The sequence below is a fragment of the Vigna unguiculata genome, chromosome 3, assembly GCF_004118075.2.
Source record: "Vigna unguiculata cultivar IT97K-499-35 chromosome 3, ASM411807v1, whole genome shotgun sequence".
Lineage (NCBI taxonomy): Eukaryota > Viridiplantae > Streptophyta > Magnoliopsida > Fabales > Fabaceae > Vigna > Vigna unguiculata.
In genome coordinates, this window is record NC_040281.1 from 39,591,246 (window position 1) to 39,663,334 (window position 72,089).

General features: G+C 30.0%; 3 protein-coding genes across 3 annotated transcripts; all 3 read left to right on the forward strand.

The window, feature by feature from the left end:
* Window positions 1–25,856: 25,856 nt before the first annotated feature.
* Window positions 25,857–31,895, forward strand: LOC114177628 (putative potassium transporter 12). The gene is made up of 9 exons (XM_028063046.1): window positions 25,857–26,365; window positions 26,598–26,826; window positions 26,916–27,164; window positions 27,902–27,952; window positions 28,578–28,838; window positions 29,574–29,626; window positions 29,744–29,858; window positions 29,968–30,222; window positions 30,591–31,895. The coding sequence occupies exons 1-9, from the start codon at window positions 26,114–26,116 to the stop codon at window positions 31,646–31,648; spliced, it is 2,523 nt and encodes an 840-aa protein (XP_027918847.1). The 5' UTR covers window positions 25,857–26,113; the 3' UTR covers window positions 31,649–31,895.
* An 8,727-nt stretch (window positions 31,896–40,622) lies between these two features.
* Window positions 40,623–41,048, forward strand: LOC114175440. The gene has a single exon (XM_028060198.1). It carries the CDS (start codon window positions 40,623–40,625, stop codon window positions 41,046–41,048), a length of 426 nt encoding a protein of 141 aa, XP_027915999.1.
* A 6,160-nt stretch (window positions 41,049–47,208) lies between these two features.
* Window positions 47,209–51,912, forward strand: LOC114175308 (potassium transporter 6-like). Its single transcript, XM_028060090.1, has 8 exons — window positions 47,209–47,571; window positions 47,682–48,174; window positions 48,263–48,316; window positions 49,454–49,714; window positions 49,797–49,849; window positions 50,183–50,306; window positions 50,401–50,655; window positions 50,739–51,912. The coding sequence occupies exons 1-8, from the start codon at window positions 47,533–47,535 to the stop codon at window positions 51,755–51,757; spliced, it is 2,298 nt and encodes a 765-aa protein (XP_027915891.1). The 5' UTR covers window positions 47,209–47,532; the 3' UTR covers window positions 51,758–51,912.
* The last annotated feature ends 20,177 nt before the right edge of the window (window positions 51,913–72,089 follow it).

Consider the following 72,089-nt stretch of genomic DNA (forward strand, 5'->3'; position numbering starts at 1 on the left):
AGAAGGAGGAGACAGCGACGGCGGCAACACAACGGTGGCAGCACAACAGTGGCAACACGGGAGCTCGCGTGGTGGAGTGGTCGGAAGTTGCAGAGAGAAATAGAGGAGACAGCGCACGCGAGGAAGAAAGGGGTTCGCGTTTTTGAGCCCTAATTAAACTATATGGCCTCGGTTCAATTTACAACTGAGGCATATAACCCCTTTTGGCCCCGGTTCCCTGACACCCGAGGCCTAAAACCCCTTTTGGCACCGGTTTTTTTTTTTTCAACCGAAGCCTATAAGACGCAACGACAATGGCATTTTTGAAATTTCTGGCAACCTTTTTGGCTTCGGGCCTGCTTAACTGAAGCCTATAACTGCTTTTGGCACCGGTTTTTTTTTAACCGAAGCCTATAATAGCTTTTGGCTTCGGGTTTTACGTGAACCGAGGTATAAAAGTTGCCTGGAATTGCAAAATTGCAACCACGTCATTATATGTTTCAGTTTCTTGCCAAGTGAGGCCTATAAGGCGAGGTAAAAATGTAATTTTGCACTAGTGCGAGTAATCTAGCCTGGTCCAGTTCGACTCATCACGAATTGATCACTTAATAAGCCAATTCAATCCGGTTCACTTATTAGCGAGACAACAAAATTCAAATTCGGCTCGACTCATCCCGGGTTGACAGGTTAAACGGGTTGGCTCACAGACTCAATTAATTAAACAAATAATATTTTTTTTATTTTTTTCAGTCAAAACTAAATTATAATTTTAATTAAAATCTAAATAAACTTTAATATAATATAAATACAAACCAAAATCACAAAAATACAAATTATCTAGTTAACTAAAAAAATTAAATCATCTTTTGGCTCGTTAAAATCCTTATGAAAAAAACTGAATGGAAAAAAACCGAGGAATGAGAAAATAGTACATAACTGACTTATTTTACCTCTCGTGTAACTTATTTAAAATAGTACATAGCTCAATTTTATATACTAATTGTTTAAAAAATATTTTTTAGTGATACTTTATAAAAATATCACTAAATTGTCACTTAAATATATGGATAATCTTTTTGAAAATTAAGTGTGGTGTTTTTTTTATAAACATTACGTCTTGATCTATCTTTTTTAATATATAATTCTTTTAACCTATTATTATTTTCACATATAACTTTTGATGAAGTTTTGTAAGAAGATAAACCACAAGATTCTTGTACAGGTTGTTGGATCAAACATCTCAACCATACACATCCACTTGTATCTGCATTATGAGAACTTGACTAATAATCTATATTTACATAACTAATTATATCTACTTTTGAAACATTTGAATAAAATAAATCCCTACACATAGTACTCTTAATATAACAAAAATATAACAAAGTATGTATTTCATCCTATTTTAATGGCTTATAGATAAAGAATGATACTCTGTTTTAAGAATATATATATATATATATATATATATATATATATATATATATATATATATATATATATATATTATATGAGGTAATGTATAATTAACAATATATAATAAAGTTCTTATAACCTTAAGATATGATGTATTGCTGCCTTCATCTCATCTCTTTCTTCATGCACCTAGATAAAAGTGATAGTTCTCAAATTATTCTTTATTAAAATTATAATAAGAGTTTTTATACTTTCTTATTTTTAAAATTTTTCAGATAAAGTGTTTCAAAAAATATTTTCGAATGCAAAATATATTTCAAATTTGAAAATTAATCTCAAAGCATTAAAAAAAATACATTTCAAATTAGATGTCGCTCGGAAAGTATTTTCAAATTAAAAAATGCATGTCACATGACATAATCCTAACATGTGAAAAGAAAACGTAAAAAACTGTAAAAAAAATTACATAAAAAATACTATGAACTAATACGTTATATTTACAAAGACAGTATTAACGCCATTTATACAAATTTAAAAAAATAAACACCTAATTGAATTATTTTAAAGAAAATTAAAATTTAATTGAGAAAAAAAAACGTAATTGAATAAAGTAAAAAGAAAAATTAAAATTAGGAATCATAATAGTATTTTAACTTTAAACATTTACTAGAAAATTCCCGCAAAACGTCGCTATAGAATCGCGCAACTATTTACGATTTAAAACAATATAATATGTATTATTATTTAATATGAAAATATCTATTACCCTTACAAAAATAATTATATGCATATAATTTATTTATCTAGTGTTGTAATTAACATTAAATAAATGTATTTTACTATATACTACTATATATTAAAGTAATGTGTTAAATAACGTATTTTATTACATATTAAACTATATATATATATATATATATATATATATATATATATATATTATTGTTATAAATATAGTAAATAAATTCACATAAAAATATTAATACATGTATTTTATTTGATATATCTAAATTAAAATTAACATAAATATTAAATTTTAGTTTATTAAAATAAAATAACATTGCAAGACATATTTATCATAGCACTTGTATTTTTACTAGTTTGTATATTACAAGAAATCACATATTATCGACGGACATAATTTGTCATCAAAAACTCATTGATAAAGTGATCTTCGATAAATTTTACTGATGGATGCATAAATTCGTCGGTAATTACCAACAATCACAAATTTGTTAGTAAATATACATCGGTAACGACTGATTCTGGTTGTCGGTCTCCTTCTTTCTCCTCATCTTTATCTTCTTTTCCTTTTATTTCTTCTTCTTCTTCATTTTATTCTCCTTGTTGTCATCACTTCAACACTGTCACCTCCAAGTCATGATCCTCCTATTTGTCTTTCTTTTTCCTCTTCGTCTTCCTCCACCTCCTTTTCGAACTTTGCCAACCACTGTCATCGGCGTCGTCTAATGTTGCGTCACCATAGAGACACCGTTGTGTCACCTCCTTCTCCTCCACTTTCTCTTCCTCCCCCTCCTTGTCTTCTTCTCTTATTCTTCTATGCTTCTTCTCACTCATATTTTCTTTATAAAGAAAAAACACCAATAGAATGGGCTAAAAACTTGCAGTCAAAGTTTTCGACAAATTTACTGACAAAATGAGAACATCATTAATTGTAATGATAAGATATTGATGGAATTATCTATTAATAATAACAATTGTAATTACCAACAAACAATGTTGATAGCTTTTGTTGTTGGTAATTGTAATGATAAGTTATTGACATAAATATTTATCAATAATATTAATTATAATTTTTTGACAAATTTTTATAACGAGTTTTATAGAAGAACTAGCATGAGACCTTTGCATACGCACAGGTTGTGTTTTTGGTTTTTAAAATTTTTTTATTTAGAAAACAAAATTTAATATTATTAACAATAAATCAATTATTTAAAATTAAAAAATTTTAAAGTTTTAATTGTTAACTTAAGTATATGCAACGATAACATTCATTTAACAATTATATAATTACGTAGAATTAATTATTACTGTATATTATATGTTTTTAAGTATTTTGGAATGATGAATTTGTGATGAGGTAGATTGTTTTTTTCTTTTTCTTTGATTTAATAATTGGCAGTATCATATTATTTAGAAGATTAATGAGAAAACACAGTTTGAGATAATAACTTTAGTTTTCAACTAAAGACTAAACAAAAAGATCTTGTTTTTTGTGTTTTGAATTTTGTTATTTTAAAAATAGATTTTAGTATTATTGTATATAAACCAATTATTTATAATTAAATGATTTTAAAGACTTTTTTTCTTTTGTTAAGAATGTGTAATAATTATATTCCTTGAATAAATATAATTTTCATATAATCACGTACAATTAATTATGGTTATATATTATGTTTTTTTTAATCTGGTTATATTTGTAATATTATTACTTTATATGATTATTAATTGGCAATAAATTTAAATTTAACGTCATTTTGATTAAATGTTATATGTTTTGTGATTAAGTTTTTAATTATTATTTCAAACTAACAGCAGATCATTTAAATCCTATCATAGACGTTATTTACTGGGACAATGAATATAATTAAATTGAAAATAAAATTTGTATGAGAATATGAAGAGATGGCGACAATGGGGAGTTATTATATGTCTTATCGAGGGGTGTACAGATTGATATTTGTGAAGCATGTTGATGTGTATGGTTAGGACGTTTTGATTTGGTGCAGACGTTTCATTTAGTTTCTTTAAAAGAAAGTTGGATCAATGTGTGTGTGGTTGTTCAGAAAGGAAGAAGCAAAGGATCATCCCCCCAGTTACAACACGCTCCAAACACCAAAATGTCTTCTTCGAGGCCTCTTACTTTTACGAATCTTTACTAGAACTCCGTCATGGTGATGGAGCCCTCAGAGGTTGGTCCCTTTTCTTCTTTCATTTTTTGTAAGTTTGATGTGTTTGGTGCGTAGACCTACTTTTTGGACCAAAGTTTATATTTTTTTTCTATGATCGTCGTCTGCTTGAAGCATCTGTTTAATTTCTTGTACAAAGTTTTTATTTATATGGATCATTGTTGTTTTCTATATCTCAGGAGTGTTTAGAGTTTGAAGAAGGTTTTTATGAACAATGGAGGAAATTACTACTGATGGGGACCAACTTTTTCAGTGATCCGAAAGGAAACGTGATCAACATAGAGTTTGAAGAAGCTCTTCTGGCTTAGAGACAGATTCGTGTTGTTGAGGAGAAATTGTGGTTTTATAACCTTAACGATGTTTATTACGTCTCTACTCTTTATTGTGGAGATCATTACTTTCGGATAAGGGTGTTCGATTTGGACTGGATGGAGGTTGAGTATCCTGGTAGAAGAAAGAATGCTCTGGCATGTAACCCTCTGTCCTCAATAAGGATTTTCCAAGCATTCAGGGTGCAGCTCCTCCCAAACACAATATGAAACATTAGTCGATTTGTATTATATTTTGTAGTCTACATATATAGATATTCTTGCTAATATAGTCTTTCTAATTATTCTTGTCATAGTTGTTGATAACTTTGCCAGATTACTTTCAATTATTCTGTGAGCATAAAGTTTCCTTTAATGATCCGGTCAAATTGTATGATCCCTTGTTAGAAAAGTTTGAAATATATGTGGACACAGATGAGTTTGGGAGGATGGTTTTGTTTGGTTTCTATAGGTATGTTACATATTATGGGTTGAGTTCTCCCTGTTTCCTACATTGAAATTATGTAGGAAACAATATATTTCTTCATAGGATCGTCTCAGCCCAAGGAATTGAAATACACTATAACATATATTTGGCCAATGATTCAAACACCCAAGTTCCAGTTGGTTTTGCTGATTTTGAGAAAATATTAAGCAATTATGATGTTAAAGCATCTTCTTTGGTATGATTTATATTTATAGTCATGTGTTTATAATTTTCGTTTATATTTATGATGCTTTAACACATTTTGTTTGAATGTAGTATCTGGATTCCAAATTTGTAAAAGAATGCTTGATGAAGGGGCGGAAAACCTACATGCTGACAAATGGGCAATCTCAATACTGAAACTGCAAAATTCGTTGGACAGACAATAGTGCATTTAAGTGTTTTCTCACATGTGGTTGGAAGAAATTATGTAAAGAAAATGGGTTGACTGCTGATGATCATATAAGATTTGTCATGGAGAATGAAGAAAAGAATGTGATCCATATATTAAAGATTTAGCTTATTTTAGTGTTTTTTAATATTTTGTGTTTAGAACAATTATATGAGACCTATGAACAATTTATTTATGTTTCGTTTTCATGATTTGTAGATGTTCAATATTTTGTATGTCAACATTAATATATTCTGGTATGTTGGCATGTATGTTTATCAATAACTAGTTATTTAATATTACATTGAGTATGTCTACTAATTGTGTTTACTATACATGTCTGTTATGATTGTTAAATTATTTTTTTGCAGTACTTTATGCTTTTATTAAGTACATTATTTCCGAAACCAATAACTTTGAATAAATTAAAAATATATATTACTGAAATTCAATTTTCATTATGTAGATTATTTAAATAACAAAAATATTTGAATAAATAAAAATTATATATTATCAAAATTATATTTTCATTAAGTAGAGTATTTGAATAACGAAAAACTTTGAATAAATAAAAATTATTATTATCAAATTTCCAATTATATGATACGTAGTGAAATTATAATTAAACGTTAGTAAACTTATTGTTAATACGAGTTCATAAATAATATTGTTTATTTATATAAATGTGATTGTGTAAAAATGGTTCCAAGTTATGGATAATATAAGTATTCCAGTTGTGAAATAGTATTAAGTAAACAAAAATTACTTAACCTTATTAAGAATCTATTACTAATTAGTAAAATAATTATATTAGGCAGCTATTACTAACCTCATTCTTGGATACTCATTATAACCATCACAGTTCAAACACTTAAAAGAACCAACTTCATGTGTTCTTTTTGCGCATAAGTTACAAACCAAGTAACTCCATCCATCATATTTCCTAAGTTAAATTTAAGTGTATGTGCAACAGTTACACATGAAATCTCCTACACATATAAAAGAAGGGTTAATAATAACAAAATTTGTTAATAAAAGTTTACAAAATCAAAACTACCTCTATCACAGTCAGGATCCCTAAAACACTTTTAACAACAATTTTATACATAAACCTATCAACACGACTAATCTGGGAAGACCCACTATATTGGCTTCCCTCCTCAAAAATTTCATGAGTAGAGGATCTACACATTAAACATTAATTAGTGTTTATCAAATACAAAAGATTTATTCAATAATATAGTCGTAATATAAAAATATTACTTTACAAATTCCTTCCTAAATTCAGTCAGTTCAAGTATATCATCTCCCAATATCAACTTCGATCCATTCCAACAATTAGACAATGACACCGACCATGGACCTATACAAAATAATTTAATTAATTTACAAATTATGCACATTACCCAACAAATAGTAAAGAATATAAAAAACTTTTGTGAATAGAATAAAATCTAAGGCAACCTTTATCTTTGCCTGAGTAAGAATAATAGGAGGATAAGGTGTTTCACGACTTTCCCTCCAATAACTAACCAATCGCATACAATATGAATCCAAAAGAGTGCAACAGATTGACGCACCACTGCATTATTAAACAAAACTTCAAAACAACATTAAAATGAAATAATGAAACTGCTCTATGAAAAATAATAAGACTACAATCAATTGTACCTCAAATCCTTTAGGTCAAAGACAACATTTTTGACACTAGGTTTCTCCTCCACATTATCCACCACACCAATGACATCTAACACGGAAAAACAGAACAGTAAATGAACATAACAAATTAAATAACAAATATATATGAATGAATGACAAAAAACTTACCAACCAACAAATCTGCAGAATAGTGTCCATCAATGATATCCTTTATACTCTTGAACTTCCAAATTTTTGTAGGTATGCTGGCAATTGGTTGTCGTCGTACAGACATTGCTCAATTAAATAATAGCTTAAAGGGATGGTCGCAAACTCTATATTGAGCTCTGTTATTTAAGATTTTGAAGTTATGCATTATATAACTTTCTCCCTCCTTTAGCTTGTCTTTCCACGTACTAATGTCTTTCTTCTTAATCATAGCAGGGATAACATCACCCTGATCAGTATAATCATTCATAAATGTTAAATATATTTATTTTTTCTGAAATACAAAATATGTAATGCACATAAACAATGAATGATACATTACCTTTTGATCTGTCCGAATCATCTCCATATTTCGTTTGGAATCCCATGACTCAACAAACCACAAATCCACAATTCTGACAGCAAGTTTCAAAGTTTTCCTTTTTCCATCAATATCCTTGATCATATCAAATTTCTTTGTCATCTAATATATCTCAATAAAATAGGTCAAACGTTTTACCACAAAAAAAAAGATAGAACTTAAAAATATTAAAATAGAAGAACACCAACCAAAAAATAACATAATAGGTCTACCAAGTGTAAAAAATGCCAAGTATAAAAAATGAATTCAACAACAACATCAAAAACAACAAAACATGTTCAACAGTTTTTAAAAACAAAAATATCAACCTTTTCTTCCACACCAAAAACATTGAAAAATTGTATTTTTGACCTTTACAATAAAAAAGAAGCAAACATAAATTAACAGAGTAAGAAGAAGAACAAGAACAAAAAAAAATTAAACAAATACAACAACAAATTAACTACAACAACCACAACTTTTGTCAACCTTCAACAACAACAATAACAAAAAAAAAGATGAATAAAAAAATAAAAAACTTAAGCTGCTATGAAGAAAAAGAAAGAAGATGCATTAAAAAAATATCCACGACCAAAAAAAAAGAGAAAGAAATAGAAGAATAAATTACCTACACCAACCAAAACTTCTGTGAACCTTCAACAACAACAATCAGCCAAAAATAATAAACAGACAAAAAAAAATAAAAAATACTTATGTTGGTATCAAGAAGAAGAAAGAAGAAGCAATGAAGTTGAAGAAGAAGAAGAAGAAAGAAAGAAAACAAAAGAAGGAGAAGAAGAAAGATAACGGAAGAAGGAAAAAATAAAATACCTCAACCAACTGCATTGCCTTGAAGAAGAAGACTCCTACTGTCAGCAAACGTCAATCACCATTTAATGTTTTCAGCGGCAAAACAACACAAATCCAAAAGACTAAGATATCCTCAATTTAAGACAGGTGTCAATGAAATAAAATATCTATATCAATAAATTACATACACTAAGATTGTTTTAGATATATAGTAGATTTCATACTAATAAAGTTTTCATAAGGAAATTAACTTGTAAAATTCATCAAAAACATTTATCTAAATTTAAATTTACGGACGAATTTATTATCTTTGATAACATTCTGGCAATAATTAAGGAAAATATTTTATATATATGGAGTCATATTATAAGAAAAGTTATTTTTATACTGGAATATAATATAATGCTACTAATTCAAAATATATTAATTTTTAAATTCAATATCATTTTAAGTAAATTTAACAAGTATTCTTAATTATTATGAAAGTGATTAATTTTGTTTATACCAAATATACTTTCTAATAGCAAAACAAAAATGAAAGGAAGTGAAAGTTATTAGAGATAGTACGTAAGCAAAACAAAAGTGAAAGGAAGTGAAAGTTATCGGAGATAGTACATAAACTAAATTTTATATAAATCATAATATATAAATAGAATTTAAATCTTGCAATGAAAGATATTTTTTAGAGAAATAAAGTTTATTCTAAACTTTTGTGTCATCTACTATCACATTTTTTCATAAATAAATATTCAATATCACGTTAGCAATGCTCATCCCTTGACATGTGAGAGAATGTGGTAGATATATATAATATTTGAATTTGTAATACATATTTAAATTTAAATTATGTTTATTTTTTATATTCAAAATATAGAAATGAGTCGATTTTTTCCCATCTAGCCCACTTTTTTAAAAATATAACCTAGATAGCATACTGTGCACAATATTTACATGGTTAGCACACTTTTATTTTATGTTCAGAATTCGGTTTCCGGGCAACCGAATTCTGGACTCAACTTTGTATTTTTTTTTTGTTATACCACCAGTCTGAATTTGGTTCCCAGAGACCCAAATTCTGTACTTGTTTTTTTTTCTTTTTTTTAAATAAATAAGAATTAAGATTTTTTATTTTTTGAATAAAATACTTTTAAGAGTTAATTTTTTTTTTGTGAAAAATATTTCATTAGAGGTTAATTTTTTTAAAAAAAAAGATTTAATAGTGTGTTTTTAGTTATTTTAGGTATTATTTGAAACAATTAAAAAATAAATAATTTTTTTTGTCTTTTTGAATTTGTTGATTTTAAAATAGATTTTGTATTGTGTAGTAAGTTATTTTATGTGCAATTTGAAAATATAAAAGTCAATTTAGTTTAATTTTTTTTACTTTGTTGATTAATTTTCTTTTTATAATAGTGATTTTGGAAAAAAAATTATGAATTATAATAGAGGTAACTAAAGTAAAAATAATTAATATATAATGTTTAATGTGGTGTTGTATTATTTATTTTTTAATGTTTATTAAATATTTTAAATTAAAAAATTTGGTTGAAGTACAAATTTATTTTTTATTTATATATTTAAATTTTGATTTGTTTATAAGAATTTTATTGATAAAATATTTATTTTTACACAAAAATAAATAATGTAAAATTTATTGTTAGAATTTATAGTAGGTATTAAGTTTAAGGAAAATGATATATTAACATCCATTTATTGAGAACTTCTCTCACAACGTGACGCGACATTGTCACTTTCTATTTTTTTTAATCTTTTTCAATTTTCATGTTGGTTCTCCTTGGAAGGAAGCGAGAAGAGAAAAAACAAAAGGTGCAAATGCAAATTGGAAGAGAAAAAGCAGAAAGTGTGAAAGGATGTGTGAAACCACTGTGCAGTATTTTTGCTTACCCATGGCTACATAAGTGCTAACCTATGGTATACATTTTGAACATGTGTGAAAGGATGTACAAAACTTATTTCAATCTTCACTCTCTTCATTACCAGTGGGGAGTATATGTTGGTGAGTCAGGGAATAAAATTTTTGTAATTTAATTAACAACATATGAATTCATTCACTTACTATGTGTCAACCCGTGACTTAATAAATGCTAACCTAGGTGCAATGCTTTGCACATGAATTTTTTCTTTCTTCAATAAATTCAATAGTGGCACTTTCATGCCTTGAGTTCATATGATAAAGTTAAAACTTCATACTTATATTCCTTCAGGTGAGTAGTGAGTGTAGTTTGCCCCTCTTTGTTGTTTGGAAAAGGAAAATAAAGGTGTCTATATTTCTTGTTCACTACCAGTGTGCAATATTTTTGCTTACCCATGGCTACATAAGTGTTAACCTATGATATACATTTTGAACATGTGTGAAATGATGTACAAAACCTATTTCAATCTTCATTCTCTTCATTACCAATGGGGAGCATATGTTGGTGAGTCAAGTAATGAAATTTCGTAATTTAATTAACATATGAATTCATGCCCTTCTTGTGTGCCAACTCGTGACTTAATAAATGCTAACCCAGGTGCAATGCTTTGCACATGAATTTTTCTTTCTTCAATAACTTCAATAGTGGCACTTTCATGCCTTGAGTTCATATGATAAAGTTAAATCTTCATACTCATATTCCTTCAGGTGAGTAGTGAGTGTAGTTTGCCCCTCTTTGTTGTTTAGAAAAGGAAAGTAAATGTGTCTATATTTCTTGTTCACTACCACTACGCAGTATTTTTGCTTACTCATGGCTACATAAGTGCTAACCTATGGTATAAATTTTGAACATGTGTGAAAGGATGTACAAGATAGGAATTTGAATAGTTCTCTTGGATGTTGATGCCAAAGTGTTCCATGTCGAAGCATTGACAAGTCTTGTCCAAATTGCAGGGTCAGAGTAAATTTCTGAATTAAACATCTTCCTTGGCACATTATGACAAGGGTAATATAATAAATCAGCCTTGGCACCTTCCAATAAAGTTGACAAGTGTTGTGATAATTAGAAGGTGAAGTGAGACCATTTATTTCAAATATGTGTTAGCTTTTACAGTGGTCAAACTAAATTTCTTAATTGACACGTTATCCCAATTGAAGTATCTGTCACCTTTTACAAAAGTAATATAATAAATCAGCTTTGGTACCTCCCAATAAAGTTGACAAGTGTTGTCATAATTAGAAGGTGCAAGTGAGGCAATTTATTTCAAATATGTGCTACCTTTTACAATGGTGACAGTAAATTTGGCACGTTATCCCAATTGAAGTACCTATCACCTTTTAGAAGAGTAATATAATTAATCAGCTTTGGCACTTCCCAATAAAGTTGATCAGTCTTGTCATAATTAGAAGGTGCAAGTGAGGCCAGCTTTTACAGTGGTGAGAGTAAATATATTTCTTGGCACGCTATCCAAGTGAAGGTAGTCAATTCTATTTAAGGTTGTGGTTCCTTGGTTTGAAAGTTGTGGAGTGCTCTAGTATAATAAGTAAAAATGGTTTTATTTAAGGAGTTGAATGCATATAATTCCTTTAATGCTGTTATTGATTTCGAAGATGGAAGGTTCTCTTTATGTAGATTTGCAAATGGCGTTACTCTTAACCATATACGCATCATCATAAGAAGTCATTTGATGGGACCATCTGAGCCCCCACTCAGCCATCTTTGGTACCATGTCCCTCTTGAATTTGTTGCGCAAGGCATTGATGAATTCCTTTTTATAAGAAATGACGAAGATCTTCAACATGCCATTTAGTGGCACGCAATGATGGTCCCGACAACGACAATATCTTTTTATGTTAACTTCATGAAAGTTGAGAAGTGTGACAACTTTGTTCATATTTAGTTTTCTTTTATATGTTTTAACATTGTACTTTAAGATGGTTGAACTTGTTCACTTTATCTAAAGAAGTTGTTGTTCACTATTTAGCAATGAAGCATTTGGAATGATTAAGTTCTTGCATTACTGATGTGCGAATTTGTATTAAACATGACAAACTCTTACAAACACATAAAGACGACCTAATACATATGTAATACAATATTAAAGTACATATTTGTCCTTTTAATCAATGTAGTGGTGTCCAGTTCCACACCGAGGTCGACGCCTGTTTCTGGTGGGATTCCTCCTATGCACTTCAGGTCTAGGTTCTTCAACCTGTGAAGGTTGTCGTTCATGTTCCTCATGATCATCATTTGTAGCAGATGATGATGCTTGTGTGTAACGATTGTGGATGTAGTAAACTGAGTCTTGTTGTGGCCGATGCTGACCTTCAAAAAAATTTGGACTTTGGGGATATGTATGCAACCACGGTTGTGCAGAAGGTGGTGTTTCAGCATAAGTTGCAAACATACTTGGTATGCCTAGTTCTGAGTTTGGTGAAACTGAATTCCTTATTCCCTTCATACCTTGTGGTGGAGGAGGAGTGTTTAAGTCACGCGTAGTTTATGGTGGTGGAGGGACATTTATCGATGTTGATTGACAATGCATTCTAGGATCATTTAACATTTGTGGACCTGACAAATATAAACATGAGTTTGAAGTATACCATGACATGTACTCCATTGTGTGTTGAAGTGGCCCAAGCATCGGTACTCCAGTCAACGTAAGGTCACGCCGGTTATTCCATACCTGTATCCATTGTGCATGTCTAGTAACTCAGTTCTTATCTTGTCGCCCCCTCATGTCTAATTTATGTAAATGATCAAGGTTGTTAGGTTCTTCAGGGATCTTCTGTGATAGGCAAAATTGTAACTTGACCCTATCGGACTGGTGTCATTCGACAATGGCAAAACAAATTAAACTTGTACATGACATCCATATTGCTTGGTCGCGATATGCTCCAACATCAATGATAGAGCCCAATCCCTCATAAGGAACCCAAATAAACTACAACAATCATTGAAAATGTCAATCATTAAGTTACAACCATTTATCGGTATACAAATCTAAAATGTTACCTAATTTTGTTGCATGTGATCTATCCTTGCTCGGTATCCGACTAAATCATTGTGGGGGACATTTCTGTAGTTCAGTACTCGACCGTCACTCCATTGGAAAACTAGCAAAAGAGTTGGTGGAACTCTTGAAATTGGTGCAAGAAAAGGCATGCGAAAGCATGCCCATGATTGTAACAACGAAGCAAATCCACCCATAGTCCTTGCACGTGCATCAGTTGCTCTGCACATCTCCCTATACAAGACAGCCAAACACGCTAAACCCCAACTATATCTACTGGTTCTTTGAAGATTACTCAAGTAGTTCAAGTACATTAAATGTACTTTATTCCCAGTTTTATCGGGCATTAAAACACCACCTATCATTCCTAATATATAGCCCTAGCATATGCATGAATGACCTCAATACTATAATTTTTATCTATAGGCAACAAATTATCCCTTAACCATTTCAGTTTTATCATAGAATCGACAAAGGATTCCCCCTTTACTGGTGTTAAACCTAATAAGGTATCACACATCTCATCTCAATCCAACATAGTTGGACCAATGATAGGGTGTCCGTCAACACTAAGACCCAATTGAAGTGACACATCTTCCAAGGTTATGGTGCATTCTCCAGTTGGAAAATGAAATGTGTGTGTTTCAAGCTTCCATCTTTCAACCAAGGCAGTGATTAAACCATGGTCAACCTTTAGATATCGCAATTTAGCTACACCGCCAAACCCTACTTCTTGTATTATAGGCACAATACTTGGATGGGGTTCAGGCATTGAGTGACAGTAAGACGACACAATGCTCCCTTTCGTGTCCTAAACCAAAAAAATAAAAGATATGATTATTTTTAATAATTACGTCTGTAAATTAAAAATGCAATTAACATACCCGAGCAGAAATGTATGTAGCCCTGTGTTGTTGTTATTTCCATAGCAACATCTTGATTAACTCTTTGTAGATTTGGTGACAATAGCTTGAATTGAAAACAACAACATTCAACATTTATAGACGACTCAACACTTACCAAGGGAAAAGTTAGCCGTTGGATTACACAAACGAATCACATTCCTTACACGTTTATTGCACAACATGATGGTGACTAAAGCCTGACGATGTTGGTGACTAAAGCCTGCCGATGTTGGTGACTAAAGCCTGCATGATGGTGACTAAAGTCTGCATGAGGTTGACTAAAGTCTGCATGATGGTGATTACACATTGCAGAGACCTTTTCAGAACTATGGCCCAAACAACAAAATATTTATGAATACCAACATATTTTATTTAATTTTACATAAATTAGGTTCAGAATAGGTGCTCAGTACTAATAAAGGGTCATTAATGTGAATCTCACAAGGGATTAATGTGCAAGGGCAATAAGAGCTTAGTTGTAAAAGAGGGTGTACACCGAATTCAAGTGAATGACTTTGTAAATTTTATTTGTTGTGTTAATGACAATAGTGTTTTATGGAATTGAACCAATGACAGAAGTTTAAGATACGATAACAAATATTAAACCGTAGATAATGTCCTTGAAAAACATGTACTTAGTACTTCAATAAAAGTTCCATTACACATAAATACTTTTTTTACATTGCACACACTTAAGTCTTTATTAGAAATTAAGTACTAATGACAAACATTACTACACATAATTTTAAGACTTCCATAAATACATAATGAACTAAGCCTTAGTCATCGACATTACTGGTTGAAGTTGAGGTTGTTGCATCCAAATTGTCACCTTCAGCAGGATGTAGGGTCACAGAAAGCTTCATTGGGAGATCATGTGGGAGTGGAAGGAAGAAGGCAACCATGTCGCGAACATCATCATCCGTAAGGAGCTTAATTGTTTCATATTGGTCCCAACGTCCTAAGACAGGCTTGTGAAACCATACATCTTTGACTCTTCTTCCTTGACTGCAGACGATAGCTTGTAATTTCTTCTTTCAACATTTGTAAATTCATAGTAGTTGACACATAAAAAGCACAATTAATGCGACATTCGTAGTTAACAGCAACAAGAAAACTATTGTGAATGTTATTTTTGTGATGGAACACCATCCTTGTTTTGGTAATAAAGTTATGGTTATGAACTGAACGACCTAATAATTTATAAGCGGATTGGTTACTTGATGGTAAAAAAAAATGTTGACCATGGATTAAAGTGGGTTCACGTGACAAAGTAAAGTGGGATAAAGCCTGATTAGAATTCATTGTGTAGTGTGTATATCAACTGTGTATGTGATGTTGCTTTCACGTGATGACATTAACTAGAGCATACTACTCATCAGGTGCAGTGCTTTTTATTTTAACTTGACATATCACATGCAAAATAATTAAAGCTGCAACACATAATAAAAATCACTACAAAACAAACCACTATCAAAAAGTCATTGGTTGATCAGCAAAGTGGATCTAAATCTTGTGCGTTCGATTTGTCTACTTTGAATTTAAACCATTAACATAAACAAACAAAAATTGTCATTATTGTATCCCACGCTGAGCCAATCAGGCTATAAATAATGCCCTTCATAAATTTATTCATCAATCTAATCAAGTCAGTGTGATATCACTCCTACCCCCCAATGACATCTACAACATTCATTGTGTTGGTGTACTTCAATGGCTGCATCTATGCTGAAGATAACTATTATGATACATACATTAGCTATAACATGGCATGGGTGACCATAACAAGCAGGCAATTCTCAAAGAATTCAATGGTGCAACGTTGGACGACTATGAAGTCGACTTACGTTACAAGTTACCGATCTTCATATCAGGCGACATTACACACTATCGATCTTGTATGATGTGTGGAGATGACAATGTTGAGTCCATTTTTAACACGGAAACGACAAAAGCATGTCATCTTCCAGTTGAGATAATGGCCTTTATTACAGCAAGGCATCAAAATGCAATCCCTAACGAAGTTTATTTTGAATTTTCTAATAACTTCAACATGTCCCTCAACTTAGATTGAGGTTTATATTTCTTATTTAAAGTATGTAATTTTATATATGACGTTCTTCTTCATCAAATGTTTATGCAATTTTTAATTTCAATGAATTTGAACTTACATAATGGGGATGGTGAAATGTTAATCTCTTATAAAATGTTCTCAAGTCACATGCTAACATTAGAGGTCGTGCCTGTCACATGGGTTCATAATAATTTGTGCCACTCACATGGGTATATAAGAAGTCGTGTGAATCACATGAGTACATAAAAGCTCCTGCCACTCTGATAAGTGCCAAAATTCAGTAAAGATTCATAACAAACTCTGGCACTTATGCTTTAAATTTGTGTTCATTTCATATTGATTCTCCCTAAACCTAAGTTTCAATCACATGCTTCCAAGTTTTGATTTAAAGAAATCATTTGATCCTATTTTGTATCTTTTTCAGGAAAGATTAAAGAGAACTCAAGAAGAGTGAAGGAGAAAGCAAGAAATAGAGAAAATAGGGAAGGAATGCTGTCAACGTCGCTCAAAACCAAAGCATTCTCGCCTAAGCTAAAGCCATTGCCGCCATTCTCGCTTAAGCGACGCAGACTCTCGCTTAAGCGACGCAGACTCTCGCTTAAGCGAGAGTTCGTGCAGTGGAGACCCTCTCTTGCCGCCATTCTCGCCCAGGCGAGCTCAGATGCTGCCAATCTCGCCTAAGCGAGATCCTTTCTTCAGCTTGAAGTACTCTTACTCGCCTAAGCGAGATGTTGGCTTCAGCACATCTCGCCCAAGCGAGAGGCTTTCTTTGGGATGAAGAATGTTGTCTCGCTCAAGCGAGACTTAGGTAGCTTGAGCGAGACTTCGTGGGTATATATTCTCAGTGCATCAGAAGTGAAGGCAGTTGGAGATTTTGAGGAGAAAAACTGCAGACTTGCTGGAGCTGTGACCACGAGCTACAGAGTTCACATTTTCTTCTTCTTCTTCTTTAGCTCTTAGGATTTTGATAGCTACCATGAGTTTTGAATGTAATCTACTCGAACTTGGATGTAATCTGGTGATATTTATATATAGCATTTCTGTTTTACTCAGTATTGGTATTATTGTTCTGCTCTTAATGCTTACTTCTATCTGATCAATAGATGTTTTGATTTTGATTTTTAGATCTGACTGGAAAGTATTTCTGAAAATCTGATTTGAACAATGATACTTGATATACTGTGATGCTAGGAATAGATCTCAATATATCAATTGCTGTTAACACTCGACCGTAATGCTGGATAGTTTGTTGAATATGTGAAGAATCAATATTCAGGGAACTAATCTTATGAATTTTATACGCGAGGGATCGATATAAATGATTTTTGAGTGTGCATCAATATTGGTATTTTCAGATGTTATATATTATATTCATCCAGATTACAGACAAGGGAGATAGATGAAATTCAATCCCAGTTTCTTTTATTGATCTTTTAACTAATTTTCTATTTTACTGTATTTTATTTGTGCAATTTAGTTTAACTGCTGATAATCCATCGAATTAAAATTTCTGCATATATATGCTGATTGAGATAATTATTAATTTTCACTGAATCCGTTCCTCGTGGGTTCGACACTCCTACTTTAAATCATTATACTACAATTGACTTTTGATACGCTTGCCAAGAGACCAACACACTCACATGATAACATCAACTCTCGTGCAAGTCACATGTTCACATAGTAGAAAGTCACATGATAACTTTAATTTCGGTATAAAAGACTACCATCACTTTCTAAAGTCACAATCTTAATCTTGCAATTTCTCTTCACTATGAAAAATCATCGAAAGTCAGGTTCAACCACAACCTAAGATGGAACGGTCAATGTTTATCTGTGTATACGACGATAGAGAAATCGCTAGTGACGCTCAAACTGGTGCCTACTTTGCATCTGCAAAGACAATCATGATCCGCATCCATAGAGGTTTCGGCTTATCCAAACTTATTCGCATAATAATGGAGAAGGCAAATAGAGATCCAAGGAATGGAGTTCCAATTATTCACTTTAAATTTCCGACTAAAGTTTGTGGCCAACATGTGACATACACAACCACTCAAATCCAAGATGATGACGACTTGGATGACGCTTTCGACATGATACATGCCACCCCAACTATTACATCTATTGAACTCTGCACCACCTACAACTCAGGTACGAGACCTTCTGAAAATATTTCTTTAACACATTTTGATGCGCATCATCTACATCCAAACACTAAACCACAACAACAACTATTTGACCTTAACACTACTTACCTAGGGGATTAGGGAAATGATATACAATCATATACCGAACTATTAATCGGTCCGTCTACCTCAAATATTTTTCAAACTCTTACACATCACAACATCCAAAGGTTCTCTCCTCCAGTTATCGTAGAAGTTGAAAACCTAAGTCTACCTCCAGCATCCTTAGACGCATTTAGTGAAAATAAGGACAATATATTTTTTTATGAACATGATGACCATGACCAAACACTAGATGTCCACCCCATACAACAACAAGACCCTCACCCTCAGACACATGTCCCCTATAACCCACCACAACACTTCCAATTATATGAGGAATACAACCAAAGCCCACACTAGGAATTTCCAAACGCATATGACCACCACACAATGTTGAATGACAACATTGACCACGATGTTGGTACACTTACCCAAGGAATGAGGTTCTAAACAAAGGAACAACTTCTAGATGCTTTAAATAGGTACCACATAACAAACACCTACAAAATGACACACTCAAACACCACAAGGTGGAGGGTGCAATGTGTACAATAGTTATGTCCTTGGAAATTGCAGGAAATATTACGTACAAGGGACCAAGTGTGGGAAATTAGAAAAGTTGAAGATGTGCACACATGTGCCACACAACTCATAACGCAAGACCATAGGCACCTAGGCTCAAAAATAATTTCTCAACACGTAAGACAAATGGTGGAGTCAGACCTATCCACACCAATTGCAACAATAATTTCTTTCATCCAGACCTCTATGGGATATAACACAACCTACAGAAAGACATGGTTGGCGAAACAACAAACAATTGAAGATGTGTACGAAAACTGGGAACAGTCATACAACCGATTGTCGTGCTTACTACAAGTCATGCAAACTTATTTGTCTGGGTTTGTATACAAGTTGAAAACCAGTCCAATTACAGATGGGGACGACGTCCTACAAAACCAACAACACTTTCGAAGGGTGTTATGGACATTCACACAATGCATTGATGGCTTCTCATTTTGCAAACCAATAGTCCAAGTCGATGGGACCTTCCTTTACGGAAGGTATAAGGGCACCCTTCTAGTAGTTGTTGCACAAGATGGGAGAAATAACATTTTCCCCATTGCATTTGCTATAGTAGAGGGTGAAACCGCTGAAGTTTGTTTTTTTTTTTCCTTAAAAACCTAAAGACACACATCACACCTCAACATAATTTATGTTTAATGTCAGACCGCCACAATTCAATCAGTGCAGCATTCAACAGACCCAATAGTGGCTGGACTCAAGGGAATTGCGTGTAAGTGTTTTGTATTCGACACATTGCACAAAGTTTTACAAAAAGATTCAAGAATACAACTCTGAAAAAGGACCTCATTAACATGGGTAAGTTATTACATGTAAATCTGTCCTTTTCATTTTTTTTTTGCTGTTAATTATTCACACCTAATATTAAATCATAAATTATTCTTAAAATTATATTTGCAGCGTACGCATTGACGAAGCCACGCTGTAACTACTACTACAACATCATTAGAGAAGACAACTCAGAAGCAGCAGCTTAGGTTGACCAAATTCCAAGGGAACAATGGTGTCTTGCATATGATCAAGCAAGAAGGTGGGGTCACGTAACAACAAATCTGGCTGAAGCAATAAATTTTGTCTTGAAGAAGACAAGGAATTTGCCAATTTTAGCCACAATATTGGCCACGTACACCAGGTGCAACACATACTTTACCAAAAGAGGTAGATAAATAACTGCAATGCTTAGTGTTGGTCATGTGTATTCTGAATATGCAATGAACTTCCTTCAAGATGTTGACTCCAAGTCCAACACGCACCACGTCGTTGAATTTGATAGAAATACCACAAGATTTAGAGTGGAGGAGATGGTCAATCCCAGATAGGTTCGCCCGGCAGGAAAATTTGTAGTCAGGTTAGATGAAAGGTGATGCAATTGTGGAAAGTTTCAAAAACTACATCTACCATGTTCACATGTTATTGCAGCTTGCAAGCATGCACATCACGACTTCAGCATGTACATAAGTCCACATTACAAGCTGGATGTCATCGTCAAAGTATATGACAATTTATTTGGCGAGTTAAGACATGAAGAATATTGGCCACCATACCAAAGGCCACAGGTTTGGCCTCATCCTGCCACAAAAAGGACCGAGAGGGGTCGTCCTAAATCAAGTAGAATTAGGACTGAGATGGACATTAGTCAAGGAAGACAATCAAGAAAGTGTTCCTATTGTAGAACTGAAGGACACACAAGAAATCATTGTCCTAATAACCCTGCACTTTCATGATCTGCATCAAACCACTTAGTTTATGTTGTACTTTGAATTGTCTTCAATAAATATAAACTTCATTCAATTCAATGGCACATCTTTTCTTATTATCTTTTATTCTTACTTATTTTACATAAACCAAAAATATATAAAAAATTAATTTCATATACAATAATGAAATCGTTTTAAATTATTTTAATTTTTTCCTTCATTTCTAAATTAATTTGGACAAATTTACAATGTTTAAAATATAAAATTTTTAACAATTATCCAAAATTAAAAGAAGCCTATAATTCCAATTTTTGTTCACACATATTACAAAAAAAAAATTCATACTTCACAAATTATGAAACAAAATTTAAAATTAAATTGAATTTTATATTTTGAAATTATGCATAAAATCACTTACTACACAATACAAATTCATTTTTTTAATTTACAAATTCATAAACACAAAATTATTCTTTATTTTACTATTTTTTCAAATAACACCTCAAATAACTAATAACACGTTACTAATTCTATTTTTTAATTTTTTTTACTCTTATCAATTTTAAAAAAAATTAATTTTATAAATTTTAAAATAAAAAAATTCAAAAACAAATAAAAATATTTTTTTCTAATAACTAATAACACATTAATAATTCTATTATTTAAAATAATTTATTTAATTGTTTTTATTTTATTGATAACGAAAAGAAAAATTAATTATATTTATTTAAAAAAAATTTATCTTTCTATTATTTAAAAAAAATCGATATAACAAAAAAAATACAAAGTTTGTAAGCCCTCTTTTTCTCCTTTTCAGCTGATTTGTGGGCCTAAGGCCGGCCCAATAAGGGGACCCAATACCCTTGCCAGCCCTTAACCCCTTCATTCTGTTCCATTTTCAAAAACCAGCTTTTGTTCCCTCCCTTCATCTCAAGCAAGGTGCTCTGCTAGGGCACACCATCCTTACGTCTCCAAGTTAGCAAAACCCATTCTATTTCCAGGTAAGCTGAGCTTTAGAGCTTTTGGTTTGTTCCTTCTCCTTTTCGCATTGTTTAAGCACGTTGGTCAAGTTAGGGCTAAGTCTCTAAACTTCGTTTTGTACGAATCTTCCTGTTTCAGCTCTCTAATATAGTTCTTGGAGCCGTGGTACTTTCTGTTGCGGGCCTGTGTCGTGTTGTTAGCATCTAAGCAAGGTAAGGGAAGCTTTCGTCTTTCGTTGTAGGTGCTTGTTTTCCCTTCTGTTGTTGCATAAAATGAGTTGGAAAATGTTTGTGCTTGTGTGAAATCAAAAGTATGATGTTTGGTTTCTTTGTTCTGGGTTGCATGCGCGGAACAGTGGGGGAGAACTGGTATTCTCGCCCAGGCGAGCTCGTCTCGCCTAGGCGAGAATAGCAGAAGCTCGCCCAAGATTCTGCCTCGAGCGCTTGCCTAGGCAGCCAGTCATGTTTTGAGCGACGCACTGTCTCGCTCAGGCGATAAGGCCTCGCCTGAGCGAGAGCTCGTGAATTCTCCCAGGGGCCACTGTTGCATGTCTCGCCTAGGCGAGAGCCCATGATTTTGAGCGAGGCAAGCACCTCGCCTGAGCGAGGTCCCTAGCTTGGGTGAGGTCAGTGCAGTGGTGAGTGCGGGCACTGTCTGTTTTGATGATTTGATGCATGTATTGTCTAAATTATTCTTCCTAAATATGATGTTCGTGAATATGCTTGGGTGTTTGGATTTATGAATGAAATTGGCAAGCTTGGTATGAGGTTGATCATGGATTTGTGGCTTTGTGATGTCTTAACATGAGAATTGAATGAAGGTAATAAGGGAAGTGGAATTGTATGAGAAAAATGATTCTGATTGTGTGATAGGCGTAATTCCATGAGTCTCATGGGGAGATCTCATGGTGGTTAATAGTGTATATGTTAGGATAAGGATTCAAGTAAGGATCGCATCCCGAAACTCTAAAGGGTCAGTGAGTCTCAAGTAGAGCAAACTGACCCAAGTGGTGAGAGTAGCGGGAGGCCCCAGTCATTGGCAGGATAATGGCCTTAGACGCTTAAAGGCTAACCTTGTGTGTGGTAGGGTGAAACCCATTGGCAATGGCTCTGTAGAGCAGTAGAGGCCACCACAAATGCAAGCGTCCAGTGAATCCGATCCTAGTATATGTATCTGGAAAATTGAGTCATAGAGTCTTGCTTGTTTGCCATAGCATGATTCTCTATGCCTACTGTGTTGCATGCTAAGGAATGTTTAATTGCTTGTCCGCTATACCATGATAAGATTTAAAGTGCACTAGCTTACCCTTTCATTTCGTGTATGCTTTGTCTTGTGTTCTTCCTCTTTTGCAATGATCACCCTATTGGTGGGAGCAGATGAGAAGAATGTGGGAGGTAGGCCTGATGGTGGCAGCGGCGCGGTCTAGTGGGATGTGTATGTGACTCTTAGGAGTGGTTCTGTGGCCTTAGTGCCTATTGTAATTCCTTGCTCTGGGAGCATCTCTTTTGCAAAACTATTAAACATTTAGTTTCTGTTATGTCCATGGCATTGTAGTGTGTCTAAGTTTCCTTTAAACGTACTCTTTTGGATTACTGTAATAGTGGACTTCTTTCGTGTATTGTTCATTCAGATTGCTTTTGTATTTCTATGATTATGCGATATTTTTATTTAGTAGATTTGATATATTTAAATGGGATATCATAAAGTTGAGCTCAGAATTCAGGTACCAAAAATCTGAATATAAAATAAAAGTATGTTGGCCATGTAAATGTAAATATTGTACACAGTACGATATGTAGGTTATATTTTTAAAAAAGTGTGCTAGATGTGAAAAAAAATCGAAATGAGTCTCTTATACAAAACAAAATAAAATAAGCACTTTAAGTATATCTGACATAATTTCTACTAGTCCGTGAATGGTAGATGTTGAAATCACGCACATGTTTGTTGCGGCGTTGGGATTTGTAGAAATAAAGTTAAACTTCTCTAAATAAATTTGATTCATTCTGGAACAATCCAAATAATATTAAAAGAATTGTACTCTAAATTAGACTAGATTATTTTTCCTTTGATTTGTGGTTTAAAATAGACTTAAATTGAATTAATTCATAATCCATGATCAGTCTTTATTAAAAATTATTTATACATTTAAAAAATAAATGATATTATTTTAAAATTTATATATAGATATATTATAGTTTTTTATTTTTATATTAAATTTCTATATTTAACAATAAAATTTAAATTCAATAATATAATTTATTTTTTTAAATAGATATGCCATTTTTCTATTTAAATTTATATTACTTTTATTTAAATTTATTCTTTTATTTTTTAAACTAAACTAAAATAGTTCCAAACTAAAATAAAACATTATAATTAATTTAAAGATAAAATCTTCATCACTTAATACAAAATTTTTAAATAAAATATGAAGCAGATGAGATAATTGGAGGTCTGATTCTGACATAAAGATTGAAATTTTGATTTTATGAAGTAGGGTTGTCCCACAGTCCATACCCGAGCAACTCTTGTGCAGTATATATATATATATATATATATATATATATATATATATATATATATATATATATATATATATATATATATATATATATATATATATATATATATATATACTATTTAAGTCAGAACATAATCATCAATAATTTTTAATTTAAGTAAGATATTTTAAATGTATACAAAATATTTGTTTTTGTAGAAGTTTAACTTATATAAAAAATAAATTTAATTTTCTTGTCATAAATGTTTTTGTAGAAGTTTTTTCTTAAACATATTATATATAAAACAAAAGATGAAGTAAGTGGGAATGCAATAGTATCGAAAAAGAACGTGTGAGCATAAGCTATGGAATTTCTCACGAAAGGTAAAAAGGTATTACTTTACATAAAAAAAAAGTGTGTTTATTACCTCTCAGTTTTATGAATTATACGACATACTTCGTCCTGGTATTATTAATATAAGGAATACATTATAATTTTTATGAATAGTATTTTTTATTTGTCGCGATTAAATATCGTGAATGTGTTTTTTTATACTATGAAAAAAAGAAAAATGATTAATAAAAAAATCCGTGTATCATATCAATTTCAAAATTTGTCCAAATCAGTTGAATTAATTATTTTTATTGATGTATGTGATTATATTAAAATTATCTTTTATTGATAGACTGAAAGAATAGTTTATAGAATGATTTTTCTTTTGCATTTGTGATAAATTTATGTTTAATTGCATGATATCATTTAACTCAATTACTATTTATACATATTTAATAAAAAATATTTGTAGGATAAACACAGAAGAAAAATATTTATATTCATATTATTGAGGGGTCCACCGTAAATTTTTTTAAAAGGAGTATTATGCATATTTCATCTTCTCTCAATAACAACAACCTTACCTACTCTGGTAGCCACGTGATACTGACCTGATCCCAAACAAATTCGGGGAGAATTCAAATTGATATTATTATTTACAGAAGCTTTATTACGTTGAAATAATATAATTATTAAAAATAGTCAATCTATATATAAAATAATGAAAGAGTGATTAATTAGTTTCTATTAAAGAATTATACAATATTTTATTAAAGAAGAGAATAATTTTATTTGTAAAATGAGAAATTTATCTCATTAACTAAAAAAAAAACAAAATGGACAGGTATTAATATTGTCGGGGTTTTATTTTTTTTCTGAAAAATCTTTGTTGGATCCGTGTTTTGTTTCCAACCAGAATACTGTGCAAGTTACTGTCAAAGGAACCGCTGGTTCCTGCAGTAACGATCGTTGATCAAACGGTTTAAACTTTTTTGAGTCACATTTTTGTGTAATTTAATAATTATATCAATTAGTTTGGATGACGAAGATTTCATTCATGTGGCCACAAGAAAGTGATTGAGCAGAACCCACACTTGTCTAGTTTTGTTTCCATATATTAATAATTGTATCCATGTCATTGGCTAAATTGGCTCTTGGAATGTTTCAATACGCAAGTATTCAACTTCACACTCCTATGGTTTGGGATTTGGCAGTAGGAAGAAAGGGATGAACTTTTATCTCAAAAACCATGAAAACTTGCTGATTAAATTTCACTCTTTTAGAAGCTGATTGTGTTTGGGAGCTGGGTTTCTTATTGTTGGTGGAAGAATGAAGGGGGATAGGATTGAAGAGATCAGCACGAGGTTGTTGGGTAGAAGCAGCAGTGGTGGGAGCAGTGAGTCAAGGTGGGTCGATGGCAGTGAAGTGAACTGGGATGAGGTTCCTGTGTGGCCAAAGCGTGATGATGGCAGAGAAGGGTTTGGGTCAGTCAGAAGGAGGCTTTCCAAATTGCCCAAGAGGGTTGACTCATTTGATGTTGAAGCCATGGAGATTGCTGGAACTCATGCTCACCACTCCAAGGTTGATCAATCTTTTCTTTTTGCACTTTTGCCTGGAATTATGATACTCTCAATGTTCTTGGTCTTGTTTAAATTCTAAATATTCATGATTACCAAAGGGAGAGCATTATTCTCGCTTTACAACTTTTAACAAACACTCGGCAGAACTAACCTCCACTTCACCATGTTGTATTTAACAGTTCACTTAGAGAAACAAATACCCGTTTTTTATCTTTTGTGCTTATGTGAATCAGGCCCTTTCCTTCTGGCCTACACTTGCTTTGGCATTTAAGACTCTTGGTGTGGTATATGGTGACATGGGAACAAGTCCTCTGTATGTTTTTGCCGATGTCTTCAGCAAGGTTCCAATTAGGTCAGATGATGATGTCTTGGGGGCATTATCTTTAATAATGTATACAATAGCAATTATTCCGTTGGCCAAGTATGTTTTTATAGTCCTCAAAGCCAATGATAATGGAGAAGGTAAGAAAGAGTTTCACTTTGCCCCCAGAATTATGAACATTGATCGTGTGTGACTTAATCTAAATCACATATTAATGGCTCAACTGTAGGAGGAACCTTTGCACTATACTCGTTGATTTGCAGGTATGCAAATGTGAGTATGCTTCCAAATCGTCAACAAGCTGATGAATATATATCTAGTTTTAAGCTCAAACTGCCTACTCCAGAACTAGAAAGGGCTCTAAAAATAAAGGATACTTTGGAAAAAACATCATTTTTGAAGAACCTTATATTGGTGTTGGTTCTTGTGGGAGCTTCCATGATTATTGGAGATGGTATTCTAACCCCAGCAATATCAGGTACATAAGCAAGGAACTTTTTGACATGAACTTTTGTTGTTAGTCTTTTAATTTTATCATATGATCAATGATCCTTACCGTTATGAAGTTTGATCACGAGCAATTGCTTCTTGAGCTAAATTTGTCATACTCATTGCATGAGCTAATATACTATATAAGTTCACTGAGATCAGTCAAGTGAGGTTCCGAAATTCTTCTGTCAGTCCTTCACATCAAATCAGAAATTTTGATATGAACTCTCACTGATTAATTGTCCTTTAGTGAATGGACAGCCATCCTGAATCTTAATGGCATCAAATGCACAAAGGTTTGTAATTAGTCTCCTCTTTGGGGGTGGGGCTGCAGTGCGGGAGTGAAAGTTGTGTGTTGTCTGATAGAGGTTGACTCGATATGTTCACCAAATCTTATTAAGATAGACTCTTTTTTGGCCATATCTCTGAGATGTGAGATCTAACTCAACTTTACAAAATAGCATATAAGGTGAGGTTTTAACCCATTTTTATACTCTATTTTAGGTTTATCTATAGACAATATGGATCTCCAACAATTGTGGTTTCTTATAGGAACTAAATTTTGTTGAGCTAGTTGAATTGACACTTTGCATTCAGTGTCCCTCTCAGATAACGTACAAACATTGTCCTTGAAATTTTTATTATTTGTTTATCTTTTGTTTGTATGTTTGGAAGAATTTTCTTGTGGTGTAACTTCAGTATAATCATGGTGCTTCTTTTATACAGTGATGTCTGCCATAAGTGGTCTGCAGGATCAAATAAAAGGTTTTGGTACTGGTAGGTATATTTTCCCTTTGTATTTTAAATTTTTTTCTGATCTAAGAAAAAAAATAATTGATACCTAATATCAGTGAAGATGAGAAAATTCGTAAAAATTGTGAGGGCTCTGGAAAACTTTTTTCAGATGATATAGCTTTTGATGGATATTCTTTTGGCGGTTGTATGCCTTCTTTTAAAATATAACTATTATCAAAGTCTCCACATATCTCCAAAGAAACGAATTTGTGGCTTTTGATATGAGCTGTTTCTGCTACTTACAATCTAAATAATCTAACAATTTTCTGAAAATTGCAAAATACAAATCCTTTTACGATACTCTGAATTGAATGCAAGATTTCTCAACTTCAAGTAACTAGCTTGGTGCACTTTGAACTAAGAAGATCAAATATGGTTCTCCTACAAAACACCCAGTTAACTTTTTTTTTTTGCTCTTTTTTTCTAAAGATGGTTCAGTTTTTTGTTCCCTTTAACGTTGTCATTCTGGATGTTTAATGTGAAGAACCAACTACTTGTATTTGGATTGTGTCAAGAATATTGGCATTTTGTCATCTTATGGATCTATGGAAAGGAACAAACTCGTATTCTGCACAGCAAAACTTAGATTTGTTGTTCTCATTTTCAGGTGAAGTGGTTGGTATTTCTATTGTAGTCCTGATGGCTTTGTTCAGCATTCAACGGTTTGGTACCGGTAAAGTGGGTTTCTTGTTTGCCCCTATACTTGCCTTATGGTTCTTTTCTCTGGGTTCTATTGGAGTATATAATATACTTAAATATGATATCACTGTTCTGAGAGCATTCAATCCAGCTTATATCTATTTTTTCTTCAAGAGAAATGGTAAAGCTGCATGGTCATCTCTTGGTGGTTGCGTTCTGTGCATTACAGGTAATATCTTTTTGTCATTTCCATGACTTCATCCTGTTGATATTGGAACTGATTGCCATAATATTTGGACATATTTAAGTGTCAACATGGACTTCAATGGTCCTATGAACTTGACCTCTACTTCTTCCTGGATCTAATTAGGGTGTTTGCAGCAATGACCATATTGTTCATTTTCATATTGGGTTTTCTCTTGGAGTTTAGCATTGTGATTTATTAGCTAGTAGATGAGATCATAGGTATACATGGTTCCTTTACCATGCTTGATAGGATATGTTATTGTAAAATACCTTTGAGGACAAGCATTTGTGTGCAAGACGCATGTAAAACTTGGTGCACAGACTCCCCCTCCCTTTCCCAAAATCTCACTTTGTCTCTAAAACACTTGCACAAAGATGTATCACATAAACGGTTAAAAGACGAAGGGTGGATATCATGTTTAATGATAATGCAGTGGTTACTTGGACTTGAAAACTAATGCTAGTTGGTTATGACTGTTCTTTTCTTTCAAGATAATTTACTCTCAAGTGAACTTTTCTGTTTGTTCTTGCAATTTAAGTCTGGCTTCTAGCAAAAACAATAGAATCTATTTACATGATCTGAAAATATCACATATTTTCATTTTCTGAGTTTTTCCGTATTCAAAATTGATTTTTGTTCTTCTTAATGAGAAGTTCATCCCTTAAGGACAAGTGACAAAAATTATAGAACTTGCTTGTGTTGTGTATTCCTCTGTAGGTGCGGAAGCAATGTTTGCAGATTTGGGTCATTTTTCTGTACCCGCAATACAGGTTTGTGAATCCTCATTTTGTTTCTTTTTATGAGCAAACTATTAATTCAGCATTCTTAGGTCTCTAATAGTTATTTAAATTTCCCCTCTTAAACCTCTTGCATAATTCTTCATGCAGATTGCTTTTACATGCGTGGTATTTCCCTGCCTCCTCCTTGCATATATGGGTCAAGCTGCTTTTTTGACGAAGAACCCAAGTTCTTATTCAAGCATCTTCTACAAGTCGGTTCCAGGTGATATTTTTTGTTTCAATGACGGCTTATTTTAAAACTATAATGAAGAGAATTGAGTTGCGTATAGTAACTGTGATGATACCTGCTGTTCGTGCTTTCTGTGAAGCAGAGAGTCTTTTCTGGCCAGTGTTTGTGGTAGCCACACTTGCTGCTATGATTGCCAGCCAAGCAATGATATCTGCTACATTTTCGTGCATAAAGCAATCTATGGCTTTGGGATGCTTCCCCAGGCTGAAGATAATTCACACCTCAAAAAAGTTCATTGGTCAAATTTATATCCCCGTTGTTAATTGGTTTCTGATGATTATGTGCATAGTTGTGGTTTCAATATTTCAAAGCACAACTGATATTGCGAATGCATATGGTTAGTGTCTCTCATCTCAATTTTCTTGAAGTAATCTTTTTTTTTTAGTTTTTTGTTTTTGGCTCTGGGGTGTGTATGTACACAAGTAAACTTTAGAGGTGAAAGACACTGACTCCGAGAAGAATTAACATCACGTGTCTTCAATAAACTAAAAAAAAACTTGAAAGCTAAACATGACAGGATTTATTGTACACCAGAATTGAAAGGAGAATGTGGTCGATGTAAAAAGGATTTAGGACAAGATTTTATCTCAAACATTTGTTGTAGCGTTTCAAAAACCAACTTGCACCTTGGTGTTGTTATGAACCAAATATTCTTAAGCAGTTAAGTGTATCTATATTAAATGCATTTTAATGTCATTGTTGCAGGAATTGCTGAAGTTGGTGTCATGATGGTGAGCACCATCTTGGTGACCCTTGTAATGGTTTTAATTTGGCAGACTAACTTGCTTTTGGCATTGTGTTTCTGTCTTGGATTTGGTTCAGTGGAGTTAATTTACATGTCTTCTGTCCTATCCAAAATCTTTGAGGGTGGCTGGCTTCCACTAGCCTTTGCTACCCTTTTCTTATCTGTGATGTACACTTGGAACTATGGCAGTGTATTGAAGTACCGAAGTGAAGTTAGAGAGAAGGTTTCAGTGGACACAATGCTTGAGCTTGGCTCGAATCTCGGAACAGTAAGAGTGCCAGGTGTAGGATTGCTATATAACGAGCTTGTGCAGGGCATTCCCTCCATTTTTTTGCAGTTCTTGCTGAACCTTCCTGCTCTTCACTCAACTATAGTCTTTGTCTGCATCAAATATGTCCCAATCCCAGTGGTTCCTCAAGAGGAAAGATTTCTATTTCGAAGAGTTTGCCCCAAAGATTACCACATATTCCGGTGTGTTGCCAGATATGGTTACAAAGATGTAAGGAAGGAAGATCACCAAGCATTTGAGCAACTTCTTATTGAGAGTCTTGAGAAATTCTTGAGAAGGGAAGCTCTTGACTCAGCCTTGGAGTTGGAGGGCAACTTAACTGAGGAATTAGACAGTGTCTCAGCAAATGCAAGGGAATCTGATGTTCCTGTTGATACTGGTGCTGATGAGCTTAGTATTCCTCTGATGCATGATCAGAAACTAGAAGAAACAGGAACTTCTTCTGCTGCTCAAGAAGTTGCATCAACATTGCCATCTAGTTACATGTCATCAGATGAAGATCCTAGTCTTGAATATGAACTTTCAGCCCTTAGAGAAGCAACGGAATCAGGATTCACCTATTTGCTTGGACATGGAGATGTGAGGGCAAAGAAAAACTCCTTTTTCTTTAAGAAACTAATGATAAATTATTTCTATTCATTTCTCAGAAATAACTGCAGAGGAGGTACTGCAAACATGAGAGTACCTCACACCAATATCATTCAAGTTGGGATGACATATATGGTCTGACATGGCCATGTTCTTTTCATATTGTGCAATGCTCAGCTCTGGAACATATTGTTATTGGTATTTTCTTTTTCTGTAAACTGTGATTGTTAAAATTTTCTTAGTATATGTGCTGGCTCACAATCGTATAGAAAAGCCAGCGTGTGTGATGTAGCCAACGTGGTTCGTTCACATATGAAGCTGTTTCAGAATCTGTACTTCTTTAATTGTTTCATTTTTCGATTCGCGATGTGAAGTGTTAGTTCATTAATTTATATGGGCCAAACTAGTGAAATTTGAATGATGAAAACAATGTTACCATCTATCGTAAGTTTATCTGATTTGAATTGAATTTTCTCTCATAACGAATACATGTGATTCAGAAAAATAATGCAAGTGAACAGATAAGCATGCAAGATCTATAGATTTCGAAAATGGATTCTCTTTGATTGGAAGAAACCCTGACCCATTAATAAATTTTTTATCCTTGAGTTCTTCCTCTGGAAAGAATTAATATTTTGAACTCAAATCTTAACAAACCCAACACTAGGACATAAAACAAGTGAGGAACAAAATGGGAATAACTGTGAGAATTTGGTCCCTTTGTCTGCCATGCATGATCAGAGTTTGGGTTAACGAATTCATCAAATGTTAATGTCAGTTGTTTAAGACGGGTGACTGGGGAACACAGAAGGATAATTTATAATTTATCTTTCAATTATTTAAATTTTTTGGGACCAAATAATTTTTATTTTTAATGCATCCAATTGTGTTTTCTCTCCCAGTTGAAATCCAATTGTTTTCTCTTAATTAAATTAATTGTCAAAAGGCAAAAGAAAGTAATAATAATAATTATATTCATAATTGAATCATTCAATAACTTGAAATAATTTTATTTCATAACATATAAATATAAATATTTGGAGACTGTCTCAAAATTATACTTGCCTACGGCTCATATCAAATATTGGAACAAAGACGATTTTGTTGTTCATCAATAATAATTGTTTTTCCTCAGATAAACAAAGGAACTTGACCCATTATATATATATATATATATATATATATATATATATATATATATATATATATATATATATATATATATATATATATATATATATAAGAATTATTAATATAGGTCGGCTGAACAGCTACAGAAGGAAACAGTGTCTGACTTTCAAAGATTCTGTGTTACAATGAACACTAGCCACACAGCAAGTACTACTAAACCTAAGCCTTGCAACTTGCTGGCTATATTTAAGAATGATTCATTTGTTTACATCAACTTATTGGAGTTAGAGTATTGTTTATTAGTCTCATATATAGAGAGATAAATAACTAATTTAATCAAATTATTATTCTTTCATAGATCACATATATATTCTCTATTGAAGTCAATTCATGCTGAATATAATTATTATGTAAGGTTAAGTTGGAAAATCTCGTTTTATTTAACTTAGATATGATTTATTAAAATTATATTTTTAAATAGGTAAAATGTAGTCTATTGTTTTCATCTACTTTCTTATAATATATTCTTAACTAATAAATAAAGTATATTTCTCAATAACTGACTCAAGTCTTTCAATAATATCTTCCATAGACATAATTCTAAAATTTGTTTTTGTTTTTAATGAAAGGTTTAGGTGAATCGAACCCTAAACTCGTCAGGATTAAATATTATCCGAAACTTAAAAATATTTTTTAATGAAATTTTGCACATAAATTCATCAGCAAGTTCTTCATACTAATACGGGATTTGAATCCAATTTCATGGATACATAGGGAGATTAGTTCTTCTTCTTTTTTTATCAAGAGATACTCAAATTGAAACAAAAAAGTACATGCTTTAGGGATATAAAATTGCTCGATCAAGAGATACTTAACTATTCTTAATTTTCTTTAATTAGAACCCAAACTTTTGAAACTGAAAATGACTAATTTAACACTTTTTAAAATAAATGTATATAGAACTTGTAGAAAACTCCCTTAATAAAGCAACTTTTGTTTTTCTTTTTACATTTTATGTTTTTGTTGAAGAAATAATCTCGAAGAACAAAAGTCATAACCAATAAAATATGGGTTTGTGAACTTGATCCCAAGTTGAGATGAGTCCAAAAGATGAGAGAGTTGAAGAATCTGGACTCCAATATGAAGGATTCACATGGTTGAAGATAAACTATTGATCTAGTTTCATAAAATTGGATTTTTACTCCCAAGGAAAGTAATCATCGTACTTAGACATCTGAAGATGGTTGTTGATAAGGAACATTATACAAAGTTTTTTTTACAAACTTTTGTCTATGTTGATGTGATAACATCTTATTAGATGAAAGAAAAGTTTAGTATGACTTAAAAAAGGAGAGAGATGTTTAGTGTGATCGAAGAAGGAAACTTTGTTAAAATTTATTAAAAAAGTTTGTAAAAGTACATAGTCCTAAAATAAAAGTATATTTTATACTAGTCTAAAGATTCATTGATCACTTTAAGGTAGACCTAATTGATGAACTAAGTCACTTTACTGATGGTGTTAATTTGATTAGCAGTCGAGAAATTAGTCGTAATATACTCTTAAATAATAAACTTTTCTTTTATTAGGATGACAATGGAAAATGGGTTATGCAAGTCACATATGTCGACCCGCAAGAAAAAAAATATGGAACGAATTGATTATTTTAGTCTGGTGAACAGTTTAGGATTGTCCTACATAATCTGTAACATACACGACAGCAAAGATGGTCATTCTTAAGGACCAAGCGGAACCATGACTCCCCCAATTTTTTTTTTCAAATATATTTTAAAATTATATTTTTTATATTATTATTGTTAAACATAGAAAAAAATTATATAGAGTTAATTTTTCTTATTTCAAAAATACACATAGGGCGAATATATTTATAATAAAATGTGATATAAATATATGATAATAAAATATAAATATGGTAAATAAAAAATATTCTTATAAAAAATGTCAATAATATCTACTAATATCAACTAATGTCTATTTTTTTCCTAATAAACGATAGACACTATGTTTCTCTAATTAACATAAAATATAATATGTCTAACAATTATATTATGTATATTAAGTTAGTTTAAAAGATTTTTTTTTAACTTGAAAACAAAGTTTTCCCCTTCTGCCCCTTTTTTTTAATTTTTTTTTGGTTTTTTTCTTTTCCATACCTATCTCTTTCTCACCTCTCCTTCCTAACTCAATTTTCAATCTCGATCTTTCATTATTTTCAAAATCAAGTTCCATCACATTGAAATTGAGGATTTAAGGATCATGTTGAACTGAACAATGTCTTCTTTTGAGTAAGTTCATTTTTTACCTTTGTTTTTTTGAAGTAATTATTTTCCTTTTACATGTGGTTTAAGGTTTAGAGTAAAAGAATTACTTATTTTTTAAGATGGAGGTTTGCGATGAAAATGAAAAAAATGCATCTACATCAACTAATCTTGAGAAATTTCATGAATTTAAAATTTGAAGAAAAAAAAAAACTCTCTAAAGTTCATAGAATTACATATAATAAATTTGAAAATTCTTTAACAAGTATTATGATAGTTTATGATGAAAGAAATAATGCAACAAATTTTAGTTTCGATTCAATTATTGAAGATTTCAAGTCATTTAAAGGACGTAGAGGATCACTTTGACTATAAGTAATCTTTGACATTTAATTATAGCTTTTTATGGTTATTTTATGATATGATAATGAATGATAGTCATTTTTTTTACTATTATGTGTGCTTGTTTTGAGAAGAAGAAATGAAGAGAAGAAATAAATATATTTTTTTAATTAAAAAAATAATTTATATATATAAAATATAATTTGACATTTTTAAATTTTTTGTCCAAATTTCATCACTGCACGACGGGATAAGTTAGCTTGTATAACTAAAAAAAAAGTTGTTACCATATTTTAATCTCTAAGTCAGACATAATTTTTATTTATATTTTTTATTCTCTTATCTACATTTAACATTGATTAATTGTTATGGTTGTTTAGTAACTTAGACAATAATATATTTTTTATGTTTTTTTATTCGTAAAAAAGGTTAACTTTGACATATTTATTTGATATGATTTGAATCTTAGGTTTACTTAATTTGCCTATAAATTAGCCTATAATTTTTATGCAAGATGGGTTAGTCCATGATCAAATGTAAGGTGGGTCAATCTGCATTATCATTTTTACCTTTTATTAGTCCACCAAATAAGATATTTACCTTTTATTAGGCCACTAAATAAGTGGGCTAAAAGAGCCCTAACCACCAAATCCCCTTTCAAATTAGGTTTGGATCACAGTAAAGTAGTTTGGTTCGAATGCAAAACTTCATGTAATTTTCTAATATTTTTCATAATAGTATAAATTTTTAAAATATTTTAAATTACAAATTAATTATCAAATATTTTATATTAATTATAAATTGGATCTTATTATCTTCTCAAAAACACCTTGTCAAAGACATTATGAATATTCTCCTATAGTCTTTTCTTGTTCTTCTCTATCATGGTTGCATTAAAATTTAATTTACTTTCCAAGACTTCCATAAAACCTTGTTTAACAATAAAGATTTATATTTAATTGTTATCGATGGAAATTGTTATTTTCATAGAACTTTTCATCTTCCTACATTAGAAAACATATGATTCATCCATCTTCCCCACTCCAACTTGTGCATATTTTTATTTCACCTATTTATACAAATTTTATTCTTAATTCTAGTGGAAGAAAAACTAGTAAGAATATAAGTTTTCTACTAAGCTTGTTATAATTACTACTACAAATACATGCACTACTCACATGTGTGTCCAATTTTTTATTATAAAATAAATAATGATTTAAAAATAAAAAATAATAAATTAATTATTTTAATTTATAAAATAATTAAATTTAGGTTTAATTATGTTTTAAGTCCTTGATAACTTTGGAAGGGACTTTCACTTAAGTCATTGATAAATATTGGTGGTCTATTGAGAACTTAATCAATTTAGTTCTTCTTTTTTTCAGGTTACCTTTTTTCTGTTAATAAGGTGATGTGGTTGTTAAGAGAGTGACATGATTATTATCTTGCAATGTTATCTTGCTGACCTGTCACCACATGTTATTTATTATCTTAAAATTTTATAATTTATAATTTTATAATTTTATTATTTGAATAAAATTTGAAAATATATCAAAAATTTAATTTTACAACATCATAAATTTATAATTATATAATTTTGAATTCAAATATTAAAATTATTAAATTATTAAAATATAAAATCATACAATTACATAATTATAAATTATATTATAAAATTTTAAAATAATAAAATAATAAAATGACATGTGACGAAAATTAAACAAGTGACATGAAACTATATTAACCACATCAAGCATTTAATAATCACATCACTAAGTTAACCAAAAAAATTAGCAACAAGGACTCGATTAAAAAAAATTAAATTTATTGAATAATCAATCGACCACAAAAATTTATAAGAACTCAAGTCTACAAATTCATCAAACACTTGAAACATATTAAACCTTAAATTTATATTAACAGTTATTTAAAGGATAAAAATTTTAACTTAAAATAACGGTTAAAAGGATAAAAATGAAAAAAAAATGTGTACAAAAATAAAATTATCTTTATATATATATATATATATATATATATATATATATATATATATATATATATATATATATATATAAGTGAAAACACATGAAATTTAGGCACATGTGTGTTTACTCTTTTTTATTGTAGAAAAAATTTATTGAACTATGAAATATTTTTATTAAAATTAATTATAAAAATAAAAAATTTGTATATTTTTGTTATATTAATAATTTTATTATAAAAAATTATTTGAATTAAAAAAATAGCTATTAAAAATATATTAAAGCAACTAATAAAACATTTTTAATATGTTTAGAAATAGCATTTTAACTTACAATGTTCCTAAAATCGTTAAAATAAATTTCTTCAGATAATCCATACAGTTATAGCAATACATTTTTTTCAATATATTTTATTTCAAAATTTTGTATATTATAAATAAGTGTTTCAATTTACAAATAATTCTAAGACTTGGTTATATTTTTAGTTGAGAAAAAAAAATGCTATCACCTAATTTTAACATATGATTATGCTGTACTAAAAAAAGTGAACTCGTTTACTTAAATGAACTTGGTTGGGAGGGAGCCGTAGCCTTCGGCCAAGATTGAAGGACAATGAAAATAGAGGCGTGGAATATCTAACTTTTCATGGACCCAACTTTTAGGGCTTTTAAGGACCCACGTGTCCCTAACCATTGACTGGTCACACTACTACAGAACTTAATAACAGTGCCTCTACCTACTTTTATTAATGGCTTCTAAATTTTAATAATTAAAAACATTTTTTTTTAATTTGAGAAATTTAAATAATATCTTCCAAAATAATATAATATTTTTTTAATACTATTCTCAATTCAATATTAAAAAACTTTAAAATAATAGATTTTTATTTACTTTTTATTATTTATATGCTTTTAACTTACTTGTTTTTACTTGTTTTTACATAGAATTCAACTTATACTTTAGCATCAATAACTTTTTAAAATATAAGTTTTTATTTTTTATTTTTTTAAAATTTAAGATCTATTATGCACTTTAGTGTATTTGTTTAAGTAAATTACCAAAATAAATTATTATCTTAAATATCATGTCAAAAAGAATAATTAATTAACAGAAACTATATAATATTTAGTAATATCATATGAAGAAATAATCAATTAATACAAATTATATATTAGCATAATAGTTAAATTAATAAAATATAATATCTCTATAAGGAATTATGTGTATATTTATTGTTGGACAAATAAAAATAACATATATTGAAATTTTTTTTACTTTTCTTATTTTTTTATAATAGAATATTGTGAGATGTAGTGAAATTCTTTTTCTAAAAAGTGTGTGTACTTAGAATTAAAGGATTAAAAATATTTTTTATATGTTATAATTTGTATATAATAATTATTCTTTGGTGATTGTGATTTTTCTCTTTGAAGATTTTCATTATATTATATTATTGTGTTCCTAATGAATGAACAAATAAATGAACTGCAACTGTTTTTTCATATCTAAGAGGCTAACATCTAATTGGAGTTTGTGGTTGCAGAGTGAATACACTTTTCAATAATTTACAATTTAATTTTCGCGAAAATTGACTAACAAAAATAATGGAAAGTCAATTTTCAAAAGGTAGAATTTTAGTGGTCTCACTAAACCAACTAAATGTCCACTTCACTGTTGAATCCATCAGGTTTGGTGATTGTCCCATCCATTTTTTTTAAACACTGTACTCTTTTTCATAATATCAATTTTTCACATTAGTTTTTTTATAGAGATAAACATAATTGACATAAATTATTATTAACTATAACAAAATGTGATATTACTGACTTCCTAGTTTATTTTTTTTATCTATCTTTAAGATGAGTTTTGAAGGAACCAAAATTATAATATATTTTTTAAAGAATTATGCAGTTTATTAATTTAATTATCTTTCTTCACATCTAATACAATAAAATACATGTTTAAGTTATTAAAAGATTAGGAAATTAGCAAAGACATAGATGGTCTTGAACTTTGCAAATCAAAATAAAGAGAAGCAAAATTTCCCACAGCATGTTATACTTAAGAAAAGCATATTCATATTTGCGTACATATTAATAATTTAATAATAAATTAATTAAAATATAACGAAAGTTTTACACTTTTATAAATTGTAAAATTATTAAATATTACATACTTTAATATGCACTGCATGAATATTATATTTTACATAATTAGAAATGATAACACGATGAGATAGATACACGTTTTATTATCTCATTTTGATTCTCGAAAAAAGAATACATTTTTATTTCCACTAAGTAACGGATATACACATAACACTGTTTCAATATTAATTATTTTTTATAAAATTATAAAAAAAATTTTAAAAAAAATATAACTTTATCAAATATTCAATATAAAAAATATGTATCTTCATTTTTTCAATATCAGATATTTAAAAAAAAATTATAATCGTACACATTTCAAATTAGAGTACCAAATAAAATTTTATGAGACCAAAACATTTATTAAATTTGCAAAGTTAATAAAATAAAGTTGATAAAGTTTAAAATTATTTTTTAAAAACTACAAAAAAAAAGAGATAATTAAATTTAAAAATATTTTAAATGTCTCTTTACTTCCATATTCTTTAAATTATAATGAAATGTTTTTCTTCATACACTATAAATATTATAATACATCTATTGAATGAAATCACGCTAAGAATAAAGATTGAAATAACAAGTAATTGAAATTTAGCACAAATTGTTCATATTTTGAATTTCAATATATATTGGATGATGACAAACAAAATTCATGATAATGACATTAAATTATTATATTATAATAAATTATTTTTTTATATAATTGTAATGATAGAATTACACTTATGATAACAAATTATAAAATAAAAATAATTATATAAAAATATCAAAATAATTTTCTACATGGTAAAAATAAAAAACAAACAAAAATATTAAAAAGAAGTTCAAAGTAATTAAACTTTCAAAGGAGATATTTTTTCGACATCTCCCATATAAAACTTAGGCTTAAATACACATTTGGTCCTTATTTTTGTCAAAATTATTCAATTTGGTCCCTATTTTGGTTGTTTGTTCAATGTAGTCCTCGTTTTGGTAAAATCGCATTCAATTCAGTCCTTTTGGCAGACGGAGTTAAAATTTTAACGGCACAGTGACACGGTGTAATTATTTGGCTTACGTGTCAGTTTTTGGTCAGTGACGTTGGCACAGTAAACTTATATGGCCGTTGGAAGTTTAAAATTTAGGGAAATTGATTTGGGGAAGAAATTAGGGTTTGAGAGGTGTGAAGCAAAACTGTGGCCAATCCAACTGTTTCACTCCATCTAGTGTGTGATTCGAAATTGGCGTTTGAGAGGTATGTCTCATCACCATTCGTCTTCCTCCTCTTGCTGTAACAGTTGGGGGCAACCAAGTTACGGTGGGTCTTATATTCGTGGTTCCAAGGGTATGGGTTTAATCCCCATTTGCAAATGTGGAGAAGTTGCAATGCTTCGAGTGGCAAGAACTTTGAAGAATAATGGCAGACAATTTTGGGGTTGTTCTAAGTTCAAGAGTGCTACTTGTAGTGATAATGTGTGGTGTAACTACTTCAAGTGGTATGATGAAGAATTTTGTGATGGAAGAGATGGTATTATAGCCCAGCAAAGGATGGAGATTTCTGAACTGGAGATTTCTGTGAGGGCTATGAAGAAAACGAATCAATTTTTGTTACGATTAGTTATTGTTGTTGTTGTAATCTTTGTAGTCATGCTGCCAATAATGTTTAAGATTCAATGTCTGTAGGTGAGGATGATGATTTGTTGGTGTTGATGATGTTTTGTTGGTGTTGAAGTTATGAATGTAAAAAAGCAGGGCTGTAACTTATGAATGTTGTGTTTGTTGGTAATGAAGTAGGGTCGAGTAATGTGCAATTTAAGTCTCTATTTTAAGTTCATACTTTAGTTTAAAATGTGCAATTTGGTCCCTATTTTAAGTTTAAAATGTTCAATTTGGTCCCTATTTTAAGTTTAAAATGTTCAATTTGGTCCCTATTTTAAGTTTAAAATGTTCAATTTGGTCCCTATTTTAAATTTAAAATGTTTAATTTGGTCCCTGTTTTAAGTTTAAAGTGTTGAATATAGTCCCTGTTTTATAACACAACCTGTCAAATAGAAGTGGAAAATAAACCAACATATAATTGAATCCATATTGAACATACACAACCTGCCAATCACACAAGTCCAAATTCCAATCACAACTCCACTATTGGAGACCAATATTCATTCAAGTGCAATCAAAATGTGCTGAAGTCATGGAATTCAGATGTTCAACAAAAGTGTGCTGGACAGAAAAAGTTAACAAACATAGTACCAATTACTACAAAATTACTACCAAAACAGGCCTAAATACATCAAAAATTGTCTCCTAAGTAGGCCTAATTAAAGCACAAAAAATGATGTTCAAGTTGGTGGTCTTCGAATCTGCAATTTCTGCCTGCAGCTTGGTTGCCCAGTCTGTTGTGAGACTTCATGTGCCTGCAGTGAAGGTTGTGTTGGTTGTGTGGTCTGCTGACTTGATGGTGGTGGTTGTTGTGTAGGCTGTGTTGCTTGTGTGGACTGCTGACTTGATGGTGGTGGTGGTTGCTCTGTAGGCTGCGGTTGCTGAGGGAGTTGTGGACAATTACTTCTGTTATGTCCCACTTCACGGCATACCCTACATCTCTTTTGATGGCCACCTTTCCTTAACTCAGTATCATTTTTCTTTAATTCCCACTGTTCCAATCTCCTCTTTTTCTTTGGCCTCCCAGGTAATCTCCTTTTGAGGGGGGGTTGGACATCATTGTAGGAAGTCCTCTCCCACAGCAGCTGCCCATTCACTGCCCTCCCAGGTAATCCACCCACATATAATAGCCCACCATTCTGAATAAAATGTCCACCATGGTGGATCACAACCTTGAATCTCTCGTCACACATCTAAATACAAAAAAAAATTATATGCTATCAATTAAACATGGGACCACAACTGAAAAATGAATAAACAACGGGGAACACAAGGGGACCACCGAACTGATATAATATTACCCTACCCACTATCGAAAGCGACAATACAATACACAATAAACCATAAAGCTGTAAAATCCACCGCAAATCAACCACAAATGATGAGGCAGTACAAAAATCAACCAAAAAAGTTCATTGTTTTAAACACACAAACACAAAAGATATAAAACCCACCGCAAACCCAACACAAACCCACCACAAACGAAAAATACAACTCAAAGAGGAGTCAAGAATACTAACCTGCACTTGGTTGACGCTCCAAACTTGAATGCGAACCTCCAATCGCAATCTCCAACGACAATGTCCAACCTTCAACCGCAATCACACTCCAAACTTGAATGTGAACCCTAACTGATGTGAACCCTAACTGATGTGAACCCTAATTTTCTTCCCCTTCATGAGAAACCCTAGGCGATCTCGCTCTCCTTTTGTTTACCACTCAATTGATTGTTCTCCTTTCGTTATCACTTCTAAAACCACATTTGATTGCCTAAGACTTGGGTGCTCGACGTTTTCCTTGTTTTTCACTTAACCATTTGTAACTTTTTAATTTTTTTAACTTTTTAATTTATTTTACTTTTTTACCCAATTTTTTTTAACGATATACTGTGCCAACGTGTGCCATCACGCATTCAAAAAACTGAAGTCCAAACAGTTACACTGTGTCACTGTGTCGTTAAAAATTTTAACTCCGTCTGCCAAAAGGGCTCAATTGAATGCGATTTTACCAAAACGAGGACCAAATTGAACAAACAACGAAAATAGGGACCAAATTGAATAATTTTGACAAAAATAGGGACCAAATGTGTATTTAAGCCTAAAACTTATGGCCTGAGCGAAAAGCTTTATCAAAGGACCAACTGAATAGTTGAGTGATAGTCCTTTTGTTCATGTAATAGTGACACATCTTGAACATCACTCAAGCAATGACTTAAGACTCAAGTGAAATATGCAACAAATTTCAATTAATTGCATAAAAACTTCCAAAGTTCTTCTATTAACCCCTATTCATTTCACATAGTTTATAGTATATTTATCTAATATAGTTCACAATACCCAATATCACTTTCAAAATACAACATTATAATATATGTCTCGTGACAGGGTAAAAAATAATTTTAAAAGAATATAGAGGAGTCGTGATAGAGGACTATCCCAAGATTCCATACAAGAAGAACTTGAAGATGAACTTTTGGGTTTTCTTTTAGAATTTAGTTATGTTTTATGTTTTTGGGTTTTGAGCTTTCTTTTATTATTAGTTTATGCTTTTATGTTTTGGGCTTGGGCCTTCTTGTAGGGTTTGCAGGTTTGCTTAAACTTATGTGCCTATAAATAAAGGTACTAAAAACTGATGTAGACATTTTTAGTCATATATTGAATTTGATTTTCATTAAATAGGGGGTTCTCTTTGTTCTTGGCTTAGGCCTCTGGTTCTTATCAAAGATTAACATCATTGTGGCGAATCTTTACTTGACTTATCAATCTGCTAGATTGTGGCGTCCTCTATCTCTGTCTTATTCCCCATTCTTCTCTGATTTATTCGTGTCATGCCTCTTGAGGATTCAAATTCAGAAACGATCATACTCTTTCCTGGATAGGATCGTATCAAGTCGCCATCATACTTTATCATGAGAAATTATAGAAAAACCTTAAAAAAGTAGTCTTCAACCAAATTTGGGTTTGGGAGTTGTTATGTGTGGAGAATACATTAGCACCTCACAACGTCTGTCCTAAGATGATTCCTTTAAAAAAAGTAAATTTTTAAGATATTTGTTTTCCCTAAAAATCAAACAAAATAATGCATATATAAAATAATATATATATATATATATATATATATATATATATTACTTCTGGGCTTGATTTGACCTTACTCCTAAGTATTCTCATTAAATTAGGGTTAGTTAGTTCTTTTGAAAATACTATTCAGAAAACTATTTGATAAATGAGTTGATTTTTTTAGTGAACTCGACAATGATTAACTTCGGTCCTACATATTTTTATTTATAATAGAAAATCAAGGATCACATAATTTTTAAAAAAATCATTTAAGAAAATGTTAAATATTTAACTTTTGTAAAATTTTATATTGTTTTGGTATTTTTTTTTAATTATTTGAAAATGTCAAAGTTAGATGTAAAAACCAAAATGCATACAATATTAAAAACAAAATATAATGACAAATTGAGAATCAAATTAAAAGAAAAAACCGATACTCTTTTTTTTCTCCTTATCTAGGTTTTTTTGTTTTTTCTTGCAAAAGGGAAGTAATTTTTTTTAATTTTCTTAAGACAAATTGTGTGCTTATATACACATATTGCGATCTTGATGTAATTTCTTAAAAAAACCAATATTAAATACAATTAACTATAAAAGACAAGAATATAGAATCACACTACATGAGTCAAATCATAACAAATCATGACGCAATATCAATTATTATGAGAAATTTTGATTTTAATTATTATCAATAATATTGTTCTTAATTTATTGGAATGATACCTTCCTCTACTTAGAAGAACAATGATTTCAAAATATTTTCTAACACAAGAGAGTAATGTGAGAGTTGTAAATAAAAAAAAGTGTGGTGAAAATATGTATAAAATCCTTAGACTTATGAAAATGATTATGGCAATTAAAACAATTTACGCTATCCCTTTTCTTTTTTTATTATTTATTTATTTATTTATTTTTATTATATATATAATTCTTTTTGTGAAAAATAATTAAAGTTTAAAAATTTCCAAAAAAAAAATTATTTCACTTATTTCGCCTACCATTAATAAAAACATATTTTAAAAGAATTATTTAACCAAAAAAATTGGATATTGGCAATATACTAGTTACTGCATAATTCAATCTTTAAACTCAAAGGAAAACTAAATTTAGTGTCAATAATTGTTAAATTTTAATATCTTAATATAATAACCTTCGTGATTAGTATGAGTTCCTTTTATCTATAGGTAAATTAATCCTTAAGAAAAATTTGAAGACCAAAATTTCCAAATCTTAAGAATGTAAAATGTAAGAGAGATTTTCAAATTCGCTTCTAAAACTTCAACCTAAATCAAATCAACAGCAGAAATTATTCATATTCTTTAGGGGAAGAGATTCCTATTTCTCGGTTAAGTCATCGACGAAGTTTTTTATTCATTTATCATAATCTATACTAAATCTATACAAAAATGGATTTTAATCATAAAAAATGGTTTATTAATTCATAAGTCTAGAAAGAACTCAAAAGTCTATGATTTTTGAAAGATAAAATTTAAAATGAATAACGAATAAATTATTTTAAATCTATTTATAACTTTGTTTTCAAAAAGTATTATTTTCTATTTGATGTAAATTTATATCTCTTAATATAAATAAACTGGATGTTACGTTAAAAGATTAATTTTGTTTGTGATAATATTATTGTGAATGGTGTAAAGACTTTTTACACAAGATACGAAATAAACATAAAACTATAGAATTTTATTGTCAAGTAAATAATTGTATATTTTCAAAAGTTAAAAGATTAATTTTATTTGTGATATATAATGTGTTAAAGTAGTGTATTAACCCATGAGATTTTTTATGTGATGAGTTTTAATTAGCCAACAATATAAACCATTGTATATGAAGTTAAAAAGACATAATTTAGAATTCAATACACTTGATTAACTACATAATAATAACAAAAAAAATTAAAGAAATTGTGCATCACTGATTTTCCAAGCTACAGGCACCAACTTCACCAAAAAGCTAAAAAATTTATCTCTTTCAAGTCTCTGTCTTGTCACCTTGTCTATGGTTTAGTGTGTCTCTGTCACTTTCTCTCACCAAGGTTTCTGTCTCTCTTTAAAGAAAGATAAAACATACCCAAAAATATAATATTCATATGTCTCCCGTACAAATTAATATATAGTTTTTTAGAACATGCATAACACTTTCCATTTGTTGCTATTTCCAAAAAATATTATTAAATTAGTTTTTTAATTGCTTTTAATAAATTTTACAACGGAATTTATTACCACCATTTTTACTGCGGCACTAATAATATTTAAGAGACTTTTTTTTACAGTTCGAGTAAGAAATTTAACAAATTGATTAAAAGATAAATCATTTTTAAAAAATAGGGTAGTAATAAAATCTATATTGAATCAATACAGTAATATTTGAAACTTCACTTGGCAATATGAGGAGACAAAAAGAATGTTGGATTAATTTTATTATATATGATAGAATTTGATTGTGGTAGATAAATTGTTCAACATTCACTCGATTAAACACGATTTATTTAGTTTAGGATATGTAACTTAAATGTATGCCCAGAAAAATTAGCATTTTATTATAATCACAAATAGTCTTTTTTTTTTTTTACTCAGTGTTATCTTTTAGATATGTTCAAATTTCCTTGCGAATGATTTTATGAACAAATAAATTATGCCTAAAGTTAGAAAATGAATTCAGATATATTATAAGGGATTTTTTTTTATATATAAATTAACTTGTACAGAAGTTGATTTTGACTTATATGTTTTTGTTTTCATTTTTTTATTTGATCTATTTTAAGAGGTTTATAGAAAAAGCTTCTAAAAACAGAAAGCGTGAAAAATACATATTATCCTAAAAAAGTAAGATTAGAGTGTAATTTTGTGAAGTACTTTTAGACGTAACAAAAGTGTGGCATGCAGATAATACAGCTAGCATTTTTTGTTTATGAGAATATTTATTTGTGTTTGTGACAATTACTGTTGATTCCAAGTTTCAGCATCTAACTATTATTGGTGGCTTTGTTCCCTACTTAGGTCTACTTGTCGCCATTGATGGTTGTTAAACTGCTGTATAGGTTTCTCCTCAACTGAGATAACTTTTTTCACTCTTGTAATAAAATAATAAAAAGCGATGTTTCGCGTGTATCTTCCTAATTCTCAAAACACATGCACAACTGGGACCTCCTTGAATCCTTGAATGCATTTCAAACTCCATCATGGATCTGGAAAGTTGAATAAAGTAATATAAAATACAGACAGCTTTATTTTATTTTTCAGAATTATTCTGTCGAGGTGTCACACTTTTGAAGATATATTAATTCCTTTATGTCATTGTTTTTTTTTCCTATGTGCTACTAACTGGGAGGGAGGGGAGAGCTTTTGCTTGCAGCAACTGGGTCTTGTACAAAACCTATGCTTTTCACTTTCTAACTTTAAAATGGTTCACTTAGATTTCTAAGAGCATGTGTCATGGATCTGGAACGTGGGATTCTTCAAAACTCTTCTAAGGTGAATTGGGCATGCTAAAAAATGTGCAAAATTTCTCTTTTAGTATTTTTTTTTTTGGTTAATTTGAACCATGTTAGTGTTGAACCAGAATGTTGGTTTTTTTTTTGCAGGGGAAAGAATCATGGAAAACTGTTCTGACTCTGGCATATCAGAGTCTTGGAGTTGTGTATGGGGAGATAAGCACTTCACCGCTCTACGTGTACAGGAACACCTTTGCTGAAGATATTGGTCACTCTGAGACCAATGAAGAGATTTATGGTGTTTTGTCTTTGGTGTTCTGGACTCTTACATTGGTGCCTTTGGTGAAGTATGTGTTCATAGTGCTGAGAGCTGATGACAATGGTGAAGGTGGCACGTTTGCACTGTACTCTTTGCTGTGTCGCCATGCCAAAGTTGGATTGTTGCCTAATTGCCAATTGGCAGATGAGGAGCTCTCGGAGTACAAGAACCATAGCTGTGGTGTGGCAGCAGAGAGAAGCCTCGCCTCCAGCCTCAAGACCTTGTTGGAGAGGCACAAGGTCTTGCAGAGGATTTTGCTTGTGCTGGCTTTGTTAGGGACTTGCATGGTGATTGGTGTTGGAGTCCTTAAACCTGCTATTTCTGGTGATAATGACAACTTTGTTTTGTTTTGATTTGGGATATTGTGTTTTGGGGTCTGTTGGTTACACTATGTTATTTCGATTGAATGCAGTTTTCTCGGCTGTGTCTGGACTAGAGCTTTCAATGTCCAAGGAGCATCACAGATGTAAGTTCATCATGACTTTCTTCTGTGTCTTGTCATGGCATGTTTTTGTTCATCATTGCTCAATGATCAAAGGAAATTTATTGAGACTTGAAATTTCTCTCCTTTCAATTAACTCATTATTTTATCTCCGTGGTGCTTATGTTCTCGTTTTCTCTTCTTACTGGTGTTTCTTAATACTCAAGTTTGGAAGGTTCGTAATCAAAGTTACCTATGGATACACCTGTACCTCGAAAATTGAAATCAAACGGATGATAATCACATAAAATGAGTTCCTGTAATCTGGCCAACATGCTTGTATTTTTACATTGCATTTAGCATGCAAGTTAGCAAGTTTGATAACTGGGTGGACTTTTCAATGATGATTATAACGTCTTAGTGGTGGATTTGCGGTAATTTTGTAAATTTTGGTACTGGTCTAGATTAGTTCTCGCAAAGCCTGAGATGTAGCTTGGTTGATGTTGCAGGACAGGAATGAAGAAACTTAACGCCAATGATAGTTTTCTTTTAGAATTTGATTAGAGAAACTCTTATGGTTTCAGTGCAAACTGAAGTGAATCATTGTCTATAGGTTATTCCAGTTTATGGCAAAAAGCTTATCTGATTGGATTGCTTTGATAATAGTCAAGTTTTAGTGATTAATTTTAGACATTAATTGAACTTAAATTATGTTGATAAATAAATTCTCATATTGACAAAGATCTATTGTAATCTTAAGCTTTTCTGCATTATATCTCTGATACTCCTAGAATATCAAGCAATATTGGTACTATTCACAAACCATGTCTTTGATGTGAAAGGTCGACCGAGGTTTGTCAGATATTGTTGAAGATATGGGTAGACTTAGATTTTAAGCATATCTTATATGGAAAATGCTTTAGTCACATTGTTAATGCTTCCTAGATCGGGAATTGGGACTACCACAAGGCCAAAATGGACTTACATGTCATCACAAAATTTTATGCTGTTTTTGTGCAAAGATCTTAAGAGAAAGGATAAGATTGCTGCTCCACCATAAGCTTGTGAATTTACTTGATTTAGTTTTTCTTTTATGTGCATTTAGAACTTCGATACCACACTTGTCCTTTATCCGAGACATAGGTCACATGACTCACTAATAGCACTTGAAAAACTTGACAGATGTGGAAGTTCCAGGTGCATGCATCATATTAATTGGCTTGTTTGCCCTTCAACGTTATGGCACAAACAGGGTTGGGTTTTTGTTTGCTCCCATAGTATGTGTGTGGCTCTTCTGCATCAGTGCCATTGGTCTATACAATATCTTTTACTGGAACCCTCATGTGTACAAAGCACTGTCTCCATATTATGTTTTCCAATTTTTAAAGAAGACTAGAAGAGGAGGATGGATGGCCCTTGGTGGAATTTTGCTCTGCATAACAGGTTCATTTGTTTGCTTTGTGATTGGCTAACTTAGATTTGTGACAATTCTCTTGATTTCTAATGCATTCCTTCAACTTTTCAGGATCAGAAGCCATGTTTGCTGGTCTCGGGCATTTTTCTCAGCTATCAATCAAGGTATGCTACTTTACAATTGGTTTTATTTTAGCTTCTACTTGATTAAATTCATTTAGCCTATATAATATTTTCTGAGTATTTCAAACAGTTTTCATTGGCGTTATACTAATTTTATAGGTATTATTAGATGTTGTGAATGACGTTTTAGCTAAGAATCTAGGTTTAGAAGGTAAGCAAAATCTACCGGTGTGTCCTTCTTCTGTAGTCAGTATCATTTTCCTCTTGTCCCTGTCTTACTTTTTCTACTTTATTCCTCAAATATTTCCTCCATTTATTTTTCTACCGGAACTTTATTCTATAACTCTGTGATAGACGTTTTGATGGCTTCTGCAGATTGCTTTCACCTCTCTGGTTTATCCATCTCTAGTTCTCGCTTATATGGGGCAAGCTGCTTATTTTTCTAGACATCATGATGTTGAGCAAGAGTATCACTTTGGCTTTTACGTATCTGTACCAGGTAGGCAACGTAATTTGATCTTTCGGAGGTGTAGACGAAAACGATGGTGAATTTCGTCAATGATTGGAAGATTTTTGACTGTTTTGTGTTTCAGAGAAGTTGAGATGGCCTGTTCTGGTGATAGCCATTCTCGCTGCAGTTGTGGGAAGCCAATCCATCATCACCGGAACATTCTCAATCATCAGGCAATGCTCTGCATTGAGTTGCTTCCCTAGAGTGAAAGTGGTTCACACTTCATCAAAAATCCATGGACAAGTTTATATCCCTGAGATCAATTGGTTGTTGATGCTCTTGTGTTTGGCTGTAACTATTGGCTTCAGAGACACAAAGCTTATGGGTAATGCATCAGGTAAGGTCACTAATACGTTCGTATGAAATACTCGTAGTATATATATAATATGTTCTTATGACATAGTGTACTGTGCACAACAGGTTTGGCAGTTGTCTCAGTGATGCTAGTGACCTCTTGTTTGATGTCACTGGTTATTGTAATCTGCTGGCACAAGAATGTTGTGCTTGCAGTTGGGTTTGTTCTCTTTTTTGGGTCAATTGAGGCCCTCTTCTTCTCAGCTTCTGTGATGAAGTTCTTTGAAGGAGCATGGGTGCCAGTTGCTTTGGCATTTGTGTTTCTCTCAGTGATGTGTGTGTGGCATTACGGCACTTTGAAAAAGTATGAATTTGATGTTCAAAACAAGGTTTCAATCAGCTGGTTACTCAGCCTTGGCCCTAGCTTAGGGTTCGCAAGAGTACGTGGGATTGGGCTTGTGCACACAGAGCTAGTATCTGGAATTCCTGCTATTTTCTCCCACTTTGTGACCAACCTACCAGCATTCCACCAAGTCCTTGTTTTCCTATGCATCAAGCATGTGCCAGTTCCACATGTTAAACCCGAGGAAAGGTTTCTAGTTGGTCGTGTAGGTCCCAGAGATTTCAGAATCTACAGGTGCATAGTGAGATATGGATACCATGATGTCCACAAAGATGATAACGAGTTTGAGAAAGACCTTGTGTGCAGCATAGCAAAGTTCATACAAGCAGGAAGTGGTGGATGCAACTCTTCAAATGATGATCCTGAAAAGTGTGGTGGAAACATGACGGTTGTTGGAAGCTGTTCTACTAGCCACCCCGTTGATGCGGAGTTGGGTGAGAGCTCAGAATCAGAGAGGGTGATGAAAGCAAAGAAAAGGGTGAGGTTCATTGTGCCTGAGAGTCCAAAGATCGACACTGGTGCAATGGAGGAGTTGAAAGAGCTTATGGAAGCAAGGGAAGTTGGAGTGGCCTACATTTTAGGACAGTCCTACATGAGGGTTAAACCAGGGTCCAGCATGCTGAAGAAGTTGGTTATAAATTTTGGATATGAATTCTTGAGGAAAAATAGCAGGGAACCTTCCTCTGTACTTAGTGCTCCTCATGCATCATCTTTGGAGGTTGGGATGATGTATCATGTTTAATCTTTGGTTAAGCAAATGATTTAGAGTAAGTAATGATGTACATGTTATCATCTTTTCTGCATATATAGTGAAAGAGCCACCACTTAATCTGGTGGCAGTAAGGTAGTGTACAAATTTTGACTTTCTCTTTTTTCTTCTACCATATCACAACCTCATCATGCCTTTTTGTCATCATCAACCTTATGTATGAAATCAAGTCAAAGATATTCAATTTAAGGAAAACCAAACTTTATACTGTTACAAAACTTTTTTACAAAACGTTTTTATCCTAGGTTAGCCCATTTAATTATTATTATTATTATTATTATAAGACCAAGAAAGACCACCCCTTCTTAATTAGGATTTTGGGTCAAACTTAATTGTGACTAACACATGAGAAACCCAATTATTAAAATTAATTTACAATTAGTGTAAGCAAAAGATGCAATCTTATTTCTCAATCCTGTTGAAATTGGTGACTCATAACATTTTTTTTCTATAATGATTGACCACAACAATCTTCTTTTAGAAGAAAAATCGAATCAGATGAAACATTATGGAATGTAAAAGTTTATTTTTTAATGCTTAACTCAGTTACATATTTAAAAATCAAATAAAAATAACTAATTTTAATTGAAATAATTCTATATTAATTAATTCACCTTGATAATAGACTAAAGAAAAGTTATACTAAGACTATTAAATATGTTTTATACAGTTTAAGGTAATTGTCTAAATATGATGCTGAACTTTTTATGCAGTTTACTAATTAATCTTTTGAATTTAGAATTTTTTTAATTTTAATGAGTTAATTAGGTCAAAATAACTTGAGAAAAAAAAATTGTTATGTTTTTGGTACCCAGCCCACCAATGAATTGGATTGGGCTGATTTATGTGCCAAACTAGATTTTATAACGAAACCTCTATCTCCTCATTATTGTCTGATTATTGTTTATTTTGAAACTCTTACAAAATATACTTTAAATAATGAACAAAATTTAAAAATTAAAAAAACTTTAAATATAACATGAACGTTGTCAAGAGACTAAATGTATTTTTACGGGAAAGGAAATGAAAAATATTTTTAATACTTCTATTAACATATTACATATATACCAAAGTTTATTTGTTTAACTATAATTAATTGTGTTCAATAAAACCACCTGACTATTTATAGTTAACTTTTCTCTCTTAATTATATGTTTCTATAGAAATTTGAACAAAGTCTTACTTAATAATCTAAAGCCTAATTAAATATATTCTAGTAAAATACATTTGTCTTTCCATTTTTGTAAGTTTAGTTTCATATCTCCTTTTTTAGGAAAATAAAGAAAATTTCTTAATAGTTTAAGAAAAGTTAAATGAATGTATTTGAAAATTTAAATATTTTTTACAATAAAAAGAAAATCTCCGGAAATACCTTCACAATTCACTAAAAAGTATTTAAAACAATAAATGTTACATGACTACAAATGGTATAAGGAACAACATGCGAATATTCCCGTTATCTACTGGTTTGGCGGCAGCATGGACTTTCATTACTTTTTTTTTATTCAAAAAAATAATATATATATATATATATATATATATATATATATATAAATGTACATGAAAGAAGAATATAAGTTTAAAAAATATATATATATATATATATATATATATATATAAATGTACATGAAAGAAGAATATAAGTTTAAACGACTTAATAAGGAATATAGTATTCTCTTTTTTAGATAAGACTTTGACTCTCAAGTAAGAATTTTGAGAGAATAAATACAAAAAATAATTGAATATTGATTAAATACTTCTTCTAATACTAATATATCGTTTATAGATTTTTATATTACAATAAAAAACATGAATAGAAAATAACATATTTGATTGTGAACAACTGATTTTCGATTCTTAATTTAATAACGTTTTTTAGTCATTTAGTAATTAACAACAATATTTAATTTTAATATCATAATTGTTGATGTGTATATATACAGGAAGCTGATTGATACAATAAATGAATAAATAAATAAATATTAATATGAAAATGTAAAAATAAAATAAAAAATAAAAAATAAAAAATAAAAAAAAACACGTGCATTCATCATACAGCACGATCCAACACATTGTGATGAAGTTTTTCAGAAGAGGAACATTCCCTGAATATTCTCCTCTCTCTTTGGCCACATATTATTACAAATTTTCAGAAAGAATAAGATACTTAACCAAACATTTTATTTTTATCAAATTTTGCTTGTTCAAGATATAGTTAAACTATTCCAAAGCTAAACCTTAAAATATTGGTAGGTTATATTTATAAACTAATAAAATAACTTCTATAGACAAAGCCAGATCCATGTTACGAGGGTTGGTCTTTGACCAGTTGATTTTTTAATTTTAAACTTTTCATAGATAGTTTTAAGTATATATATTATTTCTCATTGATTACTTTTTTTAGAAGATCATTACCTTTTAGAGGAAATAACTGAACGATATTTTTGTTTATAGCACAGTTTAATTATTTGGCCTTACTGTTTCAGATTTATAAATGGATCGAAGAATTTCAATAAATATTTCATGGGTGTTAAAATCTTTTATACAAATATATAAAAAGAAAATTAGGCCCAAATCTATACAAAATATATTACATTTTTTTTAAAATATAATTTAAATTATATATTAATTTATATAAAGATAAAAAAATTTGGACGGGTTAAGGCCCATGTCATAATGAAGGACAATCCCTCTTTCCAAATAAATGTTTTTAATAATATTTCTTTCATACTGTTTCGTTATAGATTTGAAAATTAAATATTATTGACTAAATAGAGATTGACTGTATTTTAAAACATACAAATAACTATTAATTGTTCCTTCACTCATTTCTTAAGCCAATTTTTAATGCAAATTTATGAAATTTATCATTATCATATGAATCTAATAATTAATATATTATTTTTTTAAGAGGAACATTTATAATAAATGTATTTTGTTGAAATATATTTTTATTAACATTTTGATACATTACTACTAATTTTATTAACCTAAAACATATAAACTATTATTATTACTCACGCTATTATTTAAGAAGCTTTTTTCTCTCTATGATATTGTTCTTGCTAATTCGTTATTAAAGAAAAGTTATTAAACTATATAATATGTGGATAAATCGAAGTGAAGTTGTTTGAGTTTAATAAGTGGTTTGATTAAGTTTTGAGTTGTATTTAATGTTAATTATTCAAAAGAAAAAAAAAAGGTTATAATTGTCTATAGTGACCAATTGGAATGGATTATTTGACTTTAATAGAAAATATCTTTGACTTCAATATATATATATATATATATATATATATATATATATATATATATATATTTATGGGGATATGTGTAGATTAAGAAGCATTCGATATATTATTTTAAAAAGTAATGTTAAATAATTTTATGTTTAATAGAATAAATATTCTTATTATGATATGAACTTAGACTGATACTGTTCCCTTAACATGCAGTGTGATTACGGGTAAACTACGACTTTCGTTCAGAATCCGATTCGTTTTTCTTAATTTTTTTAGTGAAACTTTAAAATTCATTCACTCATGAACATATGTTGATTGAACCTACTCAAATTTGTTCCATTTCTTATTCCCAGGTCAAGGGAATCATTTGTGTGTTTTATATTTCTCTACGCCAAAAGAACAAAAAAAATCTCAAACATGAATGTAGTCACAAGATATCACTTATTTATAAAAGAAACACTTTTATAATTTTTATTTATTTATTTTATCAAACAAACATATCAAACATTTTCAAAAATTATTATTATTATTACACTAGTGTATAAAAACCTATTTATACCGATTAAAAAAAAATATTATATTGATCTTAAAATCGGTATAGAAGAAGAGTATAGAAAGTATTGATTTTTTTATACCAATTTTAGACATGTATAAAAAGTCCATTTTCTATATTGGTTTTAGATATGGTAATGAATTCAACTTGAAAAATGTAAAATTCCACATATATAAAATTCACTTTTATATCTTATAACGCCAACAAGTATAGGAAGTGCTTTGTATTTAACAAAAAAAAAAACTTTTAATTACTTAAGGCCGAAACTGATATAAAAGTGGTCATTTTTATACCGATTATAATCATAACTGGTATAAAAATTTGTGTTTTGCTTTTTTAGATAAAAGTTATATTTGTGCTCCCTACTACAATCATAACCTCCATATAATTTTCCAGAACAGTCATACAACATGTATTTTCATTCAGAGACAATAATACTTCATCAATCTAGTATTTTTCATGAAATAACCCTAACCTAATATGTACATGTAATGTTTGTCTATCCTAACCTAACCTAATAACTATACATATCATATGTACATGAAAACTCATAAATTAACTAAGATCATCTTTTATAAAGACTCAAAAGAAACAAAGTTCACTGTTCATGAACTTCGTTTAACTCTTCATTCTTCAATGGAGATGCGTCACCAAAAATCTACACAAAAAAAAAAGTTTGAGTCAACAATTTTTTAGTGATAAATACTTAGATGCGAGTTAAAAATTATACATCTTATCGCATCCCATGAGTCAACAATGTTTGCGAATATGATTTTATGCATGTGCCTCATCACATAATATCCACACTCATAGCTCCTTGGTTGACACAAGCACTACAAGTTAAATTCATAGAATATTATAAACTTGATAATTGTATTTTAATAGTCTGAAGATTAACTACTTATAGTTTGTTCAATGTGTAGAAAATAAAATAAATATATGAAGAAAGAGATTGTATAATACTGATTGTGTATAAAATTTTAGAAGAGGTGTGTTATATATACACACAAAGCTAACCCTAGAAGCCACAAGTAAATGAGCTTAAAACATGGGTTTATTCTAACATAGTGAATTGCAACTTCTTTCTAAAGGCAATATGTGTTCCCTTTAACCTCGAATAAGCCTCAATCACTCTGCAAAAGTTAATGTAAACAATTATCGTGCCTAGTATGGAACTTAGTAAATTTAAATTATATAACACGAGAAATAAATTAATACAAAACTTATGTTTAAAGTGTACTTTTAATTATCAAAGTGTTAGGTGACTTGTGTAATGAACACAAGAGAATGATCGATCGAGAATTTAACTTCAGCTAGAATTTCTAACTTTGCCGAAATTCATAAAAGAAAATGATTTATTCTATGTCTTGCTATTGCTTGAGCAAGAAATATTTTGCTTAAATAAAAATCATAGCATTTTCAAACAACAAGCCCTAAGTTTTTGTTCATTTTGTTTAGGCTCAATTACTTTGTTAGTCTCGAGTTTGGTTGGAAAGTTTGAGTCTTCACTTGAATTTTTGTTTCAATTAACTCCCAATTTTTGAAAAATGACTCAATAGGTTCTTTCCGTTAGTACTTTACCACGTTAAATACATGTCACGTATAAGTTCATAATTTTTTAAAATAATTATTAATTTTTTTAACAAATTTTTGTTGTCCACGTGTTAGGTCTGTGGCACTAACGATGCCACATGTTAATGTTAGTGTCACATGTTATTGTCAATACCAAGTTCATTGTCTTGTATTTAAGTCAGTCCCTATGTATGTCCTTTTTGGTTCAATTCAGTCTTAATTCTTTAAAAAATGGAACAATATTGTCTCACACCAAATTGGAACCAAATTTATTATTTGTATAAATGTTATAATGATATTTTTATTAAAATTAACTTTTTAACATATTAAATTAAAATAATTACATATTAAATTACTTTATTGTTATAACAACAATAATAATAATAATTAAAATTTAACTTGTAGAATTAATTACTTATATTGGGACCAAATTTATTCTTTGTATAAATGTTATAATGACATTTTTATTAAAATTGACTCAATTAGGTTCTTTACCACATTAAATACATGCACACGTGAATTCGTAGTTTTTTCTTAAATAATTTTAATTTTTTTTAGAAAATATTTCTTGCTCACGTGTTAGGTCCGTGGCACTAACGATACCATATGTTAATGTTAGTACCAAGTGTTATTATGAGTGCCAAGTGTCATTGTTTTGTATTTAGTTCAGTCCTGGATATGTCTTTTTTGCTTAATTGAATATCATTTTTTTTAAATGGAACAATGTTGTCTGTCTCCAAATTAGGACAAAATTTATGATTTGTATAAATGTTATAATGATATTTTTAATTAAAATTGACTTTTTAACATATTAAATTAAAATAATAAAAGTGTGTGATTTTCAGTTAGTTGTTGACAAATCAAATGTGTTGTTAGGCCACTCGATCGTTGTGGGCAGCCTTCGGCCGCTTATCCTTGGATCGTGTGCAGAAAAATTTTCATATCAACTAGTTATGATTTCAAACTCCAATCGTTGGATAGTCCACCTATAATGGACGGCCTTCGACCGTGCTTATCCTTGGGTCGTCTGGTTAGGAATGTTGATCGATCCTATGGTACATTTTGTTTAAACGAAAACAAACCATAAGCAAAATTTTACAAAATTGTAAAAGGAAGTTCTACATTGTCAAATAAATATAAAACATTTAACAACATTTTTATCTAGAAACAAACACAATAAAATACCTATTTTAAAGTTTCCATATTCAAAATTAAACCCACCAGAACTAATTATTCTCAATCTACTAAGCAATCAAGTCGTCAATTATATGTTGATTTCACCTAATCTCATTGTTCAAAACAAAATAAAAACCACATGCAAGTGGTTCCAATTTATCCTTTCGTGACTCACTCAGAACCACTATCTCTTATATTAAATCAACATTTGTTAAAACTGAAGTAAAGAGATAAATTAACTTTCATTACTTATAATTTAACTCCAGATAAATAAAAAAGGTGTAACTTCAAGAAATCTAAATACCTACAAACTTTTAACTCCAACAAAAAGCAAACATTATAAGAATAATCATAAATACGATATCCAAGTTGACTGATTTTTAAAAATACATATATTCATGCACGTGGATCATCTAAGAACGAAAAATGTAATTATCTTTGTCTTAATTATTTAAATGAAATAATAAATAAAGTGAATGTCATACATTGATGTGATATTTTCCAGAAGTTATATAACACAAGGAAATGAAGAGAATTCCGACAACTTCATAAATTGTGATCTAAACATATCAAAGTGTTAGAAATTTCATATCGATGAGAGATAAGACAATTTTATAGTATATAAATAAGTACAAATTTTACCTTATAAGCTGATTTTGTGGGGTTGACTTAGGCTTAAATCCACTTCTTTACATAGTATCATGATCATAGTTAAAAAGTCTACCATAGCGAGATTTCTTTTTCTTGGACATGAAGTGAAAATTTCATCTTATAAGTCAATTTTTGTAGGATTGAGTTGAGTTTAAATTCCACTTCTTAACAAAGAGAATGAATGTGGTTATCAAAGACTAAATTAAAAACACCATTAGAATATATATATATATATATATATATATATATATATATATATATATATATAAAATCCTTTTGTAAAAGTTCATGGATGAATGTACAGCATATTATAGCCTAAAAGTAAAGTGATAGAGATTATGTTACTAGACAACCATTGTAAAACACTAATCTTGCTATGTCTTTTATTGGCCATATATATGTTTGATTATTATTTGAATAAACTTTGAACTTATTTATGTTACCTCTAAAGTGTGTGAGGTTTTCATTGTTGGACACACCATAATAACAATTATGATAAAATGAATGATTATGAATCTCCGAAAGAAACATGAATCAAATACTATAATGTGTATGGTTGGTTATTGGTTATTTGGAATGAATGCATAATAGAATAGAGTAAAGGAAGGTAAAAGGGTAAAGGGATAGATAGATAGATAGATATAATAATTAAGGGTGAAGTCGTTTTCAGGTATCTTAGCCATAATAATAAGAAGGCTATAAACAGAAAGGTAGGAAAGTAGAAAAGATTTGGTGTGGCGGCCATATCTAATTCCCACTTTGCCACATTCATTTAATTGCCAATATGAATGGTCTCAAGTGGACAAAATAATGGAACCACTCATCACATTTCACATATCCTCTACCTGTCCCTTTCACATTTCTAATATTTTACAACATATTATTCACTTTCTTTCCAAAATCAAAGTCAATGGGACAAAGATTTTCATATTTTTCTTCTTTTCATTCACACGAGTTTAACAAAATCTCAAAAAATAATATGAACTTCGATTTTTCTTTCATTACGTGATTAACAATTCATACATTTATTTTATATTAAAAGATCATCAAACTTGTTTTAAGTTATTAACTTTTACTGTCGAAGTGTTTGATAACTAGTTTTAGTGTACATCCTATTTAATAATATTTGTTATCTAATAATTTTGAATTTGGCGTGATATCTTCAAAATTCAACTTTCCTATCAACTTATTATTAATAGACGAATATTTAGTATTGTACCAACAGGTTGTTGTTTGTGCTTAATTTTAAGTTTCCTCCGTTAAAAAATTCTTAGAATAAAACTATTAAGAACTGTTCATATGAATAGCATAATTATAAAAATATTCTTGTTATGGATGATATTGTTATATTTTGCGGGCTACGTACATTCCCCAATTTATATAGAGAGAAAAGAAGGTGATGATTGAGAGCATAATATGCATAATTAACTGGGTTTAAAGTCGTCTAAGTTCACTTTGGATTCCTTATTACTTATAAATTGATGTACATTTTCGTGTATGCTAAGTTCTCAGTAATTACAAGTGTAAAGAGCCGGTATATTCATTAATAAAAATTGTATGGATAGTTAAAAACATTGTATATCTCCTGATTTTAATTTTATTAATAGAAATATCGCATATTTTATTCTCTTGTATTATTATCAAATATTCATGTATTATGATGATATATTAAGTTTTATTTTTTTCCTAATATTATGGGATATTGTACTCTGTATATTTGACAAGTTTCCAATACATTAATATGAAAACTATATTTTAGTTGTTTTTAATCAAGCACCTCTTGTGCATATTTTTCCTTCTTGTAGCTTATACGTATCTAATATGGTTTTTCAGAGCCAAAACATCTTCCGCCATTACCTTCTCTTCGTTGTTTCATTCATGGTGAGTTTTGCTTCTCCTCACTCTTTATTTTTTTGTCTTGGAGAAAACGATCCACTTGTTATTGATATTTCTTTCTTGTTGATAACAATAAAAAAATCTCAAAGTTCTCGATTAACAAAATATTTCAATTCCCTGAATGTGGTATTAAGGAAATATTTCAGAATCTGAAATTGATGATGACAGTAAACGCATAATAATGACAGCTACAAGTTCCATTTTCATTGCAAATACTAAGACATAACAGTAACCAAAAGTTTGAAATTCCATTACAATTCCAATAATATCATAATCACAACTACAAAAAACTACCCACTACAGTAATCTCAAACTATAGTAATCTCAAGCATTGCAATTAACTTTGAACAACAACATGAACACCATTACAATTGTTGAGACCCACGATATCACAAATAAAAAAAACAGGAATGTCCCAATTTTTTTCTCTTGTTGCAATTTCACCTTCAACTTCTCATTTTTCTTCATCAAATCAAGCATAATTTTCTCCATCTTCAAAGAAACTTCATCTTCTTCACCTTTTTTCCCACCATCAACTCTTTTTCCACCACTGGCTTCACTCTCTTTTTCTTTCCCTTGAAAATCAGATTCCTCGTCGTCAACCCATTCAAAGTAATTACAATGTGAATTGGTCTGCGAAAGAAAAAGATGAAACCATTACCACAAATACAAAAGCAACATCCAATAAGTCACGGGATTTGAAACTTACAGCCCAATTTCGACATCTCCAAAATAATCTCCCTTTGTTTTTCACAGTAGATGCCTTTAGGAGCAACAATCTTTCCCCACACCCATAGACTTTGGAGGACATTTCTGAAGATGACGCACAACTTTGTGACATTTTCGAACCTGTATTTCGCGGCGTACATGGAAACCCTTTGCTACCACTCTTCATCACTCAAGAACGCAATACCTATGCCAAACTCTGCCTACCCAGTGACAATGTGCAGCAATTGCTCACTATCTCGAAGCCCCAATTCACAAATTTCAATTTTAGGGTTTCTAAATTTCCCAACCCCTCTTTTATTTGGATGTAAAGCTTCTCTTTAATTAATCAGCACGTGCAGAAACACAGTCCACTTACATCGCATAAAACAGGATCCATACGTGGCAGTCCGTTTGCCAGGTGTCAAATAAATCTAACGGCGTCCAAAAAGGAGGACTATTTCCAATCGTTTCAAAACATGAGGGACCAAATTGGAGCAAACGTTAGTTGGGGGACTAAAAACAAAATCGCATAATACTTGAGGGACTAAAAACATAATTAACCCTTCCCCAATTTATATAGAGAGAAAAGAAGGTGATGATTGAGAGCATAATATGCATAATTAACTGGGTTTAAAGTCGCCTAAGTTCACTTTGGATTCCTTATTACTTATAAATTGATGTACATTTTCGTGTATGCTAAGTTCTCAGTAATTACAAGTGTAAAGAGCCGGTATATTCATTAATAAAAATTGTATGGATAGTTAAAAACATTGTATATCTCCTGATTTTAATTTTATTAATAGAAATATCGCATATTTTATTCTCTTGTATTATTATCAAATATTCATGTATTATGATGATATATTAAGTTTTATTTTTTTCCTAATATTATGGGATATTGTACTCTGTATATTTGACAAGTTTCCAATACATTAATATGAAAACTATATTTTAGTTGTTTTTAATCAAGCACCTCTTGTGCATATTTTTCCTTCTTGTAGCTTATACGTATCTAATATGGTTTTTCAGAGCCAAAACATCTTCCGCCATTACCTTCTCTTCGTTGTTTCATTCATGGTGAGTTTTGCTTCTCCTCACTCTTTATTTTTTTGTCTTGGAGAAAACGATCCACTTGTTATTGATATTTCTTTCTTGTTGATAACAATAAAAAAATCTCAAAGTTCTCGATTTTTCTCAAAGTTCTCGGTTTTTTCAAGTTCTTGGCATTCTCGTTCTCGACTTTCTCAAGCTCTCCAAACAGTTACTTTCAAGTTAGGCCTTCATAAATTTCATGCTCATCTTGAGAGAGAGTGTTAGAGATATCATGTATATCGTGATTTTAATTCTATTGATGAAAATATCATATATTTTGTTCTGTTATATTATTATCAAATATTCATACATTATGATGATATATTAGATTTTATTTTTTTCCTTATATATATATATATATATATAGATATAGATATTATACTCTATATATTGAACAAGTTTCCAATTGATTAATATGAAAATTAGATTTTAGTTGTTTTTGTCAAACGTCTCTTTGTGCATATTTTTTCTTTTTATAACTTATACATATCTAATATTGATATTACTACAAATGTAACTTATCTATTTTTAATACACTTAATAATTAGATGAAACATTTTGTATAGCACTAAAATTAAGATAGATTCATAATTTAACACTTTATTGTAAGCACTTAATCAAAATTACATCGGAATTTGTTGATCTTTTCTCCAACAAAATTTAATTGATTATAGTTAGACATTAGAATACTTTTCTTGCTTAAACATCCAACTTTGTCTTTACACCAATGTCTACTTCAATAATACTAAGATTTTATTTATTTTAGATTCAAAGTTTGTTTCATTAATATGAATCGTTTGTTTTCGGAAAATTATTGTTGGCAAGGATGGACGAAGGAGTGATCCTCCTGTTTGCATTAAAAGATTTGCTAAGATTTGTAAGAATGAATTTGAGATAGACTCTCTAGCATCTCTCTATAATGACAAGATTTACGTGGATTGTGACTGCATTATTTAGGAAAACGATCATTCTTTGATCGTCCTTTCATTAATAATAATAATAATAATAATAATTCCTATTAATTTTTTATTTAAAAACCAATTATCCAATTTTTATTTTAAATTAATTTTAATTGATTTTATTTTATATTAATTTTGATCATAAGGTTAAAATTATAATCTTACATTTTAATAAATATTTTTTTCTATCTATTAAATCATTCACAGACTTTAAAAAATTTTCTACTTAGATATTTTCACTTTCACCTCTTCGTCCTTTACGATAAACAACATCAAAATTTTTTCTATCTTCTCAAATTCATCTATTGAGTGTCTCCATCTCCAAATTGAGAAATGGTGTTAAAAGTAAAATTTAATTTAAAGGTTTTTAAAAATTAGATAAATTAAAAATATAAAAAAATAATACGAGAGAAATGAGAATAAAATTATATATTTTTTGTGATAAAATAAATTTATTATTTATTTTTATAAAAATGTTAAAAAATTAAAAATATGTATTTTAGGTTTTCTACTATAGATGTGTCTAAATAAAAAAAAACAAATATTGAAATAAAAAAAATATATATGTTTTTCAAAAGTACATATTAAAAAAATGAAATATTACATTAGAAGAATGGAGGCCCAATCCATATAGAAAAAAATAGTGACATGGTGAAGAATTTACTACTAGAAATTTTCATATTACATGAAATTTTTCTTGCAAATTTTCATATTATATGTGGTTGAGTGGTAGTTCCTTGAGTCTAGACTTGTAGAGTTTAAGAACCAATAATAGGTGCACACCTTTATTAAGTTTGATGTCAAAATCATGTATCCAGATAATTGAGTTTAGTGTCAACTATTTTTTGTGTGTGTCTATCTATCTCTCTCTCTCTCTCTCTCTCTCTCTCTCTCTCTCTCTATATATATATATATATATATATATATATATATATATATATATATATATATATGGTAGGAAAATCACGCACTAAAAATAATCTTCTCTTTAAGCGGAAGCACACCCACAAATAAGAGCAAAAAAATATAAATAAAAACACACAGGAAATTTAACGTGGTTCGGCACCTTAAAGCCTACATCCACAAACACTCAACAAGAAGTATTATCACCCAAGTGCAATTTTTCAAGCAAAAATTGCAAACCTTCTTACAATTTTTTATGGACCAAAATTACAAATCCTTCATAATGCAATTTTTTGTGGACCAAAATTGTAAACCCTTCATAGTGCAATTTTTTTGTGGACCAAAATTGCAAAAATTGCAAACCCTTCATAGTGCAATTTTTCTAGAAAAAATTGCAAACTTTCCAATGACACACAACTACCCAAGTTCCCTATATACCCAAGAGACCTATTGAGTTGTGGTGACAACTCCAAAACCAATACTTTACTTTTATAATATTTTTCTGTTGCTCTCTTCTTCACATTACTCAATGTGGGACTTTGGTGAATACTCACTTGAGAACCAACATATCCTCCCTTCATCAAAAGTCTCATATGTTGTGGAACAAACATTTGACACACCACCAATATATATGCTTAAACCACTCTTGCTATTAGTGATCCAACATGTCTGCTTGAACCACTCTTGTCACTGGTGATCTGCACGGACTCACTGACAATGACAATCTTTACCCATCATCGACCCTCACCGCCTTGCACATCAGACTCGTCGACAACTTTCACATCAGACTCGTCGACAACTTTCACATCAGACTCGTCGACAACTTTCACATCATTGTCATTAACAATTCACTGATACTCAAGGGAAATCCATTATAACGCCACCTTGGTCAAGCAACGACTCTGCCACAACACAACGACGCAACACCCACTATTGACGAAGCATCGTGTGAGCCATGCAAAACACCACCATTGGAGATCTCGAGCTCCACCCTCACCATGCAGATCCAACGTTACCAAACATCGCAGTCCACTAGATGCAACAACCAGAGCAGATTTGTAAGTTGTAGAGCACTTCATCCACGCACATGTTGCAAACCACGACTCACACATATTAGATCTCTATCGTACATCACTCATTAGGCTACACGAGCACCATTTGAAACCTCCTCCGTAGATCTGGGAGCATCTCGCCACACATGAACTCCACTCTTTTCAAAGGACTATCTCCATCGTACATCACTCATTAGGCCACACGAGCACCATTTGAAACCACCTCCGTAGATCTAGGAGCATCTCGCCACACATGAACTCCACTCTCTTCAAAGGACTTTGATTTTGGTCAGTATGCCAAACTGCTCCTCTCCCTCCCTTGATTAGAAACCCTTGGTCAGAACCTTAGCTTTGATACCACTGTTGGGAAATCACACACTAAAAATAATCTTCTCTTCAAACAGAAGTACACTCACAAATAAGAGTAGAAAAATATAAAAATTTAACGTGGTTCGACACCTCAAAGCCTACATCCACAAACACTCAACAAGAAGTATTATCACCCAAGTGCAATTTTTCAGGCAAAAATTGCAAACCTTCTTACAATTTTTTACGGACGAAAATTGCAAACCCTTCATAATACAATTTTTTTGTGGACCAAAATTGCAAACCTTTCGTAGTGCAATTTTTCTAGCAAAAATTGTAAACTTTCCAATGACACCCAACTACTCAAGCCCCCCATATATCTAAGAGACCTATTGAGTTGTGGTGACAACTCCAAAACCAACATTTTACTTTTATAATACTTTTCTGTTGCTCTCTTATTTTCACATTACTCAATGTGGAACTTTGGTGAATACTCACTTGAGAACCAACATATATATATATATATATATATATATATATATATATATATATATATATATATATATACTTGCTTATCTATTATACCTAATTGTTGTGGGAAATTAACATGATTTAATTATTCTAGAATTTTCCTTTTTATCACTAGCTTACCTTGTTATATGTTTGTGTTGCTTGTGTTTTGATTTACTCTTTTGCAATGATCACTACAGGTGGGCAGACGAGGATACACCCATAGTGGAGAGTGTTATGATGTTGAGTAATGTTTTGACTCCTAGTTGTTGGTGTATAGGTGTTGTTTCTTTTTTTGAAAACTCTTAGTTATCCATAGTGGTATGTGTATTTTATATTATTATAATTATTATTTTGGATAACTGTATTAATATTTTATATATGCTTATAAGCATATGTTTCATTTCATCAAATTTTAAATGTTTTATTTAATAGTTTTATACAATTAAATGAGATGTCACAATCCTCATCCTCGTTTAAATTATTAAAATACTCATGGCCTATTAAGTAACCTCGCACACAGCCACACACACACACACACATGCATACACACTACACACTTCCTATTTTTTACACTACATACTTTTTATTTTTTATTTTTTTAATTGTTTTGTTTGTCATGAAATTTATTCGCATCTCCATAATATTTTTCTTCCCCTTATTACAACCTTTATGCAATTATGTTCAAATCATGTATGTCAATTAAGTATTTTTTATTTCTCACATTTGAATATTTCTACTCTTTTTTAATACTTTTATTTATTGTATATTTTCTTTTCACATGAGAATGTTTTGATATTCTCAATTTAAGTGTTTAATATCACAAATATTTCTACTCTTTTTAAATACTTTTATTTATTGTATAAAAAAATTATTTTCTTTATTCTATTATTATTAATTTATATGTTTCATTTAAATAACTTTTTTGTTTCACTAAAACAATTTTATTATTTCTCAAGTGTTCGACTATGTTGATATTTGGAAAGTTTCTTAGATCTATAAGGTTTTTTTAATCTTATCATACCTTAACTATACATTGGTTTTTCCTTTGTGGGATTTCATTCAATAATCTATCAAATTATTTTCATTTGATCATTTTTTAGTATTTTTATTTTTTATTTATTTTTATCATGTAGAATACTATTTTGACATAATAATTTAATGTAATTGTCATAAATATTTTTATCACCATCCAACATATATTGAAGTTCAAAAGATGAAATATGTATGTTAATTTTTTTTCACTTATTATTATTTTAATCTATGTTCTTTGTGTCAAGTGAAGTATTATAATTTTTATTAGTGTACAAAAAATGATTTCATTATAATTTAAAAAATTGAAGTAAGCAAACTTTTAAAAATTTTAATATAAATATTTATTTTCTTTTTATATTTTTTATAAAATATTTTTAAATTTTATCAACTAGGTAACATTAACATTCGCAAATTTAATAAATATTTTAGATCATAAAATTTTATTTGATATATTAATTTGAAATATATACAATTATAATTTCTTTTTTAAATAGATAATGAAGAAACAAGAATACACTATTTTTAATATTGAATATTAGATAATATTATATTTTTTTTACCGTAATCTTTTATTATTTTATAAAATTTAATTAATTGATATTAAAATAGTAAGTAAGTGAGTACAAGTATGAACATATACTATTATCTCTGGAGGAATTGGAAACAAAAATTTGATACCTGCCCACATTTAAAAGTAAAAATAAGGATACTGTTTTTTTTAGATAAAAATTTAAGATGATAAAATCCGTCACCATCATAAACTACTTACAACTCATAGTTTCATAAACACATTATCCCTACTCATAATTAATAAGTAAATAAATTATTAACTTAATAAAAACTCGATTTTAGCCTTACATTATTCATAACAACTTTTCTAACAAACAATGTGTTCAGTTACTACTAAAAATGTGGCCGGCAAACCTTGATGAGAAATAAGGTAAGATACTTTTTCCGAAAACTATTCAATATTCGTTTTAGAAATAAAAGTTAAAATGAGTATTTGTAATTTTATTTCTTTTTAGCGAACCATGTGAGATAAGTAAATTCACCAGCTCTTCAAAAATGTTTAATATATATATATATATATATATATATAAAATATAATATAATATAAAATAACTATAATTATTTTTAAGAAATAGCAAATAATTTAAAAATAAAAACTTTTTAAATTTCTAGATATTTGAAAACTTAAAACTAAAAATAACTCCAATAGAGTATAAAAATAAAAGAAAGAGGTAAAATTTCCTCTTCAAACTTTCATTAACTAAGACATACAAGCTGTTTTTACATATTTTTTTTTACAAACTTATTGTGTAATATATTAATATATTTGAAGATTATATGTTAATTAGATCATTTTTTGGTTGTGTATATTTTTATTATACCAGTTTACAATAAATGGAAACAAGATTTAGTACAATAATGAGAAAGAAACTGATAATATTCTATCAATATTGTAAGATAACAGTAGAAAATTTCTTTTTCTATAATTAGAAACTATTTCTTACAAAAAGAAGTCAGCTAAAACGAGGGATAAAATTTATATATCAGTGCTGATTAATTAATCCATAACTTATAAATTATATATCATACTATCATTCATTTGAAGAAGTTAAAAGAAAGGTGATAAAGAAGAGAAGGTTAGAATTAGAAAATTCGTTAGGAAGAAAAACAAAAAGAGAATTTTACAATGGCGTGAAAGATACGTTCGGAACATTCCATTACACAGGGTTTGGAATTACGTTGAAGCCACGCGCACATAAACAATAGGATTTGAGTTGAAACCACCACGTGCAGGGAAGCGATTGGTTGGAAGGCGAACAAAAAGATGTAAAATTTCTCCAATAACCATCAATTCCGCGAGACGCGGCGATCGGATAAGGTGGGATCCACATTTTCTATTCGGTTTATCCATCGCCTTCATCACGTGCTTGCTCATGCTCTCCTTTTTTACCATATCAAACTTTGAGTTTAAATAATTTTTTTTAACAATACATGTATGTGTTCATAAGGTTAGGTTGTCATCATGATACATATTTTGTTAACAAAGATATAAAATTTAGATTATTAGTGTATATAAATTAATAATAAAAACTATATATTTTAGATTTTTCATAAATAAATTTTAAAACTGTCAAATATATATATATATATATATATATATATATTTATAAAGCTATATTAATCTATGTATTATAAAATTCAATATAATTTTATAGAATAATTTAATTATCACATATTTTCTACAATTACAAAATGAAAAATATTGTATTGAAAATTAAAAATGTATTTTGATTTTTTTTCCAACAAATAATCCTTAGTTAGATGGGGGTAGATTCCTTCTGTGACTACTCAGCAGCTCTAAAGTAGCTCTCGTATTACAAATAAATTTTAATTATAATATATTATTGATTGTTTCATAAATAATAAAAAAGATAAATTAATTTTTTTAACCTAAAATGATATTATTTCTTATAAGATTTCCTGAATGTGGATATAATTAATTATAATTTTTATTAGCGTTAATACTGACTGAGATTATTTCTAATAAGATTTCCTCAATGCTGAAATGATTTTATTGAATATTTTTATCTTAAAATTAAAATTAATTAACTGGCAAACCAATAAGTAGGTGGCTTAGTTAAAGTGAAATAGTGTTACACATGAACCTTTTTGAAAACTAACTATTATCTTAAACCTTTTGTTTTAATATATTTTTTTCTGTTTGCTCTATGGTCCCCTACCAGGCATGGTAGTCCATCAACTTCTTATCATTATGGTACAATTATGAAAATGCTTTTTGCAGGTGAGGACTAGAGGCAATAAAATTACAAGAGAAAAGTGAAAATTTTGCCAGCCACCACCCACACTGCCACAAGGATTTATCAGAGAGCCCTCTGTATAGAATATTTAGCAAGATGACACTGTTCACTATAGGACCAAAATTTTGTTTTCAGAAATCCAATTTCTGATCTCTATTTTGTCTTTTTCACACCGAAAACCGATCAAAATTTAGTTTCTAGATAATTGAGATGTAAACTAGTTTTTCTTTTAAAGAAAAAAAAAAGTAAATTAAAAAATTAAATAAACAAATAAATATACACAAATTAATATAAGATTAAGTTTATTTGTCAAGTTATTTATATAGCTGGAATGACAAGTTGATCATGTCCTTTTATATAAATGATTAATTAAACAAACTACTTCTATTCATAACATTTAACTAAATAGTACAACAGTGTTATTAATAACAATCTGTACATATACTTTTATAATAAAATAAAAATAAACTTAAATATTTTAAATGAATAATTCATATTCAATATCATCTACTCAAATTTATTTTTGTATATAAATCATTTTTGTATATAAATAATTGTTAATAAAATAGTTTGTATTAAAAAAGAATTTTAAAATAATATTATATTAATTTTGATTATTGTAAAATTATATTAAAATTTATTCAAATGTTTTTTCTAAAGGGACAATCAGTAGCTTAATTCTTAATGATTTTTTTAGTGCAGAAGGATAAAGCTGTAGTTTAATTTCTTAACAATTAATTTTTGTGTATTCTTGATAAAAAGTGAACTCTATTGCTTTATTATTTTGTGTGTAATGATATATGTATACTCAACTTTTTAATTTATCCTACTCAACATCAATAAACTATATCTTTTATTAGGTATTGGATATAGGTGAGGTGTATGTATAATTTTTCTATTGCTTTACCAAGTATATATATATATATATATATATATATATATATATATATATATATATATATATATATATATATATATATATATATTTTAGAATCTGTTGTTCATTTGACAAACAAATATTTTTTACAACCTGTTATTTATTACAAACGTGTCCATTATTAACTAATATTGTGCACAGTTTGTTATTCAACAAATATGTGGTATGTGTCGAATGTTATTTTGAAAATATCTAATAAGAAAAAAGTAATGGAAGACATTTTTCATAAATAAAGACATGAACAAATTGATTTTTATGTGTATACACCAATCATTTGATACTAGAATACTCTTACAAGTGAGGGTTATGTATGTATCTATCATTTAATAAAACTAATTAGTTGAACATAAGAATGGTTGTACAATCCTTACATAAACAGATAGAATATATATAATCTTGTAATTTAATGGTAATTATGAAAAAAAGAAGGTGAAACTAAACTAATGTGTTAGTAGTTTTGTTCAAATATTGAAGTATTAGGGGATGTGCTTGATCAAACAATTATTATTAATTAATTAGTTAACTACGTGCATCTAAACTTTTTTTTTTTCACTTCCATTAACTTATTGTTTTTTTTTTTTGAAAAAATAAAGTACTCTAATAGTTAAAATTTTCCTAAAGTTTATAAATCAGCGTGTTTATAAGATAAAGTGTTAATAAAGATCAAGAATGTACATGCATATAAATATAATATTTTGATAAGTCAATAAAAAAAATCAAAGCATATAAAATATAATTTAATTTCTCATAGTAAAAACGTAAAATAGACATAAAATATTTTTTAACAATCACTGTGTAAAGAGAACTTTCATCAAAATAATAAATAATAAATATCATACAAAAATAGTAAATATCATACAAAAGCGTATAAATTTAAATTTATAT

Excerpts from the sequence above, each read along its gene's own strand:
- LOC114177628 (XM_028063046.1), top strand. The coding sequence starts at position 26,114 with ATGAAGGGGGATAGGATTGAAGAGATCAGCACGAGGTTGTTGGGTAGA. Across the intron at positions 26,366-26,597 it reads CTCATGCTCACCACTCCAAG|GCCCTTTCCTTCTGGCCTAC; the intron begins GTTGATCAATCT and ends TATGTGAATCAG. Across the intron at positions 26,827-26,915 it reads AGCCAATGATAATGGAGAAG|GAGGAACCTTTGCACTATAC; the intron begins GTAAGAAAGAGT and ends GCTCAACTGTAG.
- LOC114175440 (XM_028060198.1), top strand. The coding sequence starts at position 40,623 with ATGTCTCATCACCATTCGTCTTCCTCCTCTTGCTGTAACAGTTGGGGG.
- LOC114175308 (XM_028060090.1), top strand. The coding sequence starts at position 47,533 with ATGGATCTGGAACGTGGGATTCTTCAAAACTCTTCTAAG. Across the intron at positions 47,572-47,681 it reads TTCTTCAAAACTCTTCTAAG|GGGAAAGAATCATGGAAAAC; the intron begins GTGAATTGGGCA and ends TTTTTTTTGCAG. Across the intron at positions 48,317-49,453 it reads GTCCAAGGAGCATCACAGAT|ATGTGGAAGTTCCAGGTGCA; the intron begins GTAAGTTCATCA and ends AAAACTTGACAG.